General features: G+C 39.8%; 1 pseudogene; it reads right to left on the bottom strand.

Annotated features, from left to right (window-relative positions):
* Nucleotides 1-19,434: 19,434 nt before the first annotated feature.
* LOC103292625 (transcription factor 7-like 1) lies at nucleotides 19,435-60,007 on the bottom strand (annotated as a pseudogene).
* Between the last annotated feature and the right edge of the window lie 12,082 nt (nucleotides 60,008-72,089).

Raw genomic sequence — 72,089 nt, 5'->3', positions numbered from 1 at the left:
TGAGAAGAAAATGACTTTGAGTGAAGATATTTAACACAAGTTTTTAAGAAACATTCAGTCTGTAGCACAAGGTTATTCTTGTTTTGGAAAAGACACTGTGATGCTTTCCATGTTTTTCTTTGTTATTGTAAGTTCCCCACTCGCCTATCCAGTCATTCCAGATCCCCTCAAAACCAACACTAACATTTTAAACCTAGAAGTTTACTAATGTTTCACAATACATGTTGAACTCAGCTGCCTTACAGTACATATTGTTCTGTACCTAGAAATACCTAATTCTGGCTCATTCAAATTTGTAAGACCAGATCAAGCTGTATCTGTAATTCCAAGTCCAGGCTGTAGCAGCTTCCCCCTACTTGATGCTTGGTTGAAGTCATCATGGCTGGCATTTGCTTATTGGTACCCAAGTGGCCAACATCTGCTGAGGCCATGCTGTGTCCAGCACCCTGACTGAGACTCGTGCTGCTTCCAGGGCCTGCATGTTTGCTATGGCCTTTGATATAGCTTAAGGAAGGTCACATCCATGAGGCATAGATTTATGATCTGGCAAATAAATACAACCTTGCCTCTATGTAGCCCCTGCCTGTGGACCAAACAGCATAGATTCAGTGACTTCAACATGTAAAGCCTCTATGGTACTGTGCTAAAGACATTAAAAATATAGAACCACAAGTGTAAAAATCAAACACATGGCTCAGAAAAGTCTCCACAAATTGCCAAGGTCATGTGCTTAACTAAAGTCCCAAAATGAAGTTGCATTCCCGTGGTCGGCAAACTGCGGCTCGCGAGCCACATGCGGCTCTTTGGCCCCTTGAGAGTGGCTCTTCCACAAAATACCACGGCCTGGGCGAGTCTATTTTGAAGAAGTGGCATTAGAAGAAGTTTAAGTTTAAAAAATTTGGCTCTCAAAAGAAATTTCAATTGTTGTACTGTTGATATTTGGCTCTGTTGACTAATGAGTTTGCCGACCACTGCCCTAGCCCAATATGGTCTCTCCATATTGTTATTTTAGTCCCTGCATTCAAATCTTTATTTCACAGGGTTCCCTGTCCAAGGCATTAGATTATAATACCACCATGAGTTGAATTTACTATCCCCTTCCCCAAATTTCCCAACAGTGTTAGAAATGGCCCTATAAATCTTTTTTTATTTTTCTTTCAATTTTATTTTGTATTGGTTTCAGGTGTACAGCTTAGTGGCTAGATGATCATATATTTTACATAGTGTTCTTGATATTTCCAGTACCCAAATTGGTGCCATAGATAATTATTGCAATATTATTGACTGTATTCCCTATGCTTTACCTATTAATCTTACTGGTTGGATGAGACAGCAGAACAATGGTTTTCTGTGGGCAGTGAGGTTCCTTTTATCTGGGAAGCAGCTGTTTCCTCTACCCCTCCTGCCCTCTGTTGGCTTATTGTATCTGTCCTTCTTATCCCCTGCCTTTCTTCCATTATACTCACTTTTTCTTTTACCATTGTATTTGGAATAACTCTTCTCCATATTACTGTTTTGATTTTCTGCAACCTGAGTTTTGCTTTTCACTTTTATTTTATTTTGAGTATCCCTGTATTCATTTTTTCCTCTTTTTAAATTTTAGCCTACTCTCCACCATCCCCTACCCCATTTTGTTTTAGTCCCAGACTATCCTCACACCCTATTACTGTTTCTTAATGGATATATCTTCCTGCAATCTACGGGGCTACCAGTTTCACTCTTTGCAGATTTTTCTTGTGGATCATATAGTTCATCAGTTTCAAAGGCACATGGATATTCCTCCCTTGCAAGTTCTGATCAATTCTATAGTTTCCAAACCATTTCTTCTTTGTTTAACATAAGAAGAACTATCCAGATCCCTGGTTCTTAAGGACTCTGATAGTATACACGAAACTCTAGTTTCCAGTATTCAGTTATATTAGGATTCTTTCTTCAGCTGCCTTCAGAATGTTGCTTTGGCTAATCAATTTGAATATAAACTTCACTGCATCCTGTTAACTCATGACCTTTTACTGCAAGAATAGGAAAAGTTGGTGGATGGGAAGGCTATGACAGTGAGGGTAAGAGTAGAGAAATACAGGTAGAAAGGTACATTTACTAGATCTCTTTGTGGAAGACTCTCTAAGAATCTGAATCTTGGGATGATAATGGAAAAAATCTGAAGCATACTGTCACCATTTTCTGGGTATTCTCTGTTACAGTATTCAAAGCTGGGGTATGGCCCAACTTGAGTGTACAATTACTAATGCCTCCTAGGCCCTACAATTAGATGGTTAGTTTTCGTTTTCATTTTTTGGTTTCTTGTTTTAATTTTTTAGTATTTTTCTTCTTTACTTCTATTTTTAAAATAATTTAGTGTGAGGCTAGTTTTGGCTTTACACTGTTGTGGACCTAAAGCTCATTCAGGATCTTTCCACACTCTAGTTTTGACCAGACATGTCACATGTTCTTAAAAAAACTGTTCTCAAGCAAGTAATTTTGCTTTTGGAAGTGTTCTATATTCAACAGGTTTTGAAAATACTGTGTTAAACAAAATTACAAAGGTTTGTCTATTACAGGACTTCTCAACATCTGCAAAATGCCAATGTATATGTATTGAGAACCACCAAAAGGGGTCACTTTTGTTCCTAACTTGTTCGGCCTTGATCTATTATTCCTGAACAGCACTCCACAATTCAGGACTTTGGGAATCAGCATATTCACTGTGTACTCTGTACTTAAGTGCTCTGGAGTCCTCACTATTCTTCAGTTATGAGGAAGCCTCCTGAAGAAAAAAACTCATTCAGCCTCCTGGTTACCATTTTCTGTTTGGATGCAGAAAGACACTTACATCTTGAGTCTACATTAAACTTGTCGGCTATATCCTTTGTTTTAAAATCAAATTTGTTCAGTTTAATGATACACAATTTGATTCAGTTCCAAGGTCTCCATATAACATATAAACAAAGCATGAGTTCAGTGGGTTTCTTTTGCTTTGTCAATTCTAAACAATACTTAAGACTAACAACTTTGTCCCATATAATTAATACCATGCATATGTTTGTGCTATGGTATTGTACCCTGTAGGAACTTGATCCCTACTGATCGATTTATTAAACTATCACTTAAAATGGCAGAATTTAATGTTTGCCTTTATTTATTTATTTTAATAGATCTTTATTAATTTTGGAGAGGAAGGAAGAGGGGAGAAAGATAGAAACATCAATGATGAGAGAGAATCATCGATCAGCTGCCTCCTGCACCCCTCCCCCCCACTATGGATCAAGCCAGCAACCCAGGGATATGCCCTGACCAGGAATCCAACCATGACCTCCTGGTTCATAGGTCGACTCTCAGTCACTGAGCCACCATAGCTGGGCTGCCTTTGTTTATTTTAATGTGATCTCCAGAGTTATGTATACAGTAAAACAAAATGACAGTATATTGTTTTATTATATAACTCAATTAACCAATCTAGGCTTAATACTGAGTTTGGAAATACCAAAGAGAACCACATCAAATATTTTAAGAAATAAAGTACTTTAAAAAATAAATTGAAAGATGGGATTTGAAGAACTTCAATAATAGTGCAGAGTACTTTCAATAAACTAAGGTTATTTCGCATTGCATGAAAGAGAAGGAAAGGACATTTAGGTGGTCAAATTATTTTATGGTCTTGAACTTTTAAAAATTAAGAAAAATAAAACTGAAAATGAAAATTCTTTCGTAGCTCTTTTCCTTTTATCTCTCAAAATGAGCAGCTCTGAAATGTGAGCCTCGTGATAATACTAAGAATTCTTTTGATGATATTTTTGACAGTGAGATCTTTTTCAGCAGTTACTTTTCTAAGTAACTTAAAAGAGAAAATTGCAAGTATGTACAACTCAAAATTTTAAGCTGCCCAAATTAAACCCTGATTTCTCTCCCATATTACATATTTATTTCATTAAGTTTATTTAGCCTGGGGTTTCTTCCTAACATCACTTAGTTGAATGTACAAGCCCAGCCTTTATTGTGTACAGGTGGGAAATTATTTTCTTGGCCTGAAATGAAGCCGTAATTCCATTTCTTCAGAGGAATTGAAGATATGAGTCTATATTTGTTAAATGCTTGAGCTCTAGCCAAATCCTGTGCCAACAAATACATAGTTGGCAGAGGAAGTGACTCTGGAGCCACAGGATTGTGACCTGAGCTGAAGCTTCAGTAATAAATTGGGAAGTCAAGGGAACACAGAAGGTAACTGTAGAGCTTCAATTAGCACATTCCAATAGAAAATCCTGTATTAGCTTTGTATTTCTGCATAGAGATACAAATGTAGCAGCTTCTAATAACACTCAGGCATCACTTCAGAGTCTCAGTGGGATAGTTGTCTGGCCTGGTTTAGCTGCGTCCATTGCTTAAGGTCTCATAGGCTATCATCAAGGTGTTGGATGAGCTGCATTCTCCCTGGAGGCTGGATTGAGGAGAAGGCCTCTTCTGAGGTCACTTGGGTCATTGAGAGAATTCACTTCTTTGTTGTTGTTGTAGGGTGAGAGCCCCATTTCTACTGGCTGTCAGCTGGAAGCTGCCCTCAGCATCCGAGCCGCCCCCCTCCGACCCCCACCCCACAATAACTCTTTGCTGAGTAGAATTTCCAACATGGCTCCTTAACTTCTTCAAATCCAACTAGGAAGAGAGGCTATGCAGAGTGAGTCTGTTAGCAAGATGGAGTCTTACATAATGTAATGTAATCACAGAAGTGATATCCCATCACCTTTGCCATGTTCTGTTGGTAAGAAGCAAGCCACAGGTCCTGCCCAGACATAAGGGGGGAGGGATTACACAAAGATGGGAACACCAAGAGGCAAAGATCACAGGCCAACCTTGAAGTCTGTTGCCACAAATACTATGCTTTTACTTAAAGAAGAACCTCTGAGAGGAAAAGTTGTGCATTCAATAGAGATGTAACCAGAAATGTAAAAAACAATAGAAATCACCATAGAAATCATTGTTCAGATGTCTAGCATCATAGTCTAGTTTTGCCAGTTCTCTTTATTTTTTAAAAAAAATTTTGTTGAGATGGAATTGAAGTACACTAAATTGCATGTATTTAAAGGGGACAATATGTATACCAATGAAACCATCATTACAATAAAGATTAGAAACATTTCTGCCACTCCTGAATGTTTTCTGGGCCCTTTTGTAATCCCACCCTCTACCCCATCCCCAGCAACAATTGATTTGCTTTCTGTACTATAACTTAGTTTGGATATTCTATAATGTCAGTAAGCATCAAGGATATTAAACCTAAAACCATGAGACACACTACAAACTCACTAGGACAGTGGTCGGCAAACTGTGGCTCACGAGCCACATGCGGCTCTTTGGCCCCTTGAGTTTTTAGCAAAGGCCAGCTTAGGAGTACCCTAATTAAGTTAATAACAATATACCTACCTATATAGTTTAAGTTTAAAAAACTTGGCTCTCAAAAGAAATTTCCATCGTTGTACTGTTGATATTTGGCTCTGTTGACTAATGAGTTTGCCGACCACTGCACTAGGACAACTAAAATTTTAAAATGAACCATGTGTTAGTGAGACTGTAGAATGAGTGGAACTCTGTTTTATTGTCAGTGTGAATACAAAATGGTATAACCAGTTTAGAAAAAGTTTGACAGTTTCATATAAATGTATACATGCACCTGCCATAGGATCTAACCATTTTACTACTATGTTTTTTACCCAAGAGAATAAAAATACCTATGTTCACAAGAAGACTGTTACACAAATGTTCATGGCAGCTTTAGCTGCAATAGGCAAAGGCTTATAATAGCTCAAAAATCCATCCACAGGTAAATGAATAAATAAACTGTGGCATAATCATGCAATGACACGCTATTTGGCAATAAAAATGGATAATTACTAATACATGCAGCAAAGAATGAATCTCAAAATTTCCATGCTGATGCCTGGCCGGCATGGTGCAGTGGTGGAGCATCAATCTATGAACCAAGAGATAATGGTTCAATTCACCAGGTTGCAGGCTCAATCCCCGGTAAGGGCTGTGCAGGAGGCAGCCAATCAACTTTTCTCTTTCATCATTGATATTTCTGTCTCTCTCTCTCCCACTCCATTCTTCTTTGATATCAATAAAAATATGTACTTTAAAAAATTTCTACAGTGAGTAATAGTCTTGCCTGCTCTTGAACTTTACATGCACAGCATGGCTACCGCATGTGCTCAACTGTGTCTGGCTTCATTAGTGCAACAAAGATTTATCCACATTGTTGCTTATGTCAGTGGTGCATCACTTTTTTTTTGTCAATTAACAGACTTGAAATTAAATACTCTCCACGTCATACATATATTAACACTAGTGTACAAAGCTCAACAACAGCTGTCTATTCAATTTAAAACATTAGAGGTTGAGAAAAAATTAATGTTTTTAGGTACACATTTACAAGTTCAGTTTATTTGTTACCTTGAACTTCACCTTGAAAGAAAAAGGCATGAGACTCAAGTTATGCTCTTTAGGAGTATTACTAAAAACTGTGTGATAAATTTATTCATGTCCCCCTTTAATGCCTTTCTAAATTTATCATTTTTATTTTATTAACTAGAGGCCGAGTGCACAGATTTGTGCACATTGAAAGTAAATTAATTAGAAGGTGGCCGGCAGGGTAGGACTGGGCAAGACTGGCTGGAAACTCCCTGGAGCCAACCTCCCATGGTCCTTCCCTGGCCAGGCACACCTGGGGCGGCGCCGGGGCTCGAAGGGCATCTGCAGAGTGAGCGGGGTCCCTCCAGCAGGTGGGGTCACTTGGCCTGGCCTGTGGGGATCGGGCCGAAACTGGCAGTCCGACATCCCCCAAGGGGTCCCGAAAGTGCAAGAGGGCACTCTGCAAATTTGCTGTTGCTCAGCAGCTCCTGCCCCCTGGTGGTCAGTGTGCATCATACCTACCAGCCAGTGGGCCAGTCAACCAGTTGGCAGGTTGCTTAGCCTTTTATATATACAGATTATGTTCTTGGATTATTCTAAACAAGCCTCCACTATTTCTATTTTATAATTTTAAATACTCTCAATTTCACAGCACTTTCTCCTTATCACTCAGAAAGAATAATTTATGTATTTAGTTTCTTTCATTTTTCTTTATAAATCAGTACCTCTAGGCTCTTAATCTTTGGCTGTCACTTGGCTTTAAGTTTCCTTTGTGAACAGTTGCCTGGTATTTCCTTACTGGTACCGTAGATGCATAAAACAACTATACATTAAAAGAATATAACATATTGAAGTTACAGTTCACACTTTCATCAGAAGATTCGGAATCCTCCAGCTTAATCAATGTGATGCTTCCACATAAATTCTTTTTAAAAAAAGTTTTTAAAAGTTCCAGGTATTAAGTTATTAAGCTGCACTCCAGGTATTATTTTATTAGGTGTCTGTGGTTCATATCATTGAATTTTCAAGATTCACTCAAATGGTGATGGGTCTATTCAGTTAATGAAAAAAATTATTGAGAGGTTTATTATTACCTGAATTTGCCTACAGGACAGGCCCATATCCTCTACAGTAACTTAAAATTTGTAAAAGCATGCTCACAACGGGTCTGAGTCCTGTTTCCCAGCCTCATAATATAAAGTTCCTCATGTTGTCCAAGGTATTTTAAGACTGTGTTGAGAGCAAACAGCTTCATCAAAATGCATGATATATATTTTTCATCTTATAAGTGTCTTCAGTTAGACCAAGTGCATGAAACCAATAACAAAAGCCTTCAATTAACTGGCTGCTTTGCCCATGATACCAGTTCATTTTAAATACTAAGAATGATTTGTGGGCCATAGCTGGTTTGGCTCAGTGTATAGAGCATCAGCCTGTGGACTGATCGGTCCCAGGTTCTATTCTGGTCAAGGGCATATGCCCAGGTTGCAGGCTCAATCCCCAGTAGGGGGCATGCAGGAGGCAGCCGATCAATGATTCTCATCACTGATGTTTCTATCTCTCTCTCCCTCTCCCTTATTCTCTGAAATAAAATATATATATATATATATATATAAATATAAATATATATATATATTAAAAAAGGAATGATTTGTGGGAGTGACTTATTTTCAGTTATGACCAATATTGAGTGAGCTTAATATTAGTCTGATATTTGGGACACACACCTGTGATAAATATTTTGTCAAAAAGAAATATTATAGATATTAGTTGTAAACAGAATAAAATCTTTGGTACTTGAAAGAATTAAAGCAGGTCATGGAGAAATGGTGAATTAATACTTTATATCCAGAGTTTGATGCTACAGGACTATCACCAGATATTTTTGGCTGCCACTTGTCTCTTTCAAAGTATTTAGTATTATTTTATTTGTTAATACTTTACTTTGTATTTCTTTTTCTATGAACCATTTCTTCATATTTTTGGCCCATTTTTCTATTAGGTTGTTATTCTTTTTATTGGATTGTTAGAACTATCTACACTAATAAAAGAGAAAGATACAAATTGACCATACCTCCGCTATGCCCACCAGCCAATCAGGAGTGAGTATGCAAATTAACCTGACAAAGATGGTGGGTTAATTTGCAAAAGCAGGCATCCAGCGGCCTGGGTCCTGGGAACATCCTCGGGACCCAGGCTGCTCTGAGTCTGTAGGCCCGGGAGTAGGCCCTGAGCTCCCCAGCCACTCCTAGCCTACCGGCCTTGGCGCAGATCAGCAGTGGGTGGGGCGGCAGAGGCTTGAACAGGGCCTGAGTGGAGCCAGGGGGCCCTGCCCAATTGGCGGCAGTGGCTTGATCGGAGCTGGGAGCCCTGCCCAAGCCATGGCAGAGGCTTGATCAGAGCTGGGGGGCCCTGCCCTAGTCACGGCAGAGGCTTGGGGGGCGGTATGCCAGCCTTGGCTTGCCAGCAGTCCTGTCTCTGCGTGTGAGGAAACACCTTTTCTCACCGCTCATTGGCTAAGCTCCCTGTATGCCACTGGTAATGTTCTTGGTAACTTGGGTAATAAGAATCCAAAAAGTGATCTAGGGTTTTTCCACCACACTCCTGGAGGAAAAAACGAAGGTCTGCTGCTGGAGGGGCTAAGAAATGTCATATCCTGCCCTAGCAGGTTTGGCGCAGTGGGTAATGCCTCGGCCTGCTTACCCCAGGTTCCGGGTTCGATTCTGATCAAGGGCATGTACCTAGGTTGCAGGCTCCTCCCTGGCTGGGGCCCAGGTCAGGGCTCATGCAGGAGGCAACCAATCAAAGTGTCCCTCTCACATTGATGTTTCTCTCTGTCTTTTCCTCTCCCACACTCTCTAAAAACAAATGGAAACATACCCTCAGGTGAGGATAAAAAAAAGAAAGAAAGAAATGTCATATCCTATGAAAGATGCATCTTGAAAATGCCTAAAGAAAGTTGTCATTTTTTCATGGTGAAGGGAATGGAGTCTGTGTTGATGAAAACACCTTGGGGGCTGTGGTGGCTGGCAGTGGCTGCTGCAGCGGGGTGATGAGGCTGGTGTCTTCCCCTGATCAGCCCGGTAGCCTCCCGCAGAGGGAGACCAGACTGGGGCTTAGGCCTGCTCCCCATGGAGGGTTCCCAGTCTGTGAGAGGGGGCAGGCTGGGCTGAGGGACCCTCCCCTCCCCCCCCCCCCAGTACATGAATTTCATGCACCGGGCCCCTAGTTTATATATAAAGGAAACTTCCTTTGTGTCTGTCATTTGGTTTTCCTTTTCACTTTTGTTTAATATTTATTTGCCATACTGAAGTTCTAAATTTTTATGTAATAAACTATTTTATTTTTTTTCTTTATGGCTTTTAGGTTTTGTGTCTTGTTTAAAAAAGATTTTTCTCAACCCAAGATTATACAACATTTTATCTTAGTTTTCTTCTATATTATGGTTTTATATTTTTATCTTTAAATATTCAGTAAACTTGTTTTAATAAAGAGGGAAATAACATTCCTGCTCAAGAATTTTTTTCAGGCATAAACTTTCCCCACTCTATTGAAACACCCACCTCTTCTCACCTATTTGAAATGTCATTCTTATAATATACCTAACACCTAGGAGTAGTTAGATTCATTTTTTAATTCCCCATTCTGTTGCATTGATCTCTTGTTATTACTGAGAAGACACAAACTATTTTAATTAGTATAGTTTCATAAATGGATTTAATATCTAGTTGGCTTATCCATCCTTCATTACACTTTCTTCTCCCAGACTTTCTTTGTGGTCTCTCCTGTCTTTTCATATGAACTTTAAAAATCAGTTTTTCATGTAAAAAATTCTATTTGTGCCCTAACTAGTTTGACTCAGTTAGGGCACAAATAGAATTTTTTACATGAAAAAAATTGGACTGTGGACTCAAGGGTCCCAGGTTTGATTCTGGTCAAGGGCATGTACCTTGGTTGCAGGCACATCCCCAGTGGGGGTATGCAGGAGGCAGCTGATTGATGTTTCTCTCTCATTGATGTTTCTAACTCTCTCTCTCCCTCTCCCTTCCTTTCTGTAAACAAATCAATAAAATATATTAAAAACAAAACAAAATTCTATTTGCTTTGTGATTAATTTCATAGACTTTCTTTAGAATACCCTTTTTCAGTATTGAATCTTATGTTAAAAAATAAAAAAATTTAAATTACAATTAACATTCAATATTATGTCATGTCAGGTGTACAGCATAGTGGTTAGACATTTATGTAACTTATGAAATGATCCCCCTGATTAGTGTAGTACCCATGGTGCCATACAAAGCCATTATAATATTATTGAGTCTTATTATTGTTATAACTTTGTTTCACAAAAGATGATGGGAATAGAAAGGCTCTTAATGCATTATCTTACACTTGGGCAAAAAAGGATTGAGAAGAGAGGCTGGTAGGATTAAAACAGAGCTATCATAGTTAAAGGGGTAAGTTACTACTTATTGAACATGAACTATATGGCAGGATATCAGCCTTTCTGAGATTGGTATCAATATTCACATTGTTATAGATGAGTAATCTGAGGTGCCAACTGGGGTGGATAGTTGAGAGGGAAGTGAAATTATCTAAGCAAGACTACAAATGATCTACCTTAAGACATGGATTGGAGGTTTCTAGAGATGATGGGGCAATGGGTGATCTGAGAGCCAAAAAGACTCATCAGAGGGGAGCAAGCTGGGCGTGAAATTTTGAGAAGATACTCTCAAAGAACATTTTGGAGGAGGTGTTATGTAGTATAAATTCATATTTCATTGTCTTCTCATGAGGTGTTCAGTAAAAACTTATATTACTTTTCATGACTTTGTATATCCATCTGTTTTCAGATTTGACACTGAGATAAAGTGGCAATGAGTGAGCCAATTCTTTAAAAATTTTGGATTACATTATTAATGTTTACTTTTAAAATTAATGATTGTTTTTATATTTCCTACAGGTTCTGTGATTTCTTTTGGATGGAAGCAAGTTTTTAATATGCCCCCTACAAAGCTTTGCCTTTAATAGAGGTGCTCTAAAAAGCGTCAATATTTAAAATATCATTAAGAAGGGCAAAAAGTTTATTTAGCACAGATTTAAGCCTCCTAATAAATTCAACCAAAATCCATAATTTAATCCAGAATTGAGTGCTAACAATAAAACTTTAAAATTTACGTATTAAAAAATAATTTTCTTTTTAATATTTTAGTATGTCTCTTAAGTGACTTTTTTTCTGATAAAGTAATGTGTTTATCACAGAAAATGTAATATAAAAAATATAAAGAAGAAAATTAAAATCACCATAATCTTGTCATTTAGTAAATATTTGGTAGCATGTTGTTTTATATATGTATATATCTGTTTTATGTATGTGTATGCATTCTTATAAAAATATTTTTACCTGATGAATTTTGACATCTCCACATTTAAAATTATACTTGTAAGTCATGATTTATAGTTTTAAATGTAATTTTAGGTAATTCATTCTATAACTTATATTTTATCTAACCAATCTTTACCTTATAAATAATAATGGATGGATATCCTTGAATATTTATATTTATTAATTTCATCCCCATTACCTCATAACTGGAAGTTTGGCAATGCTCTCTTAAGGGTTTCTAGTCTTCTCCCTTCTTCCATCCTACCCATCCAACCCACCAACACAAATAAGCATGTTGTTTGCCGTGATTGTTGCTAATTTCTTGCTTCCTCAGCTAAGGGGCTGTCATCTGGCTCCACAACTTCCTAAGTCTGACAAGCTAAAATCCAGCCTTACTACCCTTAGTTGTAGATTCAGTAGGTGATTAAAAAGTGAACCTAGCCTTTTGCAAGGCATTTAGTAAATAACTGTTGAATGGGTACAACTTTGCTTTGAGCTTGATGATTTAGATCTTATTCATATCAGAAGCACAAAGACTACTTATTGGCCTTTCTTTGGTTCTCAGTGTGTGTGTGTGTGTGTGTGTGTGTGTGTGTGTGTGTGTGTGTGTTCTCTTAATTCAGAGAAACAGATTCTAGCAAACGTGCCCTTTTCTCCCATTTAGTTAGCATGTAGCAATTAAAAATTGTGTATTTATTTTACTTAGCTCTTTATTGTAATTAGAAAAAAGGATGACAAAGTTACAGAAACAATTTAAAACTGATCAGAATTGCATAGGGATTTAACTTGTTTTATCACAATTATGATATAATATTAACTGTATCTATCAAGAGAAGGTTGGCTGCTAAATTATTTGTAGTTATGTACAAAGCTAGTCCTTTAACTTCAAAGATTTCAAGAACTAATCCTATATGCAAAATCCTGAGAAAGAATGCAGAACTAACAAATTAAACAATTATATTCTAATATCAAAATTAAATTTACATTATGCTAACATGATAGAAAAATTAGGCACTAGAACATTTCAGGCTGTAAAAGGATAGATAATACACTTTGGAAGGTTTGAGTTTTAGAATTAGCTATATTATTTCCAATTAACAGTGGAAACATATTGATATATTTTCCATTAATGCAAAGGTAAAGGTATTTCTTCACTAATAATAATAAATGGTAGCTTTTAGCATATAAATGGTGCAAGATCTTAAATTACCTTTACTTTTGCTATATAAGGGCAGCTGAAGGAAATTTAATGCATTTTTTACATGGTGTAATTTTATCTTGCTCATACAATGTGAGAAGAGTAATAATGATATTGTAATATTAATATAAGTACAAAATATACATATTGATGAATAATAGCCATGTTTGTCGGACCTCCTTGCCAAGTCATATTAAAATGACAAATAATTGCAATTGCTTCACAGAGAAATGGTGCAGGATCTGTAGTCAAAAGCACATTAGGGACCAACAGGACCCATTTGTTATCCTTTGTCAGGAAAACATGGCTCCTAATGAAAGTGAATGAAAGAACACTGATTGAGGACAGTGACACTAAACCTCTTTCTCGACAAGAGTCATGACATGGGTATTAATGAGAGGATTGAAAGTTAAAGGCAAAGCTTTGGGTCTTAACATCTCTGTATAATCCTGACTTTCTTTTTGTTTGATTTTTAAAAACAAAGCCTGATCATTTCGAGGTGCGGGGGAAATGCAGCGATGGGGAAGGAAGTACAGTGTGAAATGCAGTGGAGACATTCAAAGACCTTTCAGGGTCAGTGTGTTCAGAACGGATTCCCCAGGTACCTTGGGGCAATGTTATTTAAAATCTGAACAGCTCTCAGATCAGAATCTGAATGCTTCTTTAAAAGAAAAACTGCTATATTTTCATTCAATCAGTTAAACATTCTTTTCTTCCTAATTACTTCATCTTTGAAAATTATGGTCTCGCTATGCAAAATATTGCTGGAAGAAGAATTTTTGAGTAGGGAAATGAGTAGCCTGATGAAAGGAAACAGGAAAACAGAATTCCAGTCCAGAAATTTCTCAACACAGCTTTAAGGAATTATGATGGGTTTGTTATAAACCCAGGCATATACAGTTTTATTTCATTTTATACCTACTGATTCTATTCCTGTAATATTTAAGAGCAGCAGTTCCTGGCTGATACGGTGTAAATATGCATGTACACATCTATGAACATAGAGAAAAAGTACCTTGTAATTTCTAGTATGTCATTCAATATTTATGTATAACCTATCACCGTGCTGTATGCTGGGAATATCATTGCCCACAATGAAGCAGATGGATAATACCAACTCCACTAATTGAATACACTACATACCAGGCACCTTGCAGAGTTTTACAAAGGTGATCCACCTTATACTCTGCACAGCCCTCTGAAGTAAATACTGCTATTATTGCTATTTTACAGGTAGGAACTCTGAGGCACAGAGAGGCTTAGCATATTGCTTCAGGTCATATAGCTGGGATGTGCTCAACCTAGACAGACTCCAGAGCCTTTGCTCCTATTATCCTATATAATAAAGAGCTAATATGCTAATTAGACCAAACAACAGAACAACTGTCCAGATGACCTTCCGGACAACCTTCCGGATGAAGCCGGGGCTGCAAGGGCTGGCCAAGGCAGGCGGGGCTGCGAGGGCCGAGCCCTTTGCATGAATTCCATGCATCGGGCCTCTAGTATATTTGTAATATACAATATATTATATACATGTATATATACACCACACACACACACACACACACACACACACACCTCAGTTATCCTGAGTTAGTTACTAAGGACCTTAAAATAAGCAAAAAAGACCTCTGAGTACCCTAAACAATTTTTTTTCAGTCATAAAATAAGTGAGTCTCTAGGTGCTCACACACAAATGTGATCAAGACTGATTGAGTCTGACCCAGAGCCTGTATCTACTGAAGCGACTGTATTTTCCTAATACAGGAATTCCTTAGGTTCTCACTTAGAGAGCCTTATCTCTTAACAACTTGCATATTATAAGTGGCAGGTTTCAGGACAGGTGAGTTGCAGTGGAGAAGGCTAGAGATGGGTACACTGATACCATGAAAAGGGGGAATAAAGACATAAATAAGACTATGAAATTAAAAAAGATTATTTAAAGCCAATTATCCTGTATCTTTCATAGGCCCTAATTATATTGAAATATAACACATGACAACAGAGATTCCTAATGATTACTCGGAAGTAATAAACACCTACAAGAGAATATGGTTATTATGCATGTAAAATATAATATACTTTATAAAAAATTTTAACAAAAGGTTGAAATAGTAAATTTTGATATTTTAATCTGTTTAAAAGGACGTGCCATAATTTACTTATCATAAACATCCTTTTGCAACAATTACAATACGAATAAGATGCAATTGTACTTCATATATTAAGAAAGGTGCAGTGGACATTTGTGCTGCTATTCTGTCTTTTGGCAATGACCCTGATATTTTGGGGAGGAGAGGGTGCCTTTAGTCCCCACCCCGTGTCAGGTAGTCTGGTGGAGGTTCTACCTCTAGTCCTAGGGTAGAGCATGTGATGCAAATCTATGCCAATTAAGGCATCCCAAGGTGTTATGTTCAGAGATGCAAACAGTTGATCTAGTAGGAGCGGACCTCAGGATTATTAGAATGTTGGAATGTTAAAACGAGGCTCTGCCTCTTTCTTGTTAAGTTTCAAACTAGAAGAATGTAGCCCCAGGAGTTATTGGCCACTATGGTGTCACCTGAGGGGAGAGCTAATCTGAGAATGTGGTTCACAGAGGAGCTGATGCTGAGAAAGAGGGAGAAACCATGTTTGGTAATATTGTACAACTATGAGTGATTGATTCCTTTTTTGGTTAAGCAATCTAGTAGCTTTCTTTTGAAATTTGCAATGGATAGAATCCCAATTAATTCAATAGATAACACATACATAACAAAAAATGAAAAAGAACTACAATGACTATTATAGGTAGTGGTGTGGGAAAAGTAGACACATATACATTGAGGTAGACATATAAAGTATTACAGGCTTTATGGCAACATCCATTAAAATTTATATGTATATAAATAAATTATATACATGTAAATGTATTTATATGTAATGGTATATATGTCATTCATCTTACTCCTGGGAATTTATATTGTAAAAACAAAAACATACATAGGACATGTATTTCTAAGAACTGAAGTTGTTTATTGGAGCATTTTTCACAGTAGCAAAAAAGTGGAAACCATGAGTGGGATAATGGCTGCATATGTTATAGCACAGTCACAGCATGGACAGTAAGTGCTGTGATGTAACTTTAAAATAATGAATTAAGGGCGTAGCAGATGACTTGGGATCATTTCCATAAGGTATTCAGAATGACAATCAAGATGTAGAGAAGTGGTGCACCATGACTTTATTTTTAAAAGCCAAGATAATCCCCAGCATGTGACTATGTATAACAACATAGGATTAGAGGAGTACAAAAGATATGAATAGTATTAGATTTTTAACATGGATTATTTGGGGGACAGTATTTGATGTCAATGAAGAGGAAAGCATACGGAAAGAAGAACCAAGCAGAAAAGAAAAAAAAAAAAATTATACTCAAAACTAGAGGCCTGGTGCATGAAATTTGTGCACGGGGGTGGGAGGGTCCCTCAGCCTACCTGCACCCTCTCCAATCCGGGAGCCCTCAGAGGATGTCCTACTGACGGCTTAGGCCCACTCCCCATGTTTCTTTGCTCTCTGCGGGGCCTGCTTGCTCCACACCACAGCGATGGGCAAGCAGGCCCTGCTGGGTGCTGTCTGTGGGCCATGCTTGCCTGCTCCCGGGTCGCACGGTGACAGCCAAGCGGGCCCTGCTCTCTGCTGTTAAGCTGTGAGGCCGGACCTGCCTGGGGGTGGGTCTGGCTGCGCCGCCCACCCTGGAGTCGCCGGTCCGGCCCTGCCTCCCTCTCTGGCCCTTGAAGCAGCCTCGGCGGCTGCTGACCAGGCCCTCCCCCAGCGCAGGCGCACGGAGGCTCCTGCTGCCCCACCCCAACACTGCGTGCACAACCTCCTCCTGTCTGGTCGACCTGTTATGGCATCCCAGTTAATTAGCATATTTCTCTATTAAATATAGATAAGCATGTGTATATTCACATCTGTGTATTTATGTAAAATTATATATATGGAGTATATCCTAAGTTATATTTATGTATCGATATATGTACAAAGAAATCAAATACAAATGGGCATTTTAGGTAGCTGTTAATTTTACTATTAGATGTAAAGGAAAGAGAATAAAATGTACTAGCTGACTGAGTTTGCACTCCCATTGCACCCATAGTGGACGGTGGTCCAGGGCCTATGCTTCTAGCCTACTATGATTAGCTTCTCAAGACGTTGGCTTTCACAGAGATAAACGGTAGTTCTGGATATGTTCATCCCATGGTAACCCCAAGGGAGAGGATAGAGGACAGACAACTGTCTCCAAGCTCTCACCCCAGGACACTAGTTTTCTGAGTACACTGGTGCTATCCTTTCCTAGTTACAGTTAAACATCCACCCAGGGTCATGCCCTGCCATACTCTGGTCTACTCATATTGTATTATAGTCTGCTCATGGTTTATTATACTATGTTATGTTACATTAGTTATGCTGCATTTTTACTGTATTTTATTATTTTGGGGGGTGATGCATGCCTTTTATTGATATTTTAAATTCCTAACTGCCAAATTTATGTTTTTGTTTTGTTTTCATTTAGGTCCTAGGTCTAGAGTATAATTTCTTTTGATCTTTCAACTGCAATTTTCTTTTCTTTTGTGAAAATAAATGGCTTATTGGGAGTTCAGATTGCTCTAAAAAAAAAACAAACAACTCATAAAAACAAAATAAATATACACAGAAGCACGTGAGGTGATAGGGGAGCAGGAGGGTCTTTAGAATTGGCGGACTGCTAGCATAGACCCAGGGGGGCAGGGGCCAGGCCTCGGAGTAGGTCCTGTTTGCCTCTCCAGGACTGGGAGGTGGAGATCTTGACGGGTGAAGGGGGAAACATAGACTTCATCACTGAGGCAGTGGCAGGCACCTGGAGTCTCTTTCAGTGTAGGGAAGAACCATTTCAGGAGACTTTTTCCATCCAAAGCCGGAGGCTGGAGAGTTAGTGCCCACTGAGGGGAAGGGGATGCTGATGGAGACAAACCAGGCAAAGGCGGCTTCTCACATGGTGACAGCTTTACACTGGGCAGAGGGCGAGAAGATGAGGGCAGGAACCCATGGAGTTAAGCAAAGGAGAAAAACTTAGTGAGATAAAAGAAAGTGTCCAGGAATAGAGTCTAGCTGAAGAAGCAGCAGGCTAGAAATTGCAGCAATGGCCACCATGCAGACTGTGTGCAGGAGCTGGGGCACGTGGGGATGGGGAGAATAGGGAGGAGGCAGAATGTATCTGAGGTAGAGAGAAGGGGGTGCTCTGCCCCGGTCCATCACCACTGCAGGTATGGGGAGAACGACACAGTACTTCTCAGTTCTCTTAGCCTTGGAGACAGCATGGAGGGACCCAGAGAGAGTATTATACTGAGTGTAATAAGCCAGTCAGAGAAAGAGAAGTATCACATGATCTCACTCATATATGGAATCTAATGAACAAAATACACTGATGAACAAAATAGATCCAGAGACATAGCAGCATGGAACAGAGAAATCTCGGAGAGAAGGTGGTGTGTGTGTGTGTGTGTGTGTGTGTGTGTGTGTGTGTGTGTGTGTGTGAAGAGATCAACCAAAAATTTATATCCATATTTGCATAACCCACGGACACAAACAATAGTATGGCGAAGGCCTGGGAGTGGCAGCATGGAAAGGGTAATTGGTTGGGGGGAGGGGGAGAGGAAAGGGACATCTGTAATACGTTAAAAAATAAAGACAAATTAAAAAAAATAAAAATAAAATACTTTTTAAAAAGCCTTAACATCTGCTGTTGGTTACACCTACAAAATCTAAAGTGCTGTTGTTACCAGCCATCTTGCAGAACAGTTCAGAGTGGTCCATATCGGCCACTAAAGTTTCCATCTTTCCCCTCTTCTGAGCCATCACTACTGGATGGGTCTCTTGACCTCCTACATAGTTCACGCGGCAGCTTCGTGGGCTTGGTAACTGAGCAAAGAAGCTGGGCCTGGAGGACTGGGAGGGCCTGGTGGCCCGGAGTGTGGCTGGGGAGGAAGGGGGAGCAGTCGGCAGAGCTGTGAGCCTGGATGGGAGGGAAGGGGCGGGGAGAGGGGGGCGGAGGGCTGGCTGCCCATCCGGCCAGAGGACCGGCCCTTAGCGGACAGGAAGGCAGCCGAGTGGAGAGCCAGCTGGGCCCCCTCTCTGGGTTGGTGGTGAAGGACAGGGCTGGGCTTGCTCTGAGGGGTTTGCAGCAGGGGCAGCTGCGAGGCCCAGGCTGCTGTGCGGGGAAGAGGCAAGGCTGTCACAGGGCTTCTCAGGGGGCAGGTCCTGAACACACGGCTTCTTGCCTGGGAGGCCAGAGAACCCTCCGGCACTTGGACTTGCTGCTGGGCCTGTGTCTGCGACAGCTGATCTCCTCTCCTCTGTCCTGGGCTCGGCGGGTTGGTGAGCAGTGGCTGAGCTGCGGCTCCTTCTTCGGGGCCATTTCCTAGGACTTGGCCTGGTCTCAGGCAGGGGGTGCTGGTTCTGCTTGACAGTGCGGGGAGGCCATGGCGGGGTGGGAATCCCTGAGGCGGGCGGATCAGGATGGGCCGGAGCCACCATGTGAGGAGAGAACCCCCTGGACACCAGGCTGGACAGAAAGGCGTTCATGGCGAGGGAGGGGGGTGCCCATGCCGGAAGCCACCAGGGGGAAGGGCGCACAGGGCTGGGCGGCTGGGGGGCGGGCCAGCTGAGGGTTTGGGGTGTGCCCCACAGCTCTGGGGGGCAGTGGGTAATGTGGAGACAGTGCATACGGTGAGGGGCCTGGGGATTCCTGCCTTCGCATCAGTCTCTGGGGAGAGACGTGGGGAGGGAATCCAGGGGGAAAGTGGCAGTTGCTGTAGGTGAGGAGGGCCTCAAAGGGTGCGTGTGACCCGAGGGCTGAACAACAGGAACTTCATTGCACAAGTGTGCTGGGTGCGGAGGCCTGGCGTCCTTTACTGTGGCGCTGGAGGGGACATCAAGGAGGGGCCATTTCATCTGCGGGTACCTGCGCGCTCCTGCGGGAGGAAGGCGTGCCTTGGGGAGGTACCGGCTGCTCAGGTCTGGGATCATCAGGAACAGGCACCCAGGGGACAGGGGGCCTTTTCACTTCCGCAAAACAGTCCCTCAGCTTCTGAAAGGGGGCCCGGCCCCACAGCGCTGCGTGCACTTCAAAGCTCTGGTTCCCCAAATCATTGATAAGGGACGATAGACCTCGGCCAGGTCCCGCTCTGTCCAGACGCTGTGGCTGCTCAGCTCTTGCTCCCCGCCACCTTCCTCCTGGAAGGGCATCAGCTCATGGTTTGCCCTGAGGTCGCCCCCTCCCCTGCTGCCCTGGTGCCCCTAGCGGGGGTCTGGTGGGGACTGGCCTGAGTTCCACTCTCCTCCCAGGCCTGCCACACCTCACCTGCGCCCCGCCCTCCCTCCCGCCCACCCTGCTGCTCTGCTGAGGCGGTGGCCACAGAAGTTTGGGAAGCAGCCAAGGGTCCCCAACTGGACCCGCCTGCTCCTCCAGGGCGTCCCAGTGCCTGGCCCTCCCTGGAGCAGTGAGCCGGCAGGAGTATAATTTTTAAGACCTTTTTATTTCTTAAAAACAACTCAGTTGAAATAAAATTCACATATCAAAAAAGCAACCATTTTAAAGTATACAATCCAGTGTTTTTTGAACATTCAGAGAGTTGTACAACTATCACCACTATCTAATCTATACTAATAATAGACAAATATGCAAATTGACCGCACCTTTGCTACACCTAAGCCACGCCCACCAACCAATCAGGACGAGTATGCAAATTACCCCAACAAAGATGGCGGCTAATTTGCATATCAAGACAGTGTCGAAAGAAGCCAAGAGCTGCAAAAGGGAGTAAAGCTTCGAAGAAGCAAGCAAGCCAGGGGGGCAGGGGGAAGGAGAAGGGAGGAGCGAAGTCAGGGCCGGGGGCGAAGGGAAACGCGGGCGGGCTGGAGGAGAAGGCGGGGCGGGTGACAAGGGCGGGGCGGAAGCGGGGTAGAGTGCAGCAGGAAATCCTATTGCAGGATTTTTCCTGCAACAGGAATGCTAGTCTATACTAATAAAAGGATAATATGCTAATTAGACTGGGAGACCCTCCGGAGGTCCTTCTTGAAGTCCTTCTGGACAAAGCCATGGTGGCGGACCCGAGGCAGAGGTGGTTAGGGGCGATCAGGCCAGCAAGGGAGGGCAGTTGGGGGCGATCAGGCTGGCAGGCAGAGTGGTTAGGGGTGATCAGGCAGGCAGGCAGGTGAGTGGTTAGGTGCCAATGTCCCAGATTGTAGAGGGATGTCTGACTGCCACAGGGATCGGGCCTAAACTGGCAGTTGGACATCCCCCGAGGGGTCCCAGATTGGAGAGGGTGCAGGCCTGGCTGAGGCCCCTCCCCCCCGTGCATGAATTTCGTGCATTGGGCCACTAGTCTATCTATAATAATAAAAGGATAATATGCTAATTAGACGGACATCTTCCATCCTTCCTGACGAAGCCGGGTGGAGGAAAGCCAGCCTGGGTCCTGGGTGTCTACAGGTGGCCTGAGGGAAGCCAGCCCAGATCCCGGTTGCCTGCGGGCAGCTGGAAGGAAGCAGCCTGTATCCTGGGTGCTGGAGGGAAGCTGGTGCCGGCAGCCAGGGGAAGGAAGGCCTACTCTTGCACGAATTTTCATGCATCGGGCCTCTAGTCCTATATAATAAAAGCCTAATATGTTAAGTGTCCAGTCAACCTGTTGGCCATTCAACCAATCAAAGCTTAATATGAGAATGATATGCTAAGGCCCCTCAACCGCTTCCTATGATGTGCACTGACCACCAGAGGGCAGATGCTTCAACCAGTAGGTTAGCTTGCTTCTGGGATCTGGCCGATTGGGACTGAGCGAGATGGGCCATACATGCCCTGAAGCCCTCCCGCATCCCTCCTGTGGTCCCTCCCCAGCCCTGATTCTGCAGGTCAAGCCGAGGGACCCCACTGGTGCACGAATTCGTGCACCGGGCTTCTAGTATATAAAAAAACATAAGCATCCTTTACGGCGGAACAACTGGAGTGACCGGTCGCTATGATGCGCACTGACCACTGGAGTGACTGGTGGCTATGATGCTCAGAAGCTGCCCCCTGGTGGTCAGTGTGCTCCCACAGGGGGAGCGCGACTCAGCCAGAAGCTGGGCTCATGGATGGCGAGCGCAGCTGCAGTGGCGGGAGCCTCTCCCGACTCGACGGCAGCACAACTGAGCGGAGGCAGCAGGCGCAGCGAGCCAGGAAGAGTGTGAGTGGCGTGGCGCCTGGCCCCGGTTTGGGCTCCTCCCTGGCTGCCTGCCACTTGGCACACTGCTACATCCCTCGGGGATGTCCAACTGCTGGTTTAGGCCTAACCCCTGCAGGCCAGGCTAGGAGTCCCGGATTGTGAGAGAGCATAGGCTGGGCTGAGGAACACACCTGGGACTTGGGCTTCCCTCATAGTCCTGGCTTCGTCTGGAAGGACGTCTGGTCTAATTTGCATATTACACTTTTATTATTATAGATTAGGGCTTCATTTGTATTTATTGAGAAGTAACATTCCATTGTGTGGTTATACCACGTATGTTTATCAATTCATCAGTTGATGAACATTGAGGTTGTTCAACATTTTGGCAACTAGCAATGTTGCTATAAACATTCATGTACAAGTTTTCGTGTGGATGTATTGTTTTCATTTCTGACATATATATCTGGTAGTGAAATGCTAGGTCTAATGGTAACTCAATGTTTGACATTTTAGGAAACTGTCAAACTATTTTCCAAAGTTCTGCACATTTTTATAATCCCACCAGCAATGTATAAAGGTTCAGATTTCTCCATGTCCTGGCCTATACTTAATCTCTGTCTTTTTTATTGTAGTCATCCTAGTGGGTGTGAACTGCTATGTCAGTGCAGTTTTGATTTGCATAACCTAATTACCATGATGTTTATCATCTTTCCATGTGCCTATTTCCTTTTGTATGTCTTCTTATTTAAATCCTTTGCCCCTTTTAAATTGGGTTGTCTTTCTATTATTGAGCTTTAACAGTTCTTTACATATTGTGGATATAAATCTCTTCTCAGATATATGATATTCAAATATTTTCTTCCATTTCATGGAATGTCTTTTCAATTTTTTTCTTTTGACCATAATTGTAAGGGTTTACTTCTAAACTATCAATTCTATCCCAATGATTTATATATGTATCCTCATGCCAGTACCATATTGCTTTGATCATTCTAGCTTTGTACTAAGTTTTGAAATTGGGAAATGCAATTTCTCTAACTTTGTTTGCCCCCCCAAAAATATTTTGACCACTGGGTCTCTTGCATTTTCACTTTGTGAATTTCTTCAAAAGAGGCAGAAAGCCTGGCTGGTGTTGCTCAGTGGTTGAGCATCAACCTATGAACCAGAAGGTCAGGGTTCGATTCCCCATCAGGGCATATGCCAAGGTTGCGGGCTTGATCCCCAGTGTGGGGCATGTGGGAGGCTGCTGATCAATGATTCTTTCTTATCATTGACTAGAGGCCCAGTGCCTGGTGCATGACATTCATGCATTGGTGGTTGGGGGGGTGTGTGTCCCTCAGCCTGGCCTGTGCCCTCTTGCCGTCCTGGCAGGGAGCAGGCCTAAGCCAGCAGGTGGACATGCCCCAAGAGATCCTTAGCACTACTGCGGAGGTGGGAGAGGCTCCCACCACTGCCACTGAGCTCGCCAGCTAGAAGCCGGGCTTGCTGCTCCTTAGTGCTGCCTTGGAGGGGGGAGAGGCTCCTGCAACCATCGCTGCGCTTGCTCAGCCTCTGGCTGAGAGGTGCTTCCCCTGTGGGAGCACACTGACCACCAGGGTGCAGCTCCTGCATTGAGTGTCTGCCCCTGGTGGTCAGTGTGCATCATAGCAACTGGTCGTTCTGCCTTTTGGTTGATTTGCATATTAGGATTTTATTATATAGGATGTTTCTACCTCTCTTCCTCTCCCTTCTTCTCTAAAATAAGTAAAAATTTATTTTAAAAAATAAATAAAAGAGACCATTAGGATTTTGGTAGAAAATACATTGTATGTGTAAATTAATTTGGGGAGTACTGCCATTTTAATAATGTTAAGTATTCTTATCCATAAGCATATACTTTATTTCATTTGCTTCAGTCTTTAATTCTTCCTTGTTTTATAGTTTTCAGAGTACAAATCCTATCCTTCTTTAGTTAAATTTATTCTAAATATTTTTTTATGTCATAGTAAATGGAATGGTTTATTTAATTTCATTTTTTCAGATTGTTCATAGCTAATATATTGAATTGATTGAGTATCTTGAAAATTTGCTAAACTTATATTTTTAGTTTTTATAGCTTTAAGTTGGATTCCTTAGGACTTTCTATATATGTCATATCACTTGTAAATAAATATTACTTTACTTAATTATTTCCAATATAGGCATCTTACCTAGTTTATGTGGATAGAGACTGCATTATGATGTGGTGAGAGTACATCTTAGGGGAAAAAATTCAGTCCTTCTCTATCAAGTATGATCTTAGTTGTGGGTATTTTTTCAAAGCCTATTCCTAGTTTGTTTAGAGTTGTTTTCATAAAATGGCTGAAGTTTTCTAATTCTACATCTATTGAGATGATAATTTTTATTTTTTATTCGATTAAAATGATATAGTACATTGATTTAATTTTGAATATTAAACCAATTCTATATTCCTGGAATAAAATCCCCTTGGTCATGGTATATAATCCTTATTATATGATACTAGATTCAGTTTGCCAGTATTTTGTTGGAAAGTGGATTTTTTTTTTTTTTTTTTAAATCTGTATTCCTAAGAGATAGTATTGATCTGTAGTTTTCTTGTGATAGTTTCTTGTGAAGTTTTCTATCTGGTTTTAGTGTCAGTATAATGCTGGCTTACTTGTTTGTAAGTGTTCTTATTCTATTTTTTTGAAGAATTGTTAAAAAAAAGTAGTATTAATTATTTACACATTTTGTAGGATTTGCCAATAAGCCATCTGGCCCTGAGCTTTTCTTTGTGGGAAGTTTTTGAATTAATAATTGAATCTCTTTATTTGTTCCATCTCTATACAAAAATTCTATTTCTTCTTGAGTCAATTTTAATAGTTTGGGTCTCTCTAGGAAGTGGTCCATTTCATCTAGGTTACCTGATTCATTGATCTAATTTTTTTTCAGTATTTTCTTATAATCTTTTGTGTTTCTGTAAGGTCAGCTAAAAGTGTATAATTTTTATTGATCTTTTCAAAGAACCAACTCTTGGTTTTATTAATTTTCTCTATTTTTTCTACTCTCTATTTTACTTATTTCAGCTCTAATCTTTATAATTTTATTTAATTTAGATTTAGTTTGTTTTTATTCTCATTTTTGAAGGTGGAAGATTAGGCTACTATTTGAGATATTTCTTACTTTTTAGTATAGGCATTTAAAGCTATAAATTTCTCTGTGAGCATTGTTTCAGCTATATTTATAAATTTTGGTATGGTTTATACTTACTTTCATTTATTTGAAAGTTTTTTTCTAATTTTCTTTGATCAATTGGTCATTAAGGAGTGTATCATTGAAGTTCCACATATATATAAGTTTCCCAATGTTATTGACTTTTAATTTTATTTCATAGTTTTTGTAGAACATATATGGTATAGTTTCAGTCCTGTTACATTTATTGAGGGTTGTTTTATGTCCTCATTTAAGGTCAATCCTAAACAATTTTATGGACATTTGAGAAAAATGTCTATTTTGTTGGGTGGAAATGTCTGTTAGTTCTATTTGGTATATGGTATTGTTCAAGATTCTGTTTCTCTGTTGAGCTTCTGCCTATGAGTTTTATCTGTTAATCAAAGTTTAGCATTGAAGTCTCTATTATTGTAGCATTGTTTTTCTTTCAATTGCATCAGTTTTGCGGCTCTGTTGTTAGGTGAATATATGTTTACAATTGTTATATCTTTCTAATGGATCAAATTTTATTTGTTATAAACTGTCTTTTGTTTCAACACAGCTTTACAAATATAGTACTATGTAGCTATTGCTTAAATCAAATAGGAAAAGAGTTACAACAAATAAAGTTATACTGTGTTTAATATTTTTAATTTAATTACTTTACCGATGATTTCTACTTTTTTAAATTAATTCAGGCTTGTCTTGTCTCTAGCATCATTTTAATTAATTTTTAAGGATTATTTTTAATATTTCTTGTAGAGAAGGTATGATGATGACTTTTTCCCCCCTTGATATTCTCAAGATTCTGTCTTTATCTTTGGCTGTCAACAGTTTGACTCTAGGTGTTTTAGATGTGGTTCTCTATTGAGCTTCCTAGAGGTATAACTTAAAGTTTTTATCAAGTTTGGGAAGTTTTCAACCATGATTTCCTCAAATAATCTTTATGCTTATTGTTCTCTCTTCTCTCTTTCTAGGACTCTCATTATGGGTATGTTGGTACACTTGATAGTTTACTGCAGGTCTCTATGCTGAGTTCTTCTTCCTCCTCCCCACCAACCCCCATTCTTTTTCTTTCTTTCCTTAGACTAGGTATCTCAACTGACTTATCTTAAAGCTTGCTGATTCTTTCTTTAAGCTCAAATCTGCTGGTGCGTCTCTCCAGAGAATTTTTTATTTTTAGATTATACTTTCAACTCCAGAATATATTTATGTTTCTTTTAATAAATCCTCTTTATTGTTATTTTCTATTTGGTGGGACATTACCCTAATACTTTAATTATTTATATATTGTTTTCTTTAGAAATTCATGCACAGGGGAGGGGGGTGTCCCTCAGCCCAGCCTGCACCCTCTCCAATCTGGGACCCCTTGGGGGATGTCCGACTGCCGGTTTAGGCCTGATTCCTGTGGGATCAGGCCTAAACCGGCAGTCAAACATCCCTCTCACAATCCAGAACGGCTGGCTCCCAACTGCTCACCTGCCTGCCTGCCTGATCGCCCCTAACCACTCTGCCTGCTGGCCTGCTTGCCCCCAACCGCCCCCCCCTGGCCTGCTCACACCCAACTGCCCCCCCCCCGCCAGCCTGCTCACCCCTAACTGTCCCCAACTGTCCCCCTGCAGGCCTGCTCTCCCCTAACTGCCCCTCCCTTCCAGCCTGATCGCTCCCAACTGCCCTCCACTGCCAGCCTGCTTGCCCCCAACTGCACCCCGCTGCTGGCCTGCTCACTCCCAACTGCCCTCCCCTCCTAGCCTAACTGTCCTTAACGGCTTCTGCCTCGGCCCCACCACCATGGCTTTGTCTGGAAGGATGTCTGGAAGGTCTCCTGGTCTATTTAGCATATTAACCTTTTATTAGTACACACACACACACAGACTAACTGCTTTAATTTTTTTTCTAATAAGCCCATTAACTAAATTTCCTCAAGGGCAATTTCTATTTAAACCTTTTTAAAATTCTCCTGTGTACTTTTGTACAAGTCTCAAAAGTTTTGTGTCTTTGCAAGTCTCTTAATTTTTGTTGAGTTTGGACATCGTGTGGAAACCTAGAAATGAGATTCACTTCTCTCTCTAAAGTGTGTTTAGTGACATTCCTAGACTAATTTTGCAAGGTGTGCAGTCACTGCAATCTCTCTTTGTTAAATTAATGGTCTGATGGTAACATTAGAATATGTATTTAAACCAGAGACAAGTAAACCCTTCCTTACCCAGTCCAAAGATTTAAATAATTTTCTGCACCAGAAATAATTATTTCCTCCGAGACACACTAACTTTCTATAACAGCAATTTTCAACCTTTTTTTCATCTCATAGTACACATAAACTAATTAATAAAATTATGCCACGCCAAAATGTATATTATATTTTTGCCAATCTGACAAAAAAAATAGGTATACTTTTGATTCATTCACCTCGGACAGCAATTGTTGTGATGGCTCTTGTCATTTTTTTAAATTTGACAATCTAAGGGAAAAGAGGTCAGTGTCCTGATTAAATAGTCAAGTATTGCATGTTTTAAAAATTCTTGCCACACACCAGTTGAAAATTGCTGTTATAGAGTGTGGTCTAAATTGTGTTTTCAGAAAGACAAATTCTTTATTGATATATTAGAATTTGGACTCTTAGACCTCATTCATGAGGTGGGGGTGCAATATATGTACTTTAGTTATAGGGGAATGCAGAACCACTTTCCTTGTTAAATAGACTCATGTACTAAGCAGAGAAACATTGGGGTTTTGGTTCTGGCTATGCAAGGAATTATTTGTGTGGTCTTGACAAGTCATCTGATTTCTGTCTTAGTTCCTTTTGCTAAAAATGAAGAAGGTAGACAAAATTACTTATGGGTTTTTTAAAGAGTGGAGAAATTACTCTTACCAAAAATGGGTAACTAAAAGTCAGAGTTAGAGTGGTTATAAGGGATTGGTATGAGGATGAGTGAATAATAGATAATTTAGAATATTTTTTCTCAAATAAGGAAGGCATTTAAATGCTGTTGTATGAGGATAGACTCATGGAGTTGGATGTAAGAGAGTACTTGCAGATTCCTCTGCTCTAACCTCTTATTTCTGGGATCACTTATTGCTAAACCATTCTACCCAGGCTACTGCCTAATCACTTAGAGGGTTTTTAGGGATAGATATCACTTACCTTCCCTCTACCCCTCCACCATTGTATCACGGTAAACCTGACTTTTAACTTTATCATTATGGTCTATTACTTATGTAAACAAGATTTTCAAATGTGTGGTTAGAATAGTGTTTGCTAGTTTTTCCAGATCCTGGTTTTCTAGAAAAGTGAAACCTTAAAAGATAGGAATACTCAATGAAGGAGAATCTTTCCACAATACTGTTTTTAAAAATAAGAAATCAAATCTCCAAAAAGAATGATAATACTAGGGGCTAATGACATAATCAACTCCTTAAGATGTCCTAGTTTTACCCACATTAAATCCAATATTATACACCTTTTCCCCTAACTTTGTAGACTTTCTACAGTGATATTGAGGTGCAGAATGAACTTTTAGAAGACCTTAAATCATCATAAAAATGAAACATGGAACTATACTACTTACTATAGTAATTGACACAAAACACATCTTCTGTTAGAACTATCTTCAAAGTTAAGGATTGAAATAAAAACGTCTTCCTTGTAAATGTTCTAAAAACTCAATTAATCGAAACATTATTTTCTGAGAATTCTATGCTCTTTTTTCTCCCTGATATCTTTCAACGTTGGCAGGCCATCAATTCTCTGCTCTTCCTTTTCCCCTGCGTTCCACAATCTTATTATCTTTCCGTCATTTGCTATCCCCTGTGTGCTTCTAAAACAACCACTCAAGTACCCCTGCCAATTCTTAATTACCACACACTTATGCATGTCGTAAAATGAATATCATCAAGCTCTAATTTGAGATTGTCATTTATGTATGCCCCCTGGTGGCACCACCAGCAGAAAGACCCTTCTAAGGATAAGAAAACCTCTAAAGCATGAATGTACCCAGTGACAGTAAATGGTACAAAAGAGCAGAGAGAGCAATTAATTAATGACCCATGACAACCTGTTTACTTCCTCACACATGGGTTATTACTCTTTCTAAGCAACATTTTACACAGTAATTATTGGCCATAAAATTATCCATAAAAACTGTTGAGAATCTAAATAATTAAAACTGCCTTTGGTCTTAACTGGATTAAAATACTCAAAAGGTAATATGTTAACATTTTTCAATTTTGGATTTGCCTTAGACGTGAAAACTTAGCCTAAAATGAACTTGTTGAAAGTGATACAATTAAGTGGCATTTATATTTTTAGTGGAGTTGTTTTATTTTTAAATAATAGAATATTTAAAAACCGGTGTTGTTCTCTAACATGTCCTTATTTTTGTATTACTGCATAACAACCCCTTAAACATTTACTTGAATTTGTTTTATTTATATTTTGTTCTGTTGTAATATTGCACTTTTCCTACTTTAATAGAAAAAGCATGCCCGGATCCTATGCAGACCTGTTAGCATTTAATCTCTTTTTAGATAAATGCAAATAGTGCCACTGATGGTATTGGATCCTTGTTCTGTAATCATTTGGGGAGCTTCCTCATCCATTTTTCAAGTTGTGTCCATTACAATCAGTCACTGAAAATTGTGATCCAGAATATTCGTTCTTGACGAAAACAATAGAATGAAGCTACAGGGCTCTGGAAAATTGCTTTTATATTCAAGCAGGACTTCACATATACAGACACCTTGTTGATGATTTTACTGCCTTGAAGAAAATATATTGCTACTGCCACCAGCCTGTCTTTTGGCACTTTATCACTTACAAGTAATGATAAAATTGCGACAAAGAGACTTCTTTTTAATCTTATAGGTCACTGCCTGCAGTCTGGACTATCAACTCTTTTGTCCTCTCATGTAGGTTAGATAAGGTGGAAAATTCCCTTTGGTTGTCTCTAAATTTCATTTAAATGGTATGAAACACAGACTTTGTCTTCTGATTTTCAAGCCCCTAAATCTTTTAATATATAAATTTTATTTCTTCATGTTTTAAAATTAATTTTTAGAAAGAGTATGGAATGTGTTAAAATGGTATTATGAAGCTAAATCCCTGGATATATTTTGAAGGGTTCAAATTATGAGTCATAAATATAATCTATTTGACATCATGAGAATCCTGACTGGCTATAAAACAATTTTTTACTGAGTTTCTTTTTATGATTATAACCATCAGTTTTTACTAACTGCTTGTATAAGAAGATTTAATAGATATCTAATCTGGTAACACAGAGTTGGCAAAATATAGACATTTCTGAACAAATTTCACTAATCATTGAGTCCTTGTATAAGAAACAGTGAAGCAAATGAGGACAAAAACACAAATTAAACTTTTCTCTATTTCTGAGCTATTTATTTCTCTTGCTCTTTGATTTCTGAACTTTCTCACAGTTTTCTGTTTGGGATCCTTCTATGAAGCCACGAATGCATACTTTCGTGGTTTATTTCAGTGCCACATATTTTGTGTGTTATATTAACAATCTCTCAGCAATAAAGGAAGCCTTTGTGAATACACCAAGTCTTACAGAAGAGTATTTTATGTTACATAAGTAAAGAGAAAGTTTACTCCCAAAGCAGAATTTTATTTCTACTAAAACAGCAAGGATGTAATTCAGAATGTCTTTCTCTCATGTGGTCTCCCACAGTTTACAAATATAATTTTTATGTCTGATTTAAATATACTCTCTGGCCTGTTAGCCTCCTTTTATAGGTGGATAGACGATCAGAAAGGAATGTTAGCAACTTTTAATGTGTTTTTTTTTAAGTCAAGATATACTGTATAGACAACAAAAACAGGCAGTGGATGAAGTCTTTCTAAAATACTATTAGTGCCCAGCCAGTGTGGCTCAGTGGATGAGCATCGACCCACGCACCAGGTGATCAGGGATGGATTCCTGGTCAGTGCACATGCCTGGGTTGTGGGCTCAATCCCCAGTAGGGGGCATGCAGAAAGCAACCAATCAATGATTATCTCTCTTGATGTTTCTCTCTCCCTCTCCCTTCCTCTCTCTGAAATAAATAAAAATATATTTTAAAAAATGAAATGCTATTAGTGAGAACTTCCATTTATTGAGAATTTCATATGGCAGGCTCTATGCTGGGAGAATTATGCATATTATCTGTAGAAGAGTCTGCAGTCTGGGAATATATGCATTATCATACCCATTTAACAGATGAGAAAAGTGATACATAGGAAGGGTAGCTGTCCAGCTGTGAAGGACAGAGCCAAGATTCAAGTAATGCTGTATTGCTCACTAATAATTAGCTGAACAACCCATATTGTATACTTCCTTGTGCTAACAAACAGGAAGCTTGGCAATGAAGCAGAACTAATAAGAACTCAGGGACACTGACATTGGGCTTCCACCTTTTGCCATGCTCTCTGCAGGGTTGCCACTGACTTTCAGTTTCTACATCTGTACTCTGTCCATAATATCTATTTAGAGAGCATGCCTGAGGCCATCTTTTAAACATGTTTCTGGATGAGTAAAAACATTTTTGGGGAGAGGGTTTGTGGGAAGAGGCAACAACCTAATTTTTTTTTTAGTTTTTATTTTATCTTGAGTGCAGGGCTCACATCTTCTGTGGTGGTCCAAATAGGGATGTTTTCTCAGATTGTGGGCATGATATATACTTCTGCCTTTGTAGAATTGTACCCACTCTTTGCCCCTCACCACAGGTGGCTCTGTGTAAGCATTTCTGTTGAATGGCTTACAGACTCCCATATGAAAAACAAATAAGCATTTTACTCAACAGTCAGCCCCCTTTCCTCTCTTATAAACAGCACCATGAAGTCTTGTCCAATAAACTGAAAAAGAGGACACCTTCCCACCGCCCCCACCCTGTCTAAATCTGCAGCTTTTGTACCCACACTCAGAGATAAACAAGACAAGCAGATTCACTCATGGCCTCTCCACTGGTGTTCTTTTTAAATGATTCTCTCTGTAACTCTGTCTAAGGGGATAAGGAGCACCATGACTGTGTGATCCAATTGTGTACAGTGCCTCGAACTGCACTCTGAGTGCAAAATCATGGAAGGGCATGAAATGATACTTATGATGCCAGAAGATTGTTAGCACCTCCACCTCAGGTGGTTTCTGTTTACAGACACAGGCTTCAGGCTCACAGTTTTATTCTGGACTGCAATGATGCCTCAGAACTTAACCTCCTCAAAAGCTGGCTTAAGATCACAGAAGGACTTGTAAATCCTAAATAACTTTTCTGCTGTGAGCAAAGTGTTTTATTTTTGCTTTTAGCAGCCTTTTTGGGAATTTTCCCCATCTATATATAAAAGCCTAAGCTACCAATGACTGAACAACTGGTCGACTGGTCACTATGACACACACTGACCACCAGGGGGCAGACACTCAATGCACAGGATTGGGCTCCCTCCTGTCTGATCATGAATGCGGGGATTGAGCCGAAACAGGCTATCCGACATCCCCCGAGGGGTCCCAGATTGCGAGAGGGCACAGGCCAGGCCAAGGGACCCCACCGGTGCACGAATCCGTGCACCGAGCCTCTAGTATAATTATAAAAATGCCTATATGTGTGACCAGAAAGTCTTTAATGATGAATGTTTAAAGATTCTAAACAAGGAGTAATTGGGTCATTTGTAAAAATATCACAGCATGACTTACTAAAGAATGTTTATGCAAATGGGTAGGTACTCTTAGGATTTCTCTAAGAAAATGAATACTTCCACAAGGAAATACAGCAAACGCTTTAAAATAAGAATCTTTGTGCTGAAACTTTTCTTGAAGAGAAATTATCTTTATGTTGTGGGGTATGGGAGAAGGCTGGTACTCAGAGGCATCGGGTGGTGGCATGGCTTCATAATTTTACCAGGAACTAAAGTTCATTTCCCTTGAATTCCAGGTTTAAGAACTGGATTTCATTAATAAAATCAAAGATGATTTGATTCATAATGGACTTAACTGATACAAGACATATAGAGGCGTTTATAGTTGTAAGTATGGAAATGCAGAGTTTATCCTTGTATTGTTATTTATTAATTATCATATTATTGTCTGTGTGAATAACTGTAAACTTACTTTTGCCAACCCATGTATAAATCAGAAAGTTCATTTATTAATTTTAATGTGGGAGTTTCAGCAACTGGATGCATATATCTCTTAATGAGATCATCCCTTTTTCTAATGTCAAGATTTCTGAGACGCTAAGTAGAAATTTCCTTGATGAGCACAGATTAGGCAAACCCTTAGCAATATTTCATAATGAAAGTTATAGAGATATACTTTCTCTATAAAGCATGATAGGTCTCTCATCTAGGAATACTGGCATACCCCAGATTCAGACTTTCTCTCATCTATACTATGGTAGACACAAGCGTCGTTTATGGCATATTAACTGGCAACAGATTACTATTACTATTATTATTGTTGCTGTCCTTGTTGAATCTATGCTGTAACTTTTTTTCTGTCTCATTCCTTATGTTCAGGCTATGTTACCAGTTCTTCCTGATGTCAGTTTGTTGCCTTTAATGTCTCCAACTTCTAATGCATTGTTTCTAATTTGCTATAGACAGAGAAAGCAAAGCAGTTAAAATTAAGTTTAAAGTTTGTGCTAGGTAGAGAGAGCAAAGGCCTAAAGATTTCTTCAATGAGCACAGGAGCCCACAAAATTTGGCCTGTATGTTACCTGTTTTGGCTATTCAAATACTGTGTTACTTTTTGTTTGTTTGTTTTGTTAATCCTCACTCAAGAATACTGGTTGCCTCACTCAACCTAGGTACGTGCCCTTGACTAGGAATCGAGCCTACGATCCTTTGGTGTGTGGGCCTACACTCTCACCACTAAGCAATACCAGCCAGGGCTCAAATACTGTATTACTTTTTTATATTTTTTATTTTGTAGATAATTAAAGTTACTAGATAAATAACTTGTTTGTGTTTGTAAATAACAATTGTTGTATTACTGTTATACACAGTCCGTCCTCTGCAAGAGGCCTCAGTAGGATATGTCATTAACTTACACAATAAATAGGTCTCCATTCAAAGAAAGGGTACAATACATTTTCGTTGGGGGTGGCACACAAGAAAGAAATAGTTCTTCAAGATTCCTTAGTTACTCTCCAGCTTAGTTCAGTCCTGAGGCTACAGTCATTTTAACCTTAAGTTACAGCTTTTGCCTAGAAAAAAATATACTACACTTTAAAAATCTCAAAATATTGTCAAATGCACATCAATCAGGGTCCTAAAATATTTATGATTTTTATCCTTTTGCATAATTTTGTGCTACTATTTAAAATAGAGTAGCTGCAACAGCCAACTTGCTATTGGCCTCCCTTCCCCCCACTGCGTAGCAGCTCCACTTTTATACCTCCTCATAAAACTTTATCATATAATCAGCATAAGGTCAGGAGAAGTTGAATCTAGTAATCAAATGGTTCTCAGGAGATGACTTATTTTATCGAAATACTTTTTTTATAGATCTTTATTATTCCTGGGACGATTCAGAAAGTTTTCTGTTTGACATTCATGACACCTATGGAATATTTCTCTCCTATATCTTATGATGGTAACATCATTTGTTTTCACTTTTCCAATGAGAGGCATTTTGAAAAATCAGAATATAATTTCTACATTTCTTTGGTGATAATATATCTATATAGTGTATTTTGATGTCAGTGGTTTATAAATAAGTGACTTTATTTCATTCCTCAAGTCATCTAAGCAATTTGTTCTTCCTTTAAATAAAATTTACTTTTAAACTATATTCTACAATGTAATTCTTTAATAGAGGCTCTGGATCAATTCAAATTTGTTTTTTAGAGGGAAAAGTGTGAACAAAGTAATTCTAAGTAATGTGTTTCCAAGAAGTCATATGAATTATGGTCAAATCAAGATTTCACTTAACTTTGAAATCCCTTTAATTATATGATTTAGAGTAACAAAAATATATTTGCCCTTTGCTCCAAGTCACCATCTTACTTTAAATTCAGTTGTATTTATATGTAGAATTTTCTTAGCAGCACATAAAATAATTTTAAAATTATTTTCTCAGTTTATATATATATATCTGAATCACATACAAATTTTTCTTATAAAAATAATTATAAGTACTTATAAAACATTCAAGTGCCATAAAAGTGCATCCAGTAAAAAGCCTAATGCCCTAGGTCTCTTTTAATCCTATGATGTTTGATGAATATATTGATAATAAAAGGACCCTTAGTTTAAGACATTTTTTTTTTTTGCATTACCAAAGGATAATGACCTTGCTTTTTCACCAAAGAACAAAATGTTAGACTTGTATGTGGATGTCAGCTAACATGAGCAAATATGAGCATTTGAAATCTGTGCCTTGAAGCCTAAAATCAAGTGTACTTGCATGCTGGAGACTAAGATATGAGAAAAAAACATTGGCGAAATGACCTGGAGAAATGTAATATGATCTGTATCTCAGTGCATCTGCCATTATTTAGGGATATCCATTCTTCCTATCTGTCTTCCTAACCTAGTGTTCTTCTTTTTCCTTTAATAATACTAAATTTTATTTTTTCTCATGTGTTTGATTTATTATTCTTTACTGTTTATAGAGATAGAAATCAGAGCGTCCAAGGAGTCAATTAAAAAAAGCAAACAAAAATTCTAGAAGATAAGGACAGCTATGGGGTGTTAAGACCCCAAAGCTCATAATCAGATTTCATTTGCTCTGACTATTGATTTGATGCACAGGATGAACGTGGAGTGCTCATCACTCATAGGTGGCTGTTCCAACAGAGTTCCTGGAAGCCTCCCTGTCCAAAAGTACCACGATCACACTTCAAAGGCAAAGAGAAAATCATGAAAGCTACTTGCAACATTTATGACAAAAGCCTCTTAGTAGCTAAACATCAAATATTCAAACCAATCAGAAAAAACATGAACTGTCTCAATAGAAAATATTTAAAACAGCCTTGGGTTAAAGTAGTGAAAAATTGACACCAATACAAATGTCTGAAGTAGGATATTGTTTAATGTATAACAGACAAGTAATATAATGGAATATTATACAATCATTAAAATAAGGATATAGAAACGTATTCACTATTTTTAAATCATAATATGGTCAGCAGGATCTGACCATAAAAGTGTTCAGTTCCTAGCCAAGTGGAATGCACCCTCTAAGAACACAAAAGCAGTTGAGTCAGACATGAGAACCCCTGCCTCTCTGAGAAGTCTTTTTGATATTTGTTATTTAAGGCATTTCTTATCTAAGACATAAGAAAGCTTCTGGGTGGTGGTCAGTAATGCTATTCAGCACTTTTCTAGACCTGGTAGGACGGCACTTTCCTGACCCCTTCAGTTAGGATTGGTCATGTAACTTGTTTTAGCCAATCATATGTGAGCAGAAGCAGTAATGCCAGTTCCAGGAAGAAGCTTTCCGACCCAGCGTGATATTGCTCTACTAGTACTTTCTTTCCATCAGCCTGGTGCAGTCTTGAATGAAAGCAGCACAGCATAGGAAGGATATGTAATGTAGCACACACGACAAAGAAATCTCTGTGATTGTAAGTCACTGTGATTGCAGGGGTTGCTGTTACTGCTGCAGAACCCAGCCTTCCCTTACTGATGCAGCATGTTTCTGAAGTAGAAAGCTCAGTGTTTCCTGGGATGCTTCCATCTAGGTCCTTATCCTGGCTATACCTCTGTGATCCTGAGTAAATTATCTAAATGCAAATATAAGCCTCAGCCTCCTTACCTGTATATATATATATAAAAGATACTGACACTATTTCATAGGGTTATTACAATTATTATTAAATACAAAAATGCTTAGCATAGGTCTTGGTATGCAGTAAACGCTCATTAGACATTAGCTATTATTATTACTATCAAAAATGAGGACCTTAAGAAACATACCTCTCTTCTGATGGACAGGAATTGGTGGAAGTGTGTGGGTAAGGGAACAAATTCTATAAGAAGCCTGAGACCATACCCTAAGATACAAATATTTGTTTGAAGAATGAGATCGCATTCCACTTCATCACTTTCTTTTTAGAACAAGTAACTAAAGAGGGCCGCATGCTAACTAAGCATTATGCACAAGGACAAAAAGCTAATATCCATTTTCAAGCACACCAAATCCAAAAGAGGATTTTGAGAACATTTCAGTTTGGCAGCATGGCAGGAAATGAGGAAACACAGGAAGGTAGTGTTACTACTTTCCTTTCCCTTCTTTTTTGTTCAATAACCAGTAAATAGTATCATTCCCCACCTTTTTTTCCCCCCCCCCAGTGCAATGCTAGGAGTGGTCATATAATTTTTTCCATGTGTGTGTCCTGAGGGATGGTGGTATAAGATGCCCTGTCCAAAGTCCAGCTTGCTCAGAGATGTCTGGAACAGCACGCACACATTGACAGTGATTCTTTCCAATATATCATTGATCCTCATTATTTGCAGACTTTGCATTTGTGAATTTCTCTTCGCATTAAAATTTATTTATAATCCCCAAATCAAATGTGACACTTGTGAAGTCCATCATGGACAACTGTAGAGTGGCAAAAAGTTTAAGTCCTCCAATGCTCATTTCACCAGTTGAAGTTGACAAGTATCCTGTTAACAAGTATATTTAGTGCTATATTTTATACATCTTCATGCTTTTTGTTGGCAATTTTGCTGTTGAAAATGGCCTCCAAGCATAGCACTGAAGTGTTAATATTTCTAAGCACAAGAAGACTGTGGTGTATCTTATAGAGAAAACTAGTGGCCTGGTGCACTAAATTTTCCCACATTAAAAGGGAATTAATTACAAGAAATATTTTAATATTGCTATTTGCCATTTCTCTATAATAGAAGTGTCAGAGATGAAAGAAAATTAGTAAAATGTATATGAAAATCTCCCTCCTGTCAGAGTTTGGGGCGCACTGCAGGACCTAGAGTAAAGTCCCTGCCCACCACTTCGAAAATGCAGGAGACCCAGACCCAGCTGGCCCCACCCCCGTCAAGCCCCTCTGGGGGGGGGGGGGTGCGGCACAGTTTCAGGTCCCTCCGCCTGGCGCCGGGTGGGGGAGCACAGTCTCAGGTCCCCTGTCAAGCCCTGCCAGGCGGGGGGAGCAACCTTAGGTTCCCCGGCCCAGCGTCTGGGCAGGGGGTGCAGCCTGAGGTTCCCTGTCAAGCTCTGCTGGGTGGGGAACGTGGCTGGAAGTCCCCCGGCTTGGCGCTGGGGCAGGGGCGTGGCATGAGGTCTCCTGGCCTGGCACCGGGGCGGGGGGCACGACCTGAGGTGTCCTGGCCCGGCGCCAGGGTGTGGGGGCTTGGCCTGAGATCTCCCGGCCCAGAGTTGGGGTGGGGTTGTGGCCTGAGGTCCCCTGTCAAGCCCCATGGGGTGGGGGGCACGGCCTGAGGTCTCCTGGCCTGGCGCTGGGGTGTGAGGGTGTGGCCTGAGGTCCTCTGTCAAGCCCCACAGGATGGGAGGGCATGGACTGAGACTCCTCGCCCTGGCCAGGCACCAGGCAGCCTCAGGTCCCTGCTGTCCAGTTGTGACTTAATGGCATCTGGGCTAATTTGCATATTCCTCTATTATATAAATAGATATGTGAGCTAGATAAGCTTCAGTGAGTCATGAGTTATAATGCTGTTGGCTGTGAATTCAAGGATAATGAATTAACAATATATACTAAATAAGGAATCTTTAAACAGAAACATATATAAACCAAGATTATGTATCGATTGGTTGATGAAAATGTCATGATCTAGGTTCATAGGAACCTAACCTGTATTTCCTCTGGGAGCACTGGTTCAATAGTTTCTAATTCAGTATTTATACAACGTAACAACCACAAATACTATATTGAGAGTTGACTATAACTTCTTTCAAGTTTCTGTTAAATTATTTGAGAAGGCACATAAAAAGACACCAAAAAATGCAACATAATATGGAGTTAAGGCCAACACTTAACCATTTTCTGGAGCCTAGTAGGACTTTCCATGAGCTAGAGTGGATGGAAACAGATTTCAGAGTCCTCACTGAACATAGGTCAAATCTTTTCATTCACTGTCAATATTCTTACTCTGTAGATGGACATAAGAGAGCCACAAGAATTGATTGAGCAAGGATGATTAGAAGGAAGCTTGAGGGAGGAGCAAACCGTAGGAAATATATTTTTGCATTTCAGGGTCTCTGAGTGTCTGGACTCATAAATTTCACTTCCACTTGCTGCTGAAATGCTGCTGAGTACACCCAGATCTGAGGCTCAGCAGACAGAAAGCTCACACTGTATGATGCACAGCTCCGTTTGCGTGAACGCCAAGTATTACTCAACAGTATTTCAGTTTCTGACAGAGCCCAGTCATACATAAGGGATGTTTCTCAAAAGAATAGCAGTTATGCATCAGAGAGATCTTATTTTTGTCCCTCAAATCCAACAGCTCTCATTATAATTATTTTATTGAATTTACCAGATAACACACACTGTACCTGATACCAATGACGCAAGAACTCTAAATTTCCTTGAGTTGAGTCATGGGGACTCGACAGCAGGCCAGTTGATGGTGTAGCCTGGATTACCTAGAGACTTCCACTGCTCTGGCCCCCTTGAAGAGGCAAATGATTCAAAGAAAATCTCGCAGAAAGGACATTCAATTTTCGAAATCCAAAGTTACTCTGCAGTTGGTGGGTAGGAAGCTCAAGGTGCCCAACTTGTTTTTTTCCTTGGATGTAAAATCCCTACATGAGCCCTTGGATCTCCAGAAACATCACTAAGGTTATAGATTCCAATCCTATATGTTATATATGGACATTCAGGAGACTTGCCATTTCTCCAAAGGTAGCCAGTGTGATGCCATAAATATAGGGGGCCCGGATGATATCCAACAAGAGCATGAGATGGATAGAAAACCATTATACCACTATTGGCAGGAGTAAGGCACACCACAGAGTCCTCTGTGCTCTTTACTTGGAAAGACAACATCTACCTTTTTTAAAAGATCTACTTTATTATTTTAGAGAAAGAGGAAGGGAAAGAGAAACATCAATGTAAGAGCAAAATATTGATCAGCTGCCTCCTGCATGCCCCGTATGCGGGACAACACCCAATCAACTGAGCCACACTGGCAAGGACACTCTTCTAGCACTCACATATTTACCAGCTAACACATTGTTAGAACATTACCCATGACACTCCTCATCCTTTTACTTCAATCACCACAAGGAACTTAACGTTTCCATATCTTCCCTTGTTATCTGGGCTGTTATCCTTAATATGGTCTGTACATCTGCTAACATAACCATATCTCTGTACATTTCCAACATTCAAAACCCTTCCACTGTGCCCTCTGGAATTCACAATTTATCATCAGCAAAATCCTCTCCACCCTCAACCTTATTTTCTGATGTTCCCTTTACCTTCCCACGTTAAGTGAAAGCTGGCTCTTCTCCAGGACACTGGTGTGGTGCTCTGTACCCTCAGAAAGTGGCTGTATTCTCTCACATTGCTTGTGCTATTGGGCCTTTTTCCTCTTCTCACATTATTCGCCCTTCATTCCCCATAATTACGGATGATCACCATTTTCAAACTCGTGACATAATCTGAGTTCATGTCACCTACTAAACCCTCTTTGTTTGAGCCATTATAGACTACCAGGTCTATATGCTCATTTTTTGAGACTACTTTAATAATTCATAGTGATTTTAGTATGTAAATGATGCTGCCAAAACCTTGGCTTCCAGTACTTGACCTCCTTTCTGTGAATGACCTTACTCTTCCCCTTAGACTTTAATATTACCAATAAGTGCACAGCCTCCAGAATCTCAGTTTCTGGTATCCACTGTTTTACCACCACCTTCTATTTTGTAGCTCACATTATTTTGTATCCTATATTCAACAATCCTTTACACCTATGGGTCCTGCAATTCATTGGCTCTATTAAATCATCAATGCCCCGCAACCCTGTCTTATATTCACCTTTCTTCTTAGCCAGGTTGGACTCCATGGTCCATCATTACAACTCCATTGCTTACACTCTCAGCTATCATGACACTACTCCATCCCATTGTCCTCAATAGTAAAACCTCAACCTTGGTTAACCCTGGTTGACCTATTGGAGGCCTAGACCAAGCTGGGGGAAAAGACCCAACCATGCTAACTAGACACTAGATACCAACCTCAAACAGCTGGGAAATGCTGTATTTCCCTTTCCATTCATTCTCCTCTCCTCCTCTCCCTTCTCTTCCCTTCCCTTCCCTCTTCTCTTCTCTTCTTCCCTTCCCTTCCCTTCCCTCTTCTCTTCTCTTCTCTTCTCTTCTCTTCTCTTCTCTTCTCTTCTCTTCTCTTCTCTTCTCTTCTCTTCTCTTCTTCTCTTCCCTTCCCTTCCCTTCCCTTCCCTTCCCTTCCCTTCCCTTCCCTTCCCTTCCCTTCCCTTTTCCTCTCCTCTCCTCTCCTCTCCTCTCCTCTCCTCTCCTCTCCTCTCCTCTCCTCTCCTCTCCTCTCCTCTCCTCTCTCTCTCCCTCTCCTCTCCTCTCCTCTCCTCTCTCTCTTTCTCTCTCTCTCTCTCTCCCTTCCTCCCTCCCTCCTGACAATTTTATACTTAATTATGTCTTCTCAAACATTTAACACACTCTAAATTATTTTCACTTTCAAATGATTTTATTTCTTATCTCCCTGACAAAACAGAAACAATCAGAAGAGAGCTTCCACAACCTTCTATTTTGTCTTGCCTCCTGTTTCCGCAGATGAACTCTCTATGTTCCTACCTAAAGCCATTCAGGAGGCTTGCCATTTCTCCAAAGGTAGCACCCACTTGTATTCTGAATCCCATTCCTTTTAGTCTACTTAAAGACATCACTGCAACAATGATCTCTTTCCTTTCCTTTTAAAGAAGAACCTTCTCATGCTTCCATATGCCTCATGGCAGATGCCCATTTCTCTGTTCCCTTTGCAGCAAAACTCCATGGAGGAGTTGAATCTGTTTGCTACCTTCACTCTCTCTCTCTCTTCCTACATTTTGGTATTGGCTGGAAAAATCCTCCAAGGCTAGAATTCAATTACAAGGAAACAGAAGTGGATGAGGAAAAAAAAGAAGAGATTTGTACAAAGTATCTGAAAATCAGATTTCTACTAAGTACTTGTCTTTTAAAATCCAATCCTAATAAATAACCAGCTACCTCACCTATCACATGCACACCTCTTCCTACACTTTCCTAACACCAAGAGAATCCCTATGTCAGTGCCTGAATCGCAGTTTTAAGGCCACTGACCTAAACCTTTCTGGGCAGCACCAGAAGTAGATTCTTTTAAGCAGACAATAAATCCCATGTAACATATTTCTCAAAGCTTCTGTTTCTTCTTGCCATGAAAAAAATTATGAAATCACACAAATTCAGTTCTGGGGGAAAATAATTATTTACTTCACAAAATTAAATGAGCACAGAATAGGACTGAAAGTACAGATTGTCTCCAGTTTATTTTTGGGATTTTTGAATGGTACCGCTTCTTAGCTACAAAGAATTATGATAATTAAATGGGCAGTTCATAAGGATGTGTTTTAAAATTAAAGACTAACAAATATTTTACCCAAGCTCTTTGTGTGTTTACTTTAAAAATGCATAGACTGTGTGGGTAGTTGCATTCTCTATACAGCATGCATTTTATGTTCACTTAAGCTCCAGCTAGATAAGTAAGGAAACATGCAGTTTCCATGGATTGAAAATACCCTCACCCTTATTACTAAAATTCTACAGTTTTAGCCTAATATGATTTGCAAATTACTTTGTTTAATGAATTATGTATCTTCTCTATAAAATCTTTGAATAACACATTCCCTTTTCAAGGTCCCTTAAATGACCCTTAAGCTACCCTTGAAAACTTATTTTTAGTCTGTCTAATCTTGAATGATGAAATATTTGAAAACATCTAATCACAACATTCAGGAAACTTTCTAAGATGAATTTGCAAAGTCATATATTTTGCTTTCTTTGACCCCCAAAAGTTCAATTTATGTGTCCTGAATTTTTCTTTGAAGAGAAGGGAACCAATTAGTCACATGATAATCAGACTTTTGGGTTGAATGTGTAATGCATCATTTTTTTTAAATCAATCATTAATTTTTATCCAAGAACCAACTGTGACATAAATGGGTTTAAAAAGGAATAACAAGAAGCAGGTCCTCCCAAGAATGAAAGAAAATCCATATATTTTTGAAAAGCTGCCTGCTTCAAGAGGTCCTTATTGTATTGATTCTTATTCTTCCATGTCTAAATTTCTGGGCTCAAATCCCAGAGTTTCTGTTCTCACCATTAAGTTTTTAAAAATATCTTTGGACTTTCAAGGCTCAACCTCTGCCATGGGCAACTGTACCAAGGAAACCTACTGAGAAACTTAAACTTATCACCAGGCCACCCTAGGTCTATTACCACTATAAAGCAAACGTGCTTATTTATATCATTCATTCATTCATTCATTCACTCATTCATTCACTCATTTGTTCATTTATTTCTCTACTCAACAACCATTTGCTGAGAATGTCAGATTCTGTACCAAAAGCACTAAAACACACCTGTGATTGAGCTATAGGTGGCACTCTCAAGGAACTAACATTTAGTAAGACACATCATCTACACTAATAAAAGAGAAAGATGCAAATTGACCATACCTCCACTATGCCCACCAGCCAATCAGGAGTGAGTATGCAAATTAACCTGAAAAGATGGCGGCGGCCCTGCCCCCCAACCACTCCAAGCCTGTGGGAGTTGGAGAAGTTGGGTGCCAGCGCCTGAGGCTGGCTGCAGCCTGGGAGATGAAGAAGTCACCTGCCCGTGATCCCAGGCTGCAAACAGCTGGAGAAGCCGCCCGCCCCACGTCTGCCCGCCCCATGTCCTGGGGGAGATGGAGAAACCGGGCCCCAGCACCTGAGGCTGGCTGTAGCCTGGGAGATGAAGAAGCTGCCTGCCCAGTGATCCCAGGCCGCAGAAGCTGCCCGCCCCATGTCTGCCCGCCCCATGTCCTGGGGGAGACAGAGAAACTGGGCCCCAGTGCCTGAGACTGGGTGCGGCCCGGGAGATGAAGAGGCCACCTGCCCTGTGATCCCAGGCCGCAGCCAGCTGGAGAAGTTACCCACACTGCATCCTAGGGAAGACAAAGAAGCCTCCCGCCTGCGGTCTAGGCTCCAGCACCTGCGGCTGGCTACAGCCTGGTAGACTGAGAAGCCACCCACCCCTCAGTCCCAGGCACCAGTACCTGCGGTTGGCTGTGGCCCGGGAGATGGAGAAGCTGCCCACCCTGTGGTCCCGGGCACCAGCACTTGCGGCTGCAGCCCAGGCAAAGCCACCTGCCCACTATCCCCTGCAGCTGCAGCCTGCCTGGGCGCCTATGGCTGACCAGAGGAAGGGAAGCCCGGATCCCGGGTGCCTGTGGCTGGCTGGAGGAGAGAATCCTGGGTCCTGGATGCGGGGCCGAGGCAGAGGTGGTTAGGGGCAATCAAGCCAGCAGGGGAGCAGTTAGGGACAATCAGGCTGGCAGGCAGAAGCAGTTAGGGGCAATCAGGCAGGCAGGCAAGTGGTTAGGAGCCAGCCGTTCTGGATTGTGAGAGGGATGTCTGACTGCCGGTTATCCCCTGAGGGGTCCCAGATTGGAGAGGGTGCAGACGGGGCTGAGGGACACCCTTCTCCCCGCCCCTGACCCCCCCCCCCCGTGCATGAATTTCTTGCATCGGCCTCTAGTAAGTAAATAAATAATGAAATGCAATACGATCTGGTAAGAGGCTATTGTGTCTCTGTGTCTGGGTGTCTCATCATAGTTCTGCCAGGATCTTCTTAGAGTGGATATCTACCATTCTTTTGTCAACCCACATCAGAAAATCCTCCATTATGAGTCTTGGCAGGAGGGAGAACCTGTCTCCCATTGTAAAAGGGAAACATGGTAGAGCTTTCCTTTCCCAGTTCCCCACGCAGTTAGGTTGTGAGTACATGGACAGGTTTCTCCAATGGCGTGCCTCTGTCATTTATTTTGAGGTGGGAGCCATGTGGTGGCAGCAGTTGGTAGTGGTGCCAGTGGCAACATGGTGTGTAGTGCTCTGGGCACTGGGAGTGCAGCAGCAACTACCAAAACTGTTAGGTAGTTTTCTTAGCAGCCCTGTCCTGTGCCTAAACCCTCAGTCCTCCTACCTGTTATGTGGGCTACCTTCTATCCTTGGAACGAGTTTCATTTCCACGTATGTCAGGCAGATCCCTGACTTTTTAAATGCATTGGCAAGCCATTTTTTTTTTTTTTACTGTTTTGGGGGGATTGTGTTGTTTTGCAGGGTAATGACCTGGACACCAAGTCCATAGGAGATGTTTATATTGTGACATTATTTAGAATTTGAATTAATTTGGATTAGTTCAGAGACACTCCTGGATTCTTTACTTGAAAATGCTAGTCCCCATAACAATGACATTTTGAAATTATTTATCAGAAATGTCCATAGGCTTTTACACTAATGGTCTTGCTAATAATAATAAAAATAATCTCCAAAATATTGATGGTGCTTATTATTGGTTTTAGACATTTTCTTAAAAAATCAGTTTGATAGTTTATACTATAAATCTGGTTCAATGTTTTGTCCTTTTTCGGTTCTCTCTTTGAGTGTTTAAATTTTTTTTTGTTTTGGTTTATTATTATTATTCCTCACCTGAGAACATGTTTTTCATTGATTATATAGATAGAGGAAGTGAGACGAGAGAGAGAGAGAGAGAGAGAGAGAGAGAGAGAGAGAGAGAGAGAGAGAGAGAGAGAGAGAGGTGAGATAGAAACATTGATTGGTTGCCCCTGTATGTGCCCCAACCAGGGATTGAACCTGCAACCTGGGTATGTGCCCTGATTGGGAATCAGACCTATGATACTTCAGTGCACTGTTTAGCAGAACATAGCACAGATAATGAAGGTCCATTTACACATCATTTAAAATAACACTTAAGGTGATTTGAAAGATCAGAGAAACACTGACCTTTTCAACAAATTATATCTAAAACTCCAATTGACCAGCTAACTCGGGCAGTTATTATTTGAATTATATCTCTGATTGCTGCTCTATTAATATTGATATTTATCATAAATTTTATTTCTTATTTGATAAGGAGGACTTAACACAGGTACAATTTTTAGTATACTTAAGTGTGAGAGTTATTAAGTGTGAGAGGGAGATACTAGCTCACTGTCTGAATAACTTTTTTGTGTGTTAATCTTCACTGGAGGATATTTTTTCCATTGATGGTTTTTAGAGAGAGTAGAAGGGAGGGAGGGAGGCGGGGGAGAAAGAGAAACATTGATGTGAGAGAGATACATTGATTGGTTGCCTCCCTCACCAACTCTGACTAAGGCCAGGGGATTCAACCTGCAATCCTTCAGTGTGTGGGCCTACACTCTAACCACTTCTTCTTCATATAATCTTTAAAAAAAATACTAAATAAAGGTCACAGACTGTCCTTTAATCTGTTCTATTACTTCTTGAAAGCTTTTCTTTTAGTAGAAGTTAATAAAATTTGTGTTTTATATAACAAAAGACTAAGAGTGGGGTGCACAAAGATTATTTTTAGGAGCATTTCATGGGGATCACATACTGTTCCACACAAGGCTCTAGGACTCCAATGGAAGAATTCTGAATGGTCACCTTCTTAACTCTGTGTCTAATGCCACTAAGTTATCTTTCTAGGCCATTTAAGGGGGAAGAGTTACAAATATATTTTTACTAGGAGAAAAATAAATCATGAACTTATACTAAAACATTTTGATAATATATTTTACTTATAGCTGTATCTTATCTCATACACTGACCATATTTTATACTAATTATATTAACATAAGTATTCATTTTAAACTATAATAGTTTAAAAATTTCAATACAGCACTCATTTTAATAAACTTATTAATAAACTTATTAATAAACTTATTCATTTTAAACTATAATTTAAAAAATTTCAATACAGCACTACTAATAGTACTACTAATAATAAGATACTGAATGCACTTTTGGACTTCCGTGGTTCTTTTGCTTTAAGAGTATATACCATTAAAAATATAAAATCAGGATCTTATGCTTTAAAATCAATTAAAGAAATTCAATTGTCACTGTAGTTATCTCATCAACTTTATATATCATTTGCATGTAAAAAATAATTTCAGTTTGTTTTTAATGTTTAGGAGTTATTTTTCTTTCCTTTTGATCATGAATTATTTTTAATTGCATAGAGAATTTACATGATCCCAAAGCCAAACTTATGAAGCAAAGTATTTTCACAGAAGAGTTAATTGATCGCTTTCCCCTCCATCCTGTTCTTTCTCCCAATGTAGGTTATCAATTTTATTAAATTTTACTCTATAATTTCCAGTAACATTTTAAAATAATATAACTGAAATATGTCTATAATAAATATATTAATATTTCCCTAATTTCTTAATTGTGGACACGATTTTTTGCCTTGCTTTTCCACATAACAATACATTTTGGAGACTGCCCTGTATCACTATTGAGAAATCAGCTGCCTTCCTCTTTATAGCTACACAGTTTTCTAATTTGTGGATGTACTATAGTTTATTCAATCCCTCTCTTTTTAAACATTTGAGCTGTATCTAGTCTTTTGTTATCTTTATATATAAGGCTAATATGCTAAGTGTCCGACCTTCCAACTGGTTGCTATGACGCGCACTGACCACCAGGGGGCAGACGCTCAACACAGAAGCTGCCATGACGCACACAGAAATGGCACCATGGACCTGGCACCCACAAAGCAACACTTGGCTTCCTCCAAGTGGGACACAGGTCCTGCCACGACACTGGACCAACAGCCCACCAAATCGCAGCCGACACTGCTGAGACCCCATGGCGCAAAATGCAGCCCGCAGCCCAGCCCAGAAACGGTCGCTATGGGTGCTGGGTAATGACATCACATAGCAACACCCAGCTTCCTCTCCCTAGAGATGATTAGCCTCCTTTTAGTTTCTTCAGTCCAGGAACATGACTTGCTTTATAGCCAGGTGGAAACATTTCACACTTTAACCAAATGTCTGTGAAGCGTTTTCCCGTGCCTCATCTCATTTGATCCTCACAGAAGTCCTGGAGTAGGTAGATAGGAGACTCAGTGGAATCCTATTTTCTTTTCATTAGCTGGAAAATGGAGATTTAGAAAGTTTAGAAACTTGACCCAACTGAAAAGAAGTAAGAAAAGGTGGACCTTGAAAATGACTTCAGGTTTTCTCACTGCACAGAATATAGTCAAACACTGCTGCAGTTAAATATTTTTCCCTTTGTTCTCCCTGCGTGATCTACAATAATAATCTGCTGCATGTTGATATTTACTGCTGTGTTGCTAACAATTACCTGAAAGAGAAGTTGGGGTGCTTCACTGGGCTGAAAAAGTTTAGCTAAATCAGAAAGCAGGTCTAATTAAGCAAGTTTATTCTATATATATATATATAAAAGGCTAAATTGACTCGTGGGATACATAGAAAGCTCTCGCTGGCACCATTCGCCTGCTTGTGTTTCCATCTGTCATTGTCAATTGTGAATTTGGTTGACACTTCTATTATAGAGAAAGAGTGAATAGCGATATTAAAATATTTCTTCTAATTAATTTTCTTTCAATGTGCACAAATCCGGGCACTGGGCCACTAGTTAGAAATAAGAATACATGGTTGCCTCTTGAATGCCCCCCAATGAGGGATCAAATCTGCAACCTAAGTGTGTACCCTGTGCAGGACTTGAACCACAACCTTTCAGTGTACCCAACAACACTTCAACCCACTGAGCCACACTGGCCGGGGCTCTTTAACTTTTTCTTTTGTAACATGACCTTCTTGTCCTTCCTTGTTCATATATATGTGTACTTTACATAATTTCACTCATATTTACAAGGATTTTATATTTTGCATTTACATTTAATATAATTGTTTATCTGTGTCTATACATGTATAACAACTTCTATGTATCTCTCAGAACACCCGATTGCCTATACATTTTCAATTTTTTAAATTTGATCATGCAAAAATTTTCAGACAACTGGATTTCAGATTAGACCAGCTCATCTTGTATTATACGGATCAGCTGATAAAGAGATGGACAGTCCATGTCACATATTTCTATACTCTTGGGGCATATAAATTGACCAAGGCCAATAATTCACTTATGAAATTAGAAATCACCCAAATTCACCTCCCACCACATATTTCCTTCTTTTAAAAAATATATACATTTTTATTGATTTCAGGGAGGAAGGGAGAGGAAGAGAGATAAAAACATCAACGATGAGAGGGAATCATTGATCGGCTGCCTCCTGCATGCCCTACACTGGGAATCAAGCCTGCAACCCGGGCATGTGCCCTGACTTGGAATCACACCATGACCTCCTGGTTCATAGGTTGACACTCAACCGCTGCGCCATGCTGGCTGGGCTTACCTTGTTGAGTAGATGTGCTATGGGTTAAGAGGAAGAATTGCTTTGTTGGACCTTATCCACTGATCCCTTGTCTCAGCACTTGAAGCCCAGTACCCTTTCCTATGCATATGAGCCTCTGGAACTCCTTTTGTGCCCGGACTCCTTCTTTTGTCCTCTTCATTTATCACAGAAGTTATATTTAAAATTAAAAGCAAGTTACTGAAAAGTGTACATTGATAAGATCTAGTTGGTTTGACATCAGAATGTCCATGCAATTTAGGAGGTAAATTTTGCTAAATTCTCTGTCTCAGTTTTCTACTTATATAGCAAGATTCCCAAAATTAAAAAAAAAAAGAATTCTGAAAATTAACCATAAGTGCACATATAAAGAATATTGTAGCTTTTGAACTATAGCATCTTTTATAAATTATTTTCTGGGGGGAGGGTGTGGGGTGGATAAATGCTGATGGAAGGAGACTTTGGGTGGTGATTGCACAATACAATATAAAGATGATGTATTATATAATTGAACACCTGAAGCCTGTATAATTTTATTAACCAATGTCACCCTAATAAATTCAATAAAAATAAAGAAAAATAAAAACATATTTTTCTAAATCTAATTATGAACACTTTGGGATATTTAATTTTACATTTCTTAATCTAGCTTTGAACCATTATGACTTTTCTTGGAAAAAATAGAAGCACAATTTGCTTAAGCCTAAAACAAATCACTCAGCTATCTGTTAACACATGATTACACAGTACAGAAAGTCAGACATCATATTCCTTAGCTTTTTTTGAATTAGAAACTTAATGTCCTGCAAAAATCCACAGTTTTTAATATTAAAATACATATCATAAAAATAGAAATGTACAAACATTTTAATTGCTAGCCTCACACTTTAATGGTAAAATAATTCTAAATTATTAACACTGTCACAAAAGCTAAGACAGATGTATTCATTATAGATGAACAGATCCATGAAAATTATGTTAAAGTGAATGGGAGAATCACTTAAGTTTATTTACAATACAATTACTGAGGACATTTCAACTAAAAAGGAAACAAAAAGAACATAAATAAACAAACAAAAAATGACAAAAGAAATCCTTTTTTTGATGTTTGTTTTCCTTAAAGGGAAGCCAGTAAAGAAGGGAGTCAGAAGCATTTAAAATGTAATAGAGCCAGGTGTGATCTTTTCTGGGACCCTGAGCCACAGTATTATCTGGTGAAAAATGAACCTGAGACATTTATTGCTGCCCGGGGAGTCCCTAGGCCGTCAGTGATAGGTTTGGATTGAGGCTTTGCTTGAAGGTTATGTGAAAACTTTGTCATTCAAAGTCACACCACTGACAAGCACTATCCTCCATGGGCTACACTGAACTGCGGTGGATAAACAAAGGGGCAAGATGTATTAGAAAGTGCAGGGAACCCTCTGCCGCCTCACGATTACTCATTCAGATTTATGATGTATGATTTTGACTCACTCTGGCCAGGTCACTGATCATGCCATAAAGAGGCTCAGGATCAATAAATGCACATTGATCACAAGTGTTGAAACATGCACAAGCTGGCACAGATATAACAAAAGAAAGCCAGTCTTTAAATTGTGGCAGTCATTAAATTTTAGAGCCCAAACAATCATTCTCTATTTTGATCAACCACTGTTTTCAGCAGACCAGTACTAAATGATTGTTTGGCTGTTTCTAAAAAGCAAATCCATCCTCACAGACCAGAGATTTACTGTTCCACAGGATATTGAGAAAAGATATTCCACAGGTTTTGATAGCAATCTTTAAAAAGGCATCCTAAACTGATTTTGAAATGCCAGCATCAGTGGAATAAATGAAAGATTTCCCAAGATGATTACTTTGAAATGGACAACTCTAATTTGGGATTTGTATCAGTTCTTTACTCTTGATTCTGTGCCCACCCCATAAAAAAGAGGATAATTCACCCATTAATCTTCACCATTTCAGCAAATGGCAACTCCACTTATTTGTCATAAGACTTATGGTCATCCTTGACTCCTTTCAATTTTTTATAACTTACAACTCATCTAACAGTATATTTTGACAAGGACAGCAAGGTAGTTGGGGTGTTGAAAGAAATCTCTTCAGGTACATTATACCTAAATTCTAGCTCAAATACAATTTGCTAAAGTACAGTTTGAGGTGATGCAAAATAAACAATTATTTGTAGGTCAATCATGAAAAGAATACACAGATCCTGAGTAAATGTTTGCCCTGAGGTAAGTGCCCATGTGCCCAGACCTTTTGATGGGTCACAGGAGCAGGGAGGAGTCAAATGAGAGGGCTGGGAATGGTGGGAGGTTGGACCGGAGACTTGGCCATGAAGCCTCTATATAACATTATGGCAGGGATCTGGATGGACAGGGAGAACATAGAGCTTCTTAAGAGTTTCTTACCACCAGCTCACCTTCAGAGAGGGTTAGGGCCTGAATTCATACTATATATACAGTCCTTTCAAAACAAGCAAAACTTATTGTCATTCCTCGGGATCCTTTGCTGGTTCATCCTCTTCTCCCTGACCACTTACGCCTTAGTGCTTAGTTCTTATTTTTCTCTACTAGAAGCCCAATGCATGAAGATTCATACAATAATGGGCCTTCCTTCCCCTGGCTGCCAGCACTGCCTTTGCTCTGACCGGAGCCGCCTTTCTGCCTTCCCACGCTGCCCAGAGGCCCGGAGCGGCTGGGGTGGTGCAGAATGCCTGCGTCGTCACCATGGTGATGACTCAAGCATCCTGCCCAGCCCCCAGCCACTCAGTGCCTGTGTATGCAAATTAACCCACCATCTTTGTTGGGTTAATCTGCATACTCACTCCTGATTGGCTGGTGGGCATCGTGAAGGTATGGTCAATTAGCATGTTACTCTTTTATTAGGTAGATACTTGCTTCTTGGTACATATTCACTCATAAATGTATGTCTTCCTCCTGCTTAAACTCCAGCTTCATCTATCTACCTGCCACTAGGCAGCTCCACTTGAAAATCTATAAAGCTTTCTATTAGGTCTGGTCAAATAATTGAATTAATATCCCCGCCCCTGGGAACTGACCTTTAAACCACTTCACAACTGACATTCCCTATCGCTTAGACCACATTCCACTTGCAAAGACCATATTCCACTTACTAAGACCAGTATCTTTCCCCTTAGAGAATTCTCTGCCCAGATAAAGCCTGCCTAGAGTCCTTTAACATCTCTGACTCCTGTCCCTGGGTGCTGGCACCATTTTGGGGCTCAGCCCATCTGGTTTTCCAGATGACTAAATAAATTCATAATTCTTTATCCCTTTTAGCCTTGTGCATTCCTCCTTTGGTGACTCTAGCATTTGGCCCTTAAATGATATAGGCCAGTGAGTCAGGATAAACAGAATAGGGAAATTGAGATAGTTACAGCAGTTTGCAGCCATCTAGGAAATCTAGATGCCAAGCAGTCTGCAACCATTTAATAAATCCTATCTTCCCTAAACCAAGGACACTTGAGAGTGAATGGTTTGTATTTTTCCTCCCTAGCTAGAGGGTAAATAGCTTAAATCAACCCACTCAGGGAGACAGATAGCAGAAACCCAATTAGTATCATTTGCTTACCACACCCAAGTACAAATGAAGCTAAGAGAATAAACCTCATTTTCGTGTATTAGACTAAAACCCTTCAAACAAATGTCTCTTTCCTTCCACCAGACCATTTGTCACAATTCTTGTTGTTCTAGCTTTTGCCTTAGTAATACTAAAATTTATAAAACAGATTGTCTCCACCAGGTTACAAGCCCTACTTTTACTCAGAAAATGCCACCCTTAGATACCAACACAACCTCTTTTTGTGCCCAGGCCTCATCATCCCTCTGACAGCAAGGATTTTGGCTCTTAAGGAAAATGTCATCTCCTTTCATCAGGAAGCAGCTAAGAGCCCTGCACCTCTTTTTCCATGAAAGAATTCAGTGCCAAAAATCCTTGAAGGGGGGATGTAGACCCTGAGACCCCCAGAGAAAAGACAATGGGCCAAGTACAGGTATAGAAACTCATTGGGCCAGAAAGCTCCACATGCCTAGCAAGGGGGAAAACAAGAACCTTACCCCCAGGGTAACCTATCCTCCCCTTTCATATTACTAGTCCGGCAGTTTAGACCCCTGATCTTTTCCTTCTAAAACTAACATCTAGGCCTCAGTTGTTTTTCAGCTCCAGCCCTAGAAAAGCAGCAAAACCAGAGAAGTGATGCTGTGGCAGCCTCAGAACCAGCTTTTACCTCCTAAGTCACTCAACAGGACCACTTTCGAGCCTTCACCAACCAGTCTCTTGGGGAAATCATGCTGCTGCGACCCTTTGCTCCAACCATGAGAAATCTATTCATTGTTCCAGCTGACTACAATCAAAGTCCATTGCTTTATGATCTTAGTGGCCCCCCGCAGCAGGAAGCAACTATGGAAGATATGACCTTCATCCCTATTCCATAAAACAAAAAGGCTGGAATGTTAGGTCTGATCAAATAATTGAATTAATACCTCCACCCCGGGATGACTTTAGACCACTTCACAACCGACATTCCCTTTCGCTTAGACCACATTCTACTTGCTAAGACCACATTCCACTTGCTAAGACCACATTCCACTTGCTAAGACCACATTCCACTTGCTAAGACCACATTCCACTTGCTAAAACCACATTCCACTTGCTAAGACCAGTATCTTTCTCTTTAGACCCGCCCAGAGAATTCTCCGCCCAGAAAAAATCTGCCTAGAGTTCTTTAAAATCTGACTCCTTGTCCCTGGGTGCTGGCATCCTTTTGGGGCTCAGCCCATCTGATTTTCTAGATGACCTAATAAATTCATAATTCTTTACCCCTTTTGGCTTTGTGACCCTAACACTTTCTATAACTGAATTTCTAATTTCTCCCACTCCCCACCAAAACTGCTCCACCTACATTTTCCCCATTTTACTTGCTCAGATACAAACCTTGGGCCATCCTTCACTCCTTTCTTCTTCCCACATCCAATCTACGAGGAAATTATGTTGGATCTACTTTAAAAACTATCATTATCTGAGCAATTCTCACCACCACTACTGCTACCTTCCCTAGTCTCTTGCTTGGATTACTGCAATAGTCTCCTGCTTCTGTCTTTGCCTCCTGAAGTCTACTCGCAGCACAGTAGCTGGAATCATACTCCTAAAATGTAGGATAGCTCATGTCATTTTCCTGCTCACACCTTACAATGTCTCCTGTCTTCCCTCAGCGTAAAGCCAAGTTCTTAGAGTCCAAAAGATCCGACCTCACCTGACTATACTGCCCCTCTGACCCCTTATCTCACTACTCTTCCTCACTCACTCCCACCCAGGCCCACTGCCATCCTGGACGTTTGTGGAACACATTACAGACATACCCACCTTAGGATCCCTGCAGACACTTTTCTCTCTGTCCAGAATGCTCCTGTCCCAGATAGCCATGTGGCTCACTTCTTTACTCTCTTCAATGCTTTCCCCAAAATGTCCCTTCACAATGACAGCTCCCTTAGCCACTCTATTTGAAATTGTAACTTGCCCCCTCCCTTGTATCCTTGATCCTTTTTTTGACCCTATGTTTTTCTTTCCATAGCATATATCCTCTTCTAATATACTATATAGTCAAATTATTCACTATGTTTATTATTTATTATCCAACGTAAATATCTGTGTTTTCCAGTGGTCTTAGGCTCTACAGCAGTGGTTCTCAACCTGTGGGTTGTGACACAGATATTTACATTACAATTCATTAACAGTAGCAAAATTACAGTTATGAAGTAGCAACGAAAATAATTTTATGGTTGGGGGTCACCACAACATGAGGAACTGTATTAAAGGGTCGCGGCATTAGAAAGGTTGAGAACCACCGGTCTAAAGTAACCACAAAGGATGGTCTGAAATTAAAACTTTAATTAAAAGCAGTTTATGGTGGGTAGTCATGTCCTAGGTCGGTATCTTCTCCTGACACAGGTCAGTCTTTACCTCAACTGAGCCTATTGTCTTTCTGCATCTAAGATCACATCCCCGAAAAACTTGTAACTTCCTTTTTTCTGGCCTCTCGGGGCACAACCACATGTGCCTGGGCGCCAGGATGGAGACATACATTCCTTCATTGTTGTTGTTATCATGTTAATTGCTGACTGTTAACTATCCTGTACCCATCTAAGTAAAAGAGGCACGTGTCTATCATTTTACTTTTTATCCAATCCCAGAGGTTTCCCTGGTTTACTTTCTTCTGCCTCCCTCATCTATCACCAATGGATTTCATGTAACCCACTTCCGTCTCCTCCTTTGAGTGTAATATAACAAGGTGAAAAACTGCCATTCTCAGGAGCATTATCCCAATATATTGAGCTTCTGCTTCCCGGAAATTGTCGACAGTTTGGCTCAAATAAACTCACAAAACTTCTTTACAGGTTTGAATGTTTTTACGTTAACAGTTCAAAGGTAAGCTCAACAAGGGCAGGGATAGTGATTGTTTTATTTGTTAATTTCTCCAAAGTACCAGACTACTGCTTAACATAAAAAAGAAACTCAAAAAGATCTGATAAAAGAATTAAATAAACCTAGAATAAATACGATGCAATGAAAAATGTGAGAAAAAAAGTCACAGGTCTTACTCATTCATAAAAATATATGTAAAACTAAAAAAAAAAAAAAAAGACAATTGAAATCCTCTGATGTATAAAATTTAAGTTGCATGTAGTACTGAGACAGAAAGAAGCTAGGTACATAGGGGCAGAACCATGGGAGGAGAAGGTGAAACCCGGAACCCAGCTAGACGGAGTTACTATGGCACCCAACTGGGTGGGGAGGAAGGGTACATGTGAGAGGTATAAACTTTAAAATGTATGGATATTACTAAGACAGGCAGTTTGCAGATAACCAATCAGGAGCTAGCAAGACTGTCTCTCCCCGTCCCCCAAATTAAAAGCACCCGCCAGCTTCCTCTTTACGCCCCCCTCCCCCCCCCCCCCCGGCCCCCTGTGCAGCTCTCAATGGATACCTGGCATTCCTGTTGTGGAGGAGCACACTCCCAGCGCCCACCTGGCTTATGGCCATGTGGGTCTCCACACATGAGCTATTGGGCTTTAATTAGCTTGGACACTACACTACTCCCAACTGTGACATGGAGAGGAAGCTCTGGACACTGGGCTGCTCCCGGAACCCCAGCTGCTCCTTTTCCAGGACTGGCTTCTCCCCATAAACGTTGGTTCCATTAATTGTTTTTGTCTGAGACTTCATTCTTCAATGATTGTGAGACAAAACACCCACATTTTTGGTTTTAGTATCAAGATGCAAAGCTGTTTCACTGTTAAAAAGTTCATAATTTTCTTAAGGCAATATACTACACTAGGAGCCCAGCACGTGATTCGAAATCATGCGGCACCGCCCACCATCCAGTCGCTGGTCCTGCCCTGCCTCGCTCCCCGGGCCCCGCAGCAGCCATGGCCACTGCCGGTGCAGCCCTGCCTCCCTCTCTGGCCCTTGAAGCAGCCCCGGCTGCTGCTGATCAGGCCCTCCCCCAGCGCAGGCACACGGAGGCCCCTGCCGCCCTGCCTGCAATGCTGCACGTGCGCGCAACCTCTTCCTGTCTGGTCAACAAGTTACAGCGTCCCGGTTAATTAGCATATTTCTCTAATATATGTGTATATATATGATTATCTCTTTGACAAGAAAACAGCATTATATAAAATTCAGAGTTCATATGTGTCTTAGCAAACTAGGAATAGATGAAAATGTTCTCCGCTCTTAAAGGGACTATATTAATATCATACTCAATAAGTAATTTTAAGAGCATTTTCCTTAAAACTGAAATAAAAATAAGGAAGTCTGCTATCACTATTTATATGCAAATTTTTATGACTAGAACTATGCAATAATCTAAAGATAACAATTCTCTCAAAATAAATGTGTGATTAAATATATTTCTTTTTTATTTATTTTTATTTTTTTAAATATATTTTACTGATTTCAGAGAGGACGGAGAGAGAGAGAGAGAGAAATATCAATGATGACAGAGAATCATTGATCAGCTAGCTGCCTTTTGTACACCCCCTACTGGGGATCGAGCCCACAATCCAGGCATGTGCCCTTGACTGGATATCGAATCCAGGAATTTTCAGTCCACAGGCCAATGCTTTATCCATTGAGCCAAACTGGCTAGGGCTGATTAAATACATTTCTAATGAAAATAGTTCCCATTTATTGTGGCATTTGATAAGTTGATTCTAAAATGTATTCAGAAAAGGAAGTATATATTTGAAGAAGAACTGGGAACAAACCTGCCATATCAGTTAACAAGACATTATAATGCTACAATAATTTTGTAACTATAGTAATATGTAGTAAATAGCATCAAGGCAGGGGTGACAAATATACCAATGGAATACACAGACTAGATCAAGCCCACCTTTATGTTGAAAGCTGATATATGATAGAACTGACATTGTAGCTTGGGGTGGAAAGGATGGACAGTTCAATAAACTATACTCTGACAATTTCTTATCCATATAGGAAAAATTAAAGTGGTGTCTTCCCCCATAACATACATACAAATCAATTCTAGATGGTTCAAAGATATAAGTGTTAAACACAAAATGTTAAATTTCAAAAGATACAAATTTTATATTTTGAGGTGTAGGGAATGATTTTTAAATAAGATCCCAAAGCAAAATAATAAAGAAGAACCCTGATAAATTTTACATTAAAGGTAACTTTTTCTAATTATCAAAATACATGGTAAATAAAACAAAAGGAAAAAAACTGGGAAATATGTTTGCATATCATGTAACTAATAAGTGACTAGGCTTCAGAAAAACAAAGAACTCATAGGAATTAACTAGACAAAAACATTCAACCCAATAGAAACACATAACAAAACCATGAACTGGCCTTTCTCAGAAGAGGAAACAATGATTGCTACTTTATATATGAGAAATTTCTTAGTTTTATTAGATCAGTGAATTGAATATTTAAATTGTAATAAGATGTATTTTCACATCAAATAGGTTGAGAAAAACTGAATAACCTGAAAACACCAGGCATAGTATTGGTGAAGATACAGAACTAAAAACTCTAGCATTACTGAGTGGCGTGCAAACTGGCTTAACCATTTTTAAAAATAACTTGGCATTAACTAGTGAAGTTATAAGCTAGCTATTCTTCTTCTAGGCATTTCACCTAAGAATTTCTTGAACCAGTGCTCCAAGAGGCATATACAAGAATGTTTATGTTAAACCATCAAGTCCGGAACTTGATTATTTCACCCTGCGAGAAAGCTGACGAGTTAGCCAGTCAGAGATTCATAGATTCTGGCAGAAAGAAACAAGCTGTTAGAATTAGAAGCAAGATAGTTTATTATTCATAGCAAAAGCAATGGTCAGAGTAACTTGTAGACCCCAGTTCCCTCAGGGCGATGTGGTGAGAGCCAGGTGTTGCTTGTACAAGCAATGAAAATGCATTACAGAGAGGAACCCTGACAGAGACCTGGTTTTATGTAAGAGTTGCTGACAAACCTGCTTACTAGTATTCTCCCTTCCAGAGGGTGACAATACCCTATTAGGCTGAAATATAAGCAATTCTCTGTGGGGATAAAAGAGAGGCATCTCTGTCTTTATTACCCTGGGATATCTTTAGGGAGAGGGTCTCTCTATCTTTAATTTTTGGGAACATAAATAAATGAGCTCCAGAACTGTCCTTATCCCCATCTTTTTAGGGTTGTTTGCTTACATAAATACTCCTAAAAGGATAACACTGGAGAAAATTGGCCGTTAGTGCCAGACGTTAAGCAACAGGTGAGATTAATAGAGTCATACCTGACAGTTTGGTTTATAATACTAGTAATACAAAGAAAAACAAAAGTACATGCTTGACGACAGAAGCCTGGGTGAATATTTTGTGGACTACCCAAACAAAGAAATATTATGCAAAAATTGAAAATAAAATGAACTACAGCTTTTTTCAACATGCATTAATCCTGTTAGGAAACAGAGAAATACATAGAAACATACACATTTCGCCTAGAACGCCAGGAGCCGGGTCCCTGAACTGAAACTGCCGTAGCCAAGGCTGAGCCTAAGGATAACGGATGCTGTGGGCAGCTGGTCAGACGCCTGTTCTCCATGGCTGGCCGCATCTGGTTGTCTGGGAGCAGGAGCAGCGCGGGATCCGGGACCATAGGCTCCGTGGAAGCTGTCATTAGCACGAAATTGGAGCAGGCCCTGAACCCCAGTGCTGCAACTGCATAAAGAGAACTGCGGCCACGTGGTCCCACCAGGCCAGGCAGGGAGACACACTCCCGCGTGGCGGTGGTGAGCTCTGGCTTCCAGGCACTGAGCTCCCTGTATAGAGACGCTGGCTTGTCCACGCTGTTCTGGCCGAGGAGCTAGCTGGGCCCGTCCACGCTCTGGTCATACAGGTGGAGAGAGAACCCTCAAGTGGACTTGAGCCAACCCCCCTCCCCTGCCTGGGTGGGAGCAAGAAAACTTGAGGAATCCCCTACACCCCAAGAGAGTGAGGACCAGGATCTAAATGGGTCGGGTGAGAGTAAACTACCAGGGCCTTCTTCCCTCCAGTACAGTCCTATATTTGTAAGGGATGAGGACCGCTGGACCCCCATTCAACCGGCCTATACATTATTCTCTGGAGGTAACAGCTCATTTCAGATCAAAGCTAGCCCAAGGAAAGAATCACTCATTACTGCTTTTGCCCTGGACTATTCAGGAAAAGCTGCCCACTGGCTTCATGTAAAATTGTGACGAAGGAACCACCAGATCTGATGAGTTGGAAATAATCCTATACATTAAAGAGAAATTATCTTTAAAAAAATGTATATGTTTCTATGTATTTGGTAAAACTAGTAAAATAGTTTAATTTGAGCTATACACATTAGAAATAAAATTATAAAGGAAAACAAGAGAACAATTAACATAAAATACTGTTTAACTCTGAGAGGAAACAGAGGAGATGTGTTTAGAGATGGACACAGGATATTCCAAAGATATTGACAACATTGTACTTCCTGACATTGATGATGGGTATTAGTTTTATTAATACTCTTTCAACTGTACATAAAAGTTATGGACAGTATTTTGTGACACAACAACAACAAAACTAAGTACCTGTTTAAAAAATTGACAAAGGACCTGAACAGACATTTCTCCAAAGAAGTTACATACAAATGGCCAACAGTTATATGAAAATGTGCTCAACATCACTATTTATCAGAAAAATGTGAACCAAAGCACAATGAGCTATCACTTAATGCCTGTTAGGATATCTATTATAAAGAGAGAGAGAGAGAGAGAGAGAGAGAGAGAGAGAGAGAGAGAGAGAGAGAGAGAGAGGAGAGAGAGAGAGAGGAGAGGAGAGGAGAGGAGAGGAGAGGAGAGGAGAGGAGAGGAGAGGAGGAAGGAGAGGAGAGGAGAGGAAAGAAAGAAAGAAAGAAAGAAAGAAAGAAAGAAAGAAAGAAAGAGAAAAAAATAGAGGCTGAAATGGGAACCCTGATACAATATTGGTGGAAATGTAAATTGGTAAAGCTACTGTGGAAAAAAGATTCCTCCAAAAATTAAGAGTCAGCAAACCCACTCCAGGGATTTAGCCAAAGGAATTGAAATCAGGATCTCAAAGAGATATCAGCACTTCCATATTCATTGCAGCATTATTACAATAGCCAATATATGAAAATAACCTAAATGTCCATTGACAGATAAATGGATCAAGAAAAATGTGGAAAAGTGATGTTACCAAGATGCTGACATAAGTTCTCAATTTTGTTCCCACTCATAAGAAGCACAACTAACAACTCTTCATGAACAAGACACCACAAAGAAAACCCTAGAAAACAGAGGTGAGACTGAATTTCCCCTTGCACCACGGAGACCAAGACAGACTGCATTAGAAGGATTAGAGGAGCGGCTACACGTGGACCACACTGCCCCTCCCGCAGGCTGCCACAGAACCACTCTGAGAGGTCTCCCATGAACCTATGGTTTCTTCATTGGAAAAAGAGAGCCCAGGGGTGACATCTAGCTCCCCCAGAATTGTGGGTAGCTTTTTGAGAGTCCCCAGTTCAGTCTTGATACATGAGGGTCAGGGGGAAATCTTGTGTGCTTGATTACTGGGACTCTGATTCTGATGGAAAAGAGGAAGGGAACGTGCAACAACCAGTGCTGAGATCTTGGCATTTTCTAGTATAGACTATATGTTCGATCCCAAAACAAGTCTTACCAGATTCAAGAAGATTGACGTTACACCAAGTTTCTTCTCTGACCACAATGGTATGAAATTAAAAATCAATAACAGGTGGGAAATTGGAATACCCATAAATACACAAAAATTAAATAATAGTCTATTGAACAATCAATAGACCAAAGAAGAAACTAAAGAAAAAATAGAAAAGTATCTTGAGACTAATGGAAAGTATCTTGAGAAAATGGAAACACAATATACCAAAATTTATGTGATGCTGGAAAAAAAGCAAAAAAGATCTTAAATTAAAAAACCTAACTCTTCACCTCCAGGAAAAATAAAAGAACAAACTAAGCACAAAGTTAGTAAAGAAAAGAAATAAGAATAGAGGGGAAATAAATGAAATACAGAATAGAAAAATGGAAAAATTAACAAAATTAAGAATTGGATCTTTAAAAAGAAGCAAAATTGCCAAATTTTAGCTAGAATAACCAAGAAAAAAGAAAGAGAGCTATCCAAATCAATAGAATCATAAATAAAATTGGAGATATTACAACTGATACCACAGAAACAAAAATAATCATAAGAGGCTATTATGAACAACTATATGTCAACAAACTGAACAACCTAGAATAAATGAAAAAAAATCTAAGAAATACACAATCTACCAAGACTGAATCAGGAAGAAATAGAAAATCTGAATAGTCCTAGTAGGAGAATGAATCAGTAATTTAAAAAAAGCCTCCCGATGAAGAAATGCCAAACACCAGATGGTTTTACTGGTAAATTTTACCAAACAATTACAGAAGAATTAATACCAACATTTCTCAGACTCTTCTAAAAAATAGAAGATAGGACAATCCCAAACTCATTTAACGAGGCCAACATTACTTAATACCAAAGCCAGAAAAGGACACTACTAGAAAAGAAAATACAGGCCGATATTCCTGATGAATGTAGATGCAAAATTTCTCAATAAAATACTATCAAATTGAGTTCAGCAGCACATTATAAGGATCATTCACCATGATCAAGTGGATTTCATCCCTTGGATACAAGGATGTTTCAACATATGAAAAATCAATTGATGTGACATATCACATGAATAGAATGAAAGAAAAAAATGATTATTCATCATAACAGATGCAGAAAAAGCATTTGACAAAGTTCAACTTCTGTTGATGATAAAAATTCTTAACACATTAGGCACAAAAGTAACATAGCTCAACATAATAAAGGGCATATATGACAAGCTCATAACTAATATCATACTTAGTGGTGAAAAATTGATAAATTTCCCTCTAAGGTAGAGAATAATACAAGGGTGCCCATTCTCACTACTGCTATTCAACATGGTATTAGATGTCCTACCAGAACAATCATGTAAGAAAAAGAAATAATTCAACAAAATTTGAAAGGAAGAAGAAAAATTGCCCCTATTTGCAGATGTCATGATTTTATATATAGAAAATCCTAAAGCCTTTACAAAAAAGTATGTTAATCTAATTAATTCATAAAGTTTCAGGAAACAAAATCACTATACAAAAATCAGTAGTGTTTATAAACATCAAAAACAAATTATCTGATAAAGAAATAAAGAAAATGATGCTATTTACAATAGCATCAAAAGCAATAAAATATTTATTCAAGGAGATGAAAAATTTCTACACTGAAAACTTGAAGTCCTGGGTGAATGATATTGAAGAAGACACAAATAAATGAAACATATCCTATCCAGTCATGGCTTGGAAGACTTAATGTTATTCAAATAGCCATAATATCCAAAACCATCAATAGATTCAATGCATTTCCTATCAGGATTCCAATGGCAGTTTTTATAGAAGTAGAAAAGAATCCCAAAATGTATATGAAACTACAAAATACCCTGAACAGCCAAAGCAATCCTGAGAAGGAGCAAAGTGGGAGACATCAGACACCCTGATTTTAAACTATATTACATAGTTATAGTATACAAAGCAGTATTGTATCGGCATAAAATCAGAAACTTTAGCCAGTGGAACAGAATTGAGAGACAGAAATAAATCTATGCATATACAGTCAAATAATATTTGATAAGAGAATAAGCAATGCTCAATGGAAAAAAGAAAGTATCTTTAATAAATGATGCTGGGAAAATTTATATTCTCATGTAAAAGAATGAAAGTAGATTCCTATCTTATACCACTCATAAATATTAACTCAAAATGTATTAAAGACTTAAATGTAAGACTGAAAATCATACAATTCCCAGAAGAAAGTATAAAAAAACTTCTTTTGTTATTGAATATATTGAGGTGACATTGGTTAATAAAGTTATATAGGTTTCAGGTCTACAATTCTATAATACATATCATATATTGTATTTTGTGTTCACAATCCCAACTCAAATCTCCTTCCATCACCATTTATCTCCCTTTCCTCCTTTCTATCTTCCCCCATCCCTTTTCCCTCTCGTAATCACCATAGTGTTGTCTGTGTCTATGAGGGATTTTGTTTGTTTGTTTGTTTGTTTGTTTAATCCCTTCACTTTTTTCCACCCATCCCCCTAAATCAGTGATGGCGAACCTATGACACGCGTGTCAGCACTGACACGCGTAGCCATTTCTGATGACATGAGGCTGCTGAGGCGGCCGCATGCCGAGGATGAAACATTTACTGCTCCTGAGGATGAAACATTTGCGAAATAATGTTTTTTCCTCAAAGTGACACACTACCCAAGTTATGCTCAGATTTTTGGTGAAGTTTGACACACCAAGCTCAAAAGGTTGCCCATCACTGCCCTAAATCCTTCCCCTCTAACAGCTCTCTCAGTCTATTTTCTGTATCTAAGAGCTATTTCTATTTTGTTTATTATACATTAGATTCAACATATAAGTGAAATAATCTGGGATTTGTCTTTCTCTAACTGGCTTATTTCACTTAGCATACTACTCTCCAGGTCCATCCATGCTGTCGAAAAAGGTAAGATTGGCCAAATGCCATCAGTAGGTTAAGTGGATAAAAAAGCTGTGGTACATTTACACAATGGAATACTACTCAGCACTAAAAACAAACAAACAAACAAATAAAACTTCTTGACATGGACTTTGGCCCTTTTAATGTACTGCTGAACTCAGTTTGTTAGTATTTTATTGATTTTGGGGATATGGCATCTAAAGTACAAACACCAAAATAAAAAAATAAACAAGTGGCACTACATCAAACTAAAAAGCTTCTGCACAGCAAAAGAAATGATAAAAAAAGACAAGCCATGGAAACTAAAGTAAAAAATACTTGCAAATCATATATCTGATAAGGGGTTAATATCCAAAAGATTAAGAACTAATATAACTCAACAGCAAAAAACAAAAACAAAAACAAAAAAAAAACAAAAAAAACCCAAACAATTAATCCAATAAAAATGTGGGCAGAGGACCTGAATATACATTTTTTCCAAAAATACACAAATGAGTGACAGGTACATGAAAAGGTGCTCAAGTTCACTAAGCATTAGGGAAAACATAAAAAACACATGAAATATCACCTTATACCTGGTAGAATGGTTATCATAAAAAAGACAAGATGTAACAATGCTGGAAAAGATGTGAAGAAAGCAGGAAACTTGTGTACTGTTAGTGGGAATGTAACTTGGGGTAGCTACTATGAAAAACAATATGGAAGTTTCAAAAAAATTAAATGTAGAACTACCATCTAATCAGAAAGTCCACTTCTGGATATATATTAGAAAGAAATGAAGACACTATGTCAAAAAATATATGTATCTTGCAGCTTTATTTACAACTGGAGGCCCGGTGCACGGATTTCTGCACCAGTGGGTTCCCTCAGCCTGGCCTGCAGGGATTGGGCTGAAACTGGCTCTCCGACATCCCCCAAGGGGTCCCAGATAGCAAGAGGACAGTGCTCAGGTGATGCACCCCAGAATCGGGCTCCCTCCTCTCTGGTTCCGGGTGTGTCACCCGATAACTGCAGCTGCCAAGTCACCGCAGCTCCGCAGCTCCTGTGTTGAGCATCTGCCCCCTGGTGGTCAGTGTGCATCATAGCTACTGGTTGGAGTGTCTGCCTTCTGGTGGTCATTGTGCATTATAGCTACCAGTCAGATGGTCAAACAGTTGGAAGGTCGCTTTTATATATATAGATAGCCAGGACCTGGAAACATTCTATGTGTCCATTGATGGATGAATAAATGTATAAAGTTGTCACACACACACACACACACACACACACACACACACACACAGAATGACATATTATTCAGCTATTTAAAACATGGAAATCCTGTCATTTGTAACAATAGCGATGGACATTGAGGGCATTATACTAAGTGAAATAAGCCAGAGAGAGAAAAACAAATACTGGATGTGTAGAATCTAAAAAAAAAAAAAAAAAAAAAAAAAATCATAGAAAAAGAGATAAGATTTGTGGTTACCAGAGGTGGGGGTGGGGAGTGTGGGAATTGGAGGAAGGCAGTCAAAAGGTACAAACTTCCAATTATAAGAGAAATAAGTATTGGTGTTTAATGTATACATGATGACTATAGTTAACACTGTTGGGTGGTATATTTGAAAGTTGCTAATAGAGTTGATCCTAAAACTTCTCATTATAAGAAAAAAATTTTGTATCAATACGAGATGGATATTAAGTAAATTTATCATTTCACAACATGCATAAGTCAAGTAATTATATTGTACACCTTAAATTTATACAATGCTGTATGTTGATTATATCTCAATTAAACTAAACAATAGAATTAAAAAAAGAAAACATGGTGTATACATATAATGTAATGTCATTCAGCCTTATAGAGAAGGAAATGCTGCCATTTGCAGGAACATAAACCGGACTGGAGTAATTGAGGCAGACACAGAAAGACAAAGTCTGGATGATCTTATTTATATGTGGAATCTAAAATAGTCAAACTCACAGAAGCAGAGATTAGAATGGTTGTTTCCAGGGGCTGGGAGCAGGGGAAATGCAGAGGTAATGGTCAAAGGGTGCAAGGCTTCAGTTATGCAAAATAAATAAGTTCTGGAGATCCACAATACAGCAGAGTGCCTACCACTGACAACACTGTATTGTATACTTAAAATTTGCTAAGAGGGTAGATCTTAGGTTAACTGTTCTACCACACACACACACACACACACACACACACACACACACACACACACACAAAATAAAGGGACCTTAGGAATCTCTTGGAGGTGATGAATACATTTATGGCCTTAATGTTAGTGATCATTTCATAGATGTATACTTATCCTCAAACTCATCAAGTTGTATACACTAAATAAATACATTAAATATATGCATTACATGTCAACCATACCTCAATAAAGCAGTTTAAAAAATAGAGTTGAGGCTATAGTCATACAAAGGCTTAGTAGGGATGAAGGATCCACTTTCAATTTCACACACACACAAATAAAACAAATTTCATGCCTGTTGACAGAAGACCCTAATTCCTTATTGTTTTTTTTTAAAATTAAATTTATTGGGGTGACATTGGTTAATATGATCATACAGGTTTCAGGTGTGGGTTTCTATGTTACAAGATCTGTATATTGCACTGTGTGCCCACCACCCAAAGTCAAATCTTCTCCCATCCTATATAATAAAGAGGTAATATGCAAATTGACCATCACTCCAACACACAAGATGGCCGCTCCCAAGTGGTCAAAGATGGCCACCCCCATGTGAACACAAGATGGCCGGCAGGGGAGGGCAGTTGTGGGCAATCAGGCCAGCAGGGGAGGGTAGTTGGGAGGCACCAGGCCTGAAAGGGAGGGCAGTTGGGGGTGATCAGGCCTGCAGGGGAGGGCAGTTAGGAGTGACTGGGCCGGCAGAGGAGGGCAGTTAGGGGCGACCAGGCCTGCAGGGGAGGGGAGTTGGGGAGGACCCAGGCCTGCAGGGGAGGGCAGTTGGGGGTGATGAGGCCTGCAGGGGAGGGCAGTTAGGGGGACCCTGGCCTGCAGGGGAGGGCAGTTAGGGGGTGACCAGGCTGGCAAGGGGAGGGCAGTTGGGGGCGACCAGGCCGGCAGGGGAGGGCAGTTAGGGGTGACCAGGCTGGCAAGGGAGGGCAGTTGGGGCAACCAGGCCTGCAGGGGAGGACAGTTGGGGGGGACCAGGCCTGTAGGGGAAGGCAGTTGGGGGGGGACCAGGCTTGCAGGCAGTTGGGAGCAACCAGGCCTGCAGGGCAGGTGAGCAATTGGGAGTAAGTAGTCCTGGATTTTTAGAGGGATCCCAGATTGGAGAGGGTGCAGGCTGGGCTGAGGGACACCCCCCCCACACCCCCCCGTGCACAAATTTCGTGCAGTGGGCCTCTAGTCACCATATATTAGGACTCCCTTCATCTCCTTGTCCCTTCCCTCTGGAAACCACTACACTGTTGTTTATGTTCACAAGTTTCAATTTATATCCCACATGTAAATGAAATCATGTGGTTCTTAGCTGTTTCCAACTGACTTACCCTTATTGGCGTTTTGGAGAGGCCTCGGTTCTGTGCCACATGGGCCTCTCCAAAAGCGCTGCTAGAGTGTGCTTATGACAGCTGATTCCCCCACACCGAGTGATCCCAGAGGGAGCAAACAAGGCAGAATCTATCATGTATTCTTCGACCTGGGTTGAGAAGTAACTTACAATGACCTCTGCCACGTTGTAGTGGTCACATTGTCCAATTCTGCTATGTTGTGGGAGAGGGCACTTTTACAAGGGTGAAGAGCAACTGGGACCCATCCTGGAGGATGCTTAACACAAGAGACTATACCAATCCTTAAAGCTAGGGATGGTGTGGGACTTAAGGAACAGAATTGCAGTGGGAAAGAAAGTAGAGAAACTTGGTAAGTGTTTAGGACATAGAATTAGTGGAACTTAGTGATTGGTAAGGTATAGGAAAGGGAAAAGGCAAAATTAGACACAACCCCATATTCATAACTTGCATGCCCAAGTGGAAGATAGTACCTCAAAATCAGGGGAAAGAGCAGTTTCAGGGGAAAAGTATTTTTTCCCACTTTTTCCTTATCATGTTCAGCAATGGCTTTTCTGAACACTTCTTGCTCATCATATCCTGAGGTCATCTCATTATCAGCTGACAATATATTCTCCTTCCTTACAGAGAACATTAAGATGATTTGATGTTTACTTTCATATACTCTCAATCTCACCATCTCAAGATACCATATTTCTTTGGTTCCATGACATATTTTTTTTCATGTTTTAACATCTCTGAAATCAGGATATGTGTTCTAATTAAGTATGCTTTAGATTCAATGAAATACGGCATATTGTTAACTTAATTCATCTTTCATGCCTCTGAGAAAGACAGAGCCTTTTTTAAAAAAACAAACAAATGTTTGTCTAGTGGAGCCCTTGTGTTTTAGGATTATCAACTAACTCCTTTATTTCAGTCTGCCTTCTGCATAGTCTGGCTTTGTATGTCCCCAGGTTCACCATCAAGACCCAAGCACAAAGAAGAAACATCAAAAAAAAAAAAAAATGAGTGGCAAATACAAGTGAAATCAAATTGTAGAGTTTTATTTATATTTTTCCAACATATCCCCAGGTCCCCAACAATTCCTCTGATGTTTATACTCCATGCTTAAGCCAGTATGTGGTTGCTGGAAGGCTTCTACTTTAAGATAGTGAAAGACGTGTTAACATCAAAACATTTGTGAAGTGTTGGGTGCTTGCCTGGAGAAAGAATAGACAGTACAAGGGAAGGACATCTGATCTCTGACAGCCAGCCCAGACAGCCCAGACCTCCAGCTGTGCTCTCACCTGGCTGTCTCATCCTTCCTGGCAAGAGGCATCCTTTCTATCCTGTAAGAAAGGGTAGTTCGGACAAGGACACTTCATTGTCTAATTAAACCAAAGAGAGCAGGAATCATGGACCATTCTGGGATGGATTTTTATCAACTTGAAAGAGTGCAGTGCCTCTTTTGCAGGTTCTTTCCCCGCAAAACAGTAAATACTCCTGGCTGAAAATAATGTCTTTTACAACTGGGAGATGAGTCCTGCAAAGTTTTGTAGGCTTCCTAGAAACACCAAAGATTTGGTTGGATAAATCTTGCATGTGATAGATTTCTGTATATGACTTTCTAAAAAATATTTTGTATTTATTTAATTTTTCCTAAATGGGTATGGAAATCATGATAGGGCTTTTATAACTTCACATTTAGGTTTTGGGAAAATTTCCTATAGCTTCTTATTACATCTTTTTAAAAAAATATATTTTTATTGATTTCAGAGAGGAAAGGAGAGGGAAAGAAAGATAGAAACATTAATGATGAGAGAGAATCATTGATCAGCTGCCTCCTCCATGCCCCCCACTGAGGATCAAACCCTGACCTCCTGGTTCATAGGTCAATGCTTAACCACTAAGCCACACCAGCTGGGCATTCTTATTACATCTTAATACCATTCCTTTCTTGCTCCGGCTAGTGTTTTTTTCAGCTCCTTTGCAACTCGTCTTTGCAATCTCTTCTTTGAGCTTCTTCCATTGTTGTGATAAAATCTTCATGTCCTTACTGTCTATGCACATAAGCCGCACTTTTCTAGATCCTGCTACTTCTTTTACAACTATCTTTCCTTTCCCCTTTGGTTGTCTAACTTAAAAAATGATGTAACACCAACTACCTTTCTTTCTCTTCTCAAGCCCTTTGTAATCTGGATTTTTCCCCAGTGATTCTTTGAAACTGCTCTTATAAAAGTCCTCACTCCCTAATTGTTAAACCCTTTGGGTTTTTATAATTTTCTCAACATCATTGAATTTTCTCCTTTCTATACCTATCTCCACCCCTGTTTTAAAAAATTATTCTCATTTATATTCCCTTCCTGATCTTTCTAAATTGAAACTTGGTCTTCATTCACTTGTTCTTCCCATTGGCCTGAACATTGAGTACAGACACTCAATGTGGTTTAGAGGATCTACTATTATCTGGTACATTGTATTATCTTTTTCAATTTGCTGCCTTACACTCCATGCATTAGCCAGGCCAAATTACTGTAGCTCCTTTAATATGCCAGTCTTATTCTGTCCCACCTTTGACCATTTCACCTGCTGTTCCCCCTTCTGTAACATTCTCTCATATTTACTATTCTTATTTTTATTGTGCTATTTTTACATGTTTATTTATCTCTGTCCCATCTTAGACTCCAAGCTCCTAGAAGCGAAAGCTATATATTTTTTCACTCTTGTATCTTCATCACTTAATACAATGCCTCTCCCTTCATAGTTGTTCAGGGATTGACTGCATGCATTATGCAAAAATTAATGCAGCATTTGATCCTCCCACCAGTGCCCTCAAGGCTCCTTCTCTTTCTTTTCCTATTAGACTTAGTCTTGCTTAATCCCCTTATATCTCTTCATACATCTCAGTGGCTTCCTGTCTTACCTCTGTCCCATAGTCTTTCTCTCCCATTGTTTGGCACACAGCTGCAGACTGTTGTTCACAAGGTACAATTCTCACCATGCCACTTCTTTGCTAAATAATTTTCAAGGACTCCTCAATGCTTGTATTATAAAGGTCAAAGTCCTTAACACACAATTATAAACTTCCAGGCAGCAATAATATACTTTCCTAGTCTTGTCTTTCACTAGTCTGTTCTACTAATGTCACTCTAGTAAGCAGACTACCTGCTCCATGATTTTCTGTTCAAGCTGTTCTCTTCCCAGTCATTAGAGAAACTTCCTCTCCCTCTAATGAAATCTTAGCCATGCTTCAAGGCTCAGCTCTGTTGCCACTCCTCCATAAAATTTCCCTAACTCCTCTGGGAGACAACACTGTTTCTGTCCCCTGTGATCCCAAAGCACTCTGTTTTTACCTCCTTTGATATTTGTTATACCCTACCTTCTGTTAAAGACTTTTTAAATGGGGATTTGCAATTCAGTGAGAAGGTAAGAATGAGTCTTACTCATTTTTATATTCCCTAGAGTTCCTTGCCCATATGTGTTCAATAAATGTTTATTGAATAAAGTGTGGTAATTAATTAAAGATATTAAGACTTAATGCTGATGTTTAAATCACAGTAAGTTATATATTTTACTTTTTATCCAAAGAAACTGTGGATGGAGACTACACTCAAAAACCTAGTGG

Source organism: Eptesicus fuscus, chromosome 2, assembly GCF_027574615.1.
Source record: "Eptesicus fuscus isolate TK198812 chromosome 2, DD_ASM_mEF_20220401, whole genome shotgun sequence".
Lineage (NCBI taxonomy): Eukaryota > Metazoa > Chordata > Mammalia > Chiroptera > Vespertilionidae > Eptesicus > Eptesicus fuscus.
Note: the sequence above shows the minus strand (reverse complement) of the source record. Positions and strands in the feature narration are given on the sequence as shown.